The 72,089-nt window shown below is 44.4% G+C and overlaps 2 protein-coding genes across 2 annotated transcripts in view; both read right to left on the bottom strand.

Moving 5' to 3' along the window:
* Window positions 1-25,196: 25,196 nt before the first annotated feature.
* Window positions 25,197-48,798, bottom strand: LOC103646667 (eukaryotic peptide chain release factor GTP-binding subunit ERF3A). The gene is made up of 17 exons (XM_008671370.3): window positions 48,333-48,798; window positions 45,636-45,686; window positions 44,096-44,182; window positions 38,675-38,786; window positions 33,000-33,045; window positions 32,690-32,761; window positions 31,549-31,611; window positions 31,326-31,480; window positions 31,174-31,238; window positions 28,827-28,977; window positions 28,365-28,470; window positions 28,143-28,278; window positions 27,680-27,744; window positions 26,323-26,505; window positions 26,158-26,230; window positions 25,650-25,736; window positions 25,197-25,571 (listed from the first exon to the last, which is right to left on the bottom strand). Exons 1-16 carry the CDS (start codon window positions 48,529-48,531, stop codon window positions 25,675-25,677), a joined length of 1,626 nt encoding a protein of 541 aa, XP_008669592.1. The 5' UTR covers window positions 48,532-48,798; the 3' UTR covers window positions 25,197-25,571; window positions 25,650-25,674.
* A 10,355-nt stretch (window positions 48,799-59,153) lies between these two features.
* The window catches only part of LOC109944522 (uncharacterized), a 16,844-nt gene continuing 3,908 nt past the window's right edge, over window positions 59,154-72,089 (bottom strand). Inside the window, exons 2-4 of the mRNA XM_020549301.2 lie at window positions 60,097-61,863; window positions 59,953-60,025; window positions 59,154-59,769 (exon numbers count right to left, since the gene is read on the bottom strand). Coding sequence (XP_020404890.1) covers window positions 59,314-59,769; window positions 59,953-60,025; window positions 60,097-60,131 — 564 coding nt within the window. The 5' untranslated portion in view covers window positions 60,132-61,863 and the 3' untranslated portion in view covers window positions 59,154-59,313. The remainder of the gene's footprint in view (window positions 59,770-59,952; window positions 60,026-60,096; window positions 61,864-72,089) is intronic.

Genomic DNA, 72,089 nt, shown 5'->3' with positions numbered 1-72,089 from the left:
GTACTTTTGGGTTAACAACTTGGGTTAATACTAAAATCTGACTCTCTCTCTCTCTCTCTACTAGTAATAATAATCTGACCAACTAAAAGCAACTGCTTGACTTACCCCCACATAAAGCTAGTCCACTACAGCCAAACAGGACATTTACTGAGTATGTTGATGTGTACTCACCCTTGCTCTACACACCAAACCCCCCTTCCCTAGGTTGTCCGTGTTGCAACCACTGCTCAGGAGAAGATGAAGCCGTCGAGGAAGACTTCCAGGAGTTCCAAGATTATGACGAGTTTTAGGCGTGGGTTAGCGGCAACCCCCAGTCGGCTGCCTGTGAAGGCCGCGTGTATCTATGTTTCATTTTCGCGCTTTGATTATTGTTAAAGACTATGTGGATGTCTCAGACATATGATGTAATCGACTATTATTCCCCTTTTATGTTATTATTTGAGCACTGTGTGATGATGTCCAGTTATGTAACTGTTGTGTACGTGAATTGCTGATCCTGGCACGTACATGGTTCACATTCGGTTTGCCTTCTAAAAACCGGGTGTGACACTTATGCATGAAAATACCATCAGATCAGGGCCCAATTGTTGTGCATGGAAGTCAAGAGGCTGCTAGAAGAGCCGAAGGCAATGGGGCAGACTCCAGAGCTATCCATAATATAGACGAAGTTGAATCTCATCAGCAACACAAGCATATACGAGATAAGGCAACTTCGGCGGATCAGCCGAAGTCCATGATCTTGTGTGAACATATAGCTAAACAAAAAGTGTTGTTTGGATCCCAGTTGTCTGAGGAGCAAGAAAACTGTAGCAAAAACATCCTTGTTGTTGAACAGGAACTTTAACAGAGTTTTCTCTTGTTCATCGAACAATTGGGACCCCAGCAACACCTTCTTCTCAGTTATGTCTTCGCACAGAAGCATAGGCTTTGGTTGATCTGCTGAAGCAGCCTTGTCTCTTTTTTGTTTATACTATTGATGAGCTTTGGTTTCATCTATGTTATGGATGGCCTTTGAATCTGTCCAGTTTCTCTCGGCCCTTCTAGCAGCCTCCTGACTTCCATGTACAGCGATAAGACCTTGGTCAGACGGTGTCTTCATGCACAGATATGCTGGATGGAGTATTGCTTTGAAGGCATTCAGTGTCCCTCGACCAATGATTGCATTGTAAGGATAGTCCATATCAACAATGTCAAATACAACTTGTTCTGTTCTTGTATTATGAACATAACCGAAGGTGATTGGCATTGTTATCTTTCCAAGTGCCACTATTTGCCTTCCTCCGAAGCCACACAAGGGGTGTGTTGCATCATGTATCTTGTCATCCTGCTCTTGCATCTGCCTGAAGGCTTTTGCGAAGATGATATCTGCTGCACTGCCTATGTCTACAAGGACATTATGAACCAGAAACCCTTTGATAACACAAGATATGACCATTGCATCATTATGGCGGTAGTCCTTGACCTGAAGGTCTTCCTGGGAGAATGTGATTGGTACATGAGACCACTTGGATTTGTGTGCTGGGACCCGGGCGCAAAATAATCACTAAGTGTGCTAGGACCAAGTCTCACATATATGATGACTCATGGTACAGAAACGAATGTCACATTTTTACTACATAATAGGAGTTCTGTACAAAATAAATAAATAATTACATCATATGGAGTGATCTAGCAACCCAAAGTTGACTGGGAGACGACGGCCTAGACCTCTCACGAACTCGTCACAGCATCCTCCATGCGCCTCATCCTGCGGTACCTGTTCTTGACCTATGGGGGTGTGAGATAGCAAGAGTGAGCTCACATACGTTCATCGCTCAACAAGTTGTGGGGAATAATGTGCATGAACTCGCCAAAGGTGGGAGCTCATGTGAAGTGTAAGGCTTACCAAAGAGGATGGTTAAAGCTAAGCATTGCTTTTAAAGTTGGTCAAAATTTTATTAGCAATTACTAAGTATAAGTAAATACCAACCCAATTAAGTACTAGAACAAAAGTGATAACAAAACCCGCAATGCAATGCATATGAAAAATTGAATTTAGTTCCATAAATTACTCATGTGAGTGTCCGAGCTGCTCATGACCGTGAGCACGACTAGTATACCAGTTTTACACTCTGCAGAGGTTGCACATCTTTACCCACAAGTCATATTACCCATCTACCAAGGGATCACGACTTCCCATACACCTCTACCAAGGAAACGAGGCAGGGTAACACTACGAGGCCTTTACAAAGTTCCACTAGTTTCAGAAAACCCGCTACAGTTTCTAGGAAGCTCCAATGCAGGGACCCCTCGCCTGACCGCCATCGCTGCAAAATCAACCCAAGGGCCTCCCTACACTGACCACTCCCCTACTACCCTTGCCCCTTTCGGGTAAGGTAGTCCTCCACTAGCTTTCCTAATAGTTAGCCAAGGGCGTCTCATACCACCCTTGTGGTAGCACTCTTCTCCCGGGTGGTTCTCCATGTTCCAATTAACATAATGATTTTATCATGAACAGTAAATAACAACTGAAAATAAAAGTATGATCATGAATAATGTATATATCTATACCCAAAACCACATAAAGCAATAGCAGGTACTACCCAAAAATTCAGTGGTAAACAAGGTATAAAGAAAGCCAAACTAGGGTAACCTATTGGGTCCCATCAAAATTAACCTATGCAGATCATTATGATTAATAAGAACATGATTGGGTAAAAGAAGTGATCAAGGGCACAACTTGCCTGGGACTCGAGATTCCAGGTACCAGGATGCTCTTCAGAGTCTCGTGACCTCACTGCTAGTCGTAGCAATACAAACAAACATGGTATATGCATAATTAACATCACACCAAACATAAGAACAAACTACGTAAGAATATTCTACGCGTCGCTACGAGATCATGAGTTCGAGAATCGCTAAAATCGGAGTTACGTTTAAAGAGTTATGATTTATGGAAGATCTATGATTAAATAAGTAAAACTAGAGCTTAGATTGATTCTATAAATCATGTGAGATATACCTTAAGGATTAACTTTAATATGGGTCCTACCTTAGTTAAAGATCATCACATTATTATTATAAACATATTACTTTAATTAGATAGATTAATCTACCATACATAGGATAAACAAATATCAAATTATAAAAGTATGTGATATGACATAATTAAGGCTACTATTGCGTAGGCAATTTTATTGGAAAGACATCGCAACTTAAACGGGTACAATCAGAGTTAAAACGGAGAAGTTATGGATAAAACAATATTTTTAATAAATCTAATAAATGTTGCATTTAAACTAAGTAGGTATTAAATTGAAATATTTTAGTTGATATTGATCACTTTAACAATTATTTATAATAAGAGTTGGTTATAACTATAAATTAGATTATCTAGATTGCCTACTAATTAGCATTAATTAAACAAATATTTAATTTATTAATTAATTATTTAAAACATGTGGCATAATTAAAACAATGTTATTATTACGTATGTAAATTAATAAGATCTTAACACAATTTTAACAAATTAAAACCAATATTGACCTAGAAGATATCGTATTTTTAGTAAATTAGTAGTGCAGCACAAAAATATGTAGTATGACACGATCTGATTGGTTAGATAGGTTTATTAAAGGTGAAAAAAGTTTGTTTATAAATACATGACCTAGCTGTTGTCAACATATCATGATTGTAGCTACTATTAAATTCATGTTGCATGTCAGTCTTACATGTAAAAGGGCATATGGTGGTGATTGAAGCGTCAAGCCTATTTTGTGGGAAAGACCTCTAATCTACCACTAACTTATTTTACAATCAAACCCTTCAATCTCACGTTCATGCTGGTCATCTCGGTTTTTGACGATGAACCGGAAGCGCGGTGACGAAGTTGTCATCGAGCTGGTCACGATGATGTTCTGGGTTACCCCGGAAGATGAACGAACGATGAGAAATTACTCACCGAAGTTGTCGCTAGAGTTGGGAGACACCCGAACTTCGACGAGCTGGTCATAGCGGCTTATGTCAGCGAGCTTAGCTGGCGCGGGACGCATCGAGTCTAAAAAGGAGATGAGTCAATAGTTGATGGCTTGAGGTGTTATACTGACTACATGTATTTATATAGGCTGGTTGATGGTCGCAGCTATGGCACTAGGTATGATCAGCGTGGGATCTCGTCGAGGCTCAGGTTAGCTCCTAATCGATGGATAAAACATGTCACGGGCTTCGGCTTTTATACACCCGATGGGCAGAGTCCGATTGCCAGGGAGCTCAGACGGTTCTGTTTAGCCGATTCGAAGTTTGCGACGAAGATAACTGCTTCGACGCGAACAATACCCGGCGTGCGGCTAGCAATTGATTTAATGGATGACATCGACATGAAGTGGTAGTGACATCATCATCGGCTGGGAAATAATAAATAAAAAATGGACTTGGACGTGGGTTACATGGCTTTAGGATCAAGGAAGCTGGGCCGATACAGGTAAGTTTGCGTGAGATTTTTTTTCTGTTTTTTCTATTATATTTTTAAATTCAGTATTTCACAATGTTCACCTAAAAAATATTATATTGATGTAAAGTATAATTTATACATATACTAACCATTTTATTCATTTGAGCGAATGCTTCAAATATATAGTGCACAATCAAAAATCCAGCATGTCATGCATAGTATATTTATTTATCCACTAATATTTTAGCATGCCTAATCCATGAAAGGAATAATTTACTCACTTTAACAAAATAATAAATATCTTCTTGTCATTTCTTTTTCTAAATTTCATATTCCAATTATAGTTTCAAGATTCAATTCTAGTTTTGAATAATTAGAATATAATATTACCATTCATTTATTTTAGGAGAATAATTTCAAAGATAAGAAAGTTTCTATTCAAAGAAATTTTAATTCAAAAACTTTTGGAGGTTTTAAAAAAACTAAGATAGAATTTCGGGTGTTACAATTTGATAAAGGGTCCTTGCACTCCAACATGTTGTACCCTTCTCTGTGCTTCCTTCTTCTGCTTTTTATTGGCTGGTTCAGAACTTGAGCCGTCTGTGATTGGAAGCACCAGCTTCGTAGCCGAAGGTGTCACAACTAGGTCACCTTGCGAAGTCATTGTCGTGGCCATGGAAGTGAGTTCACCGAAGGTGGGCACCATTGTTGTTCACTTGTTCTCAAACGCTGTGAATCAAGAACAAGGCAACACAATTGTTAAAGGTTAAGGACCTTCGTTCTTCGAAGCATTATCTCCTTTTGGATATAATGATCTTTAGACGAAGGTCATGAAGAATACACCTTCATCATTCATGAGAATAAGAATACATAGAGATAACATATGTAATCCATTCATTCATTCATATATGTATCCCATGATATACATATGATCATTAACAGAATTTATGTTACATTGATACCTTCGGCTTGTTCGAAGGTGTTGACGCGAGAGCAATTACAAACCAGTGTGAACAGTACAGGGGTACTGTTCACCTATTTATAGGCATGGGACACAGCCCGGGTGAAAATACATTTATGACCTTAATTTGTATACATAACTGCAACATAAATCATCAGGGATTAACTGGTCTTTTCCTCTTCGGTTCAGCACCATGCTTGACCTTCGTCATCACCTTAAGTTGAAGTTGTCATCCTTCGGTAGAAGCTTCGGTATTCGTCATTATAGCTCTCAGATAGTATCTTCGTCTTGAGCACCTTTGGCAGAGAGGATCCTCAACATCACTTTGTTAGTGATACCTTTGTCTTAATGACCTTCGATGGAGAAGAAGACCCCCAACAATGTGATTTGGGCCTAAAGTGTCACACCCGGTTTTAGAAGGCAAACCGAATGCGAACCATGTACGTGCCAGGATCAAAACTCACATACACAGTGTTTACATAAATGACTCATCATAGCACAAAGCTTCGAATATTAATAAAGAGTACGTAATAATATTACAGACTAGAGCCATTTACATAATATAAATCAAAGTGCACATAATAGAAATGTAGCCAATGTAAATAAACCCACCACATGCAGCTGACTGGGGGAGGTCGCTAGCACAATGGCGAAGCAAACAACACCCCCAGGTTCCTCAAATTAATCAGCTAAGGGCATCCCATACCATCCTCATGGTTGCACTGTTTTCTCGGGTGGTCTCTCAACGAACAGGTCCTTACGGAGAGGTACTCAGGAAACAGCCCGAGTCCCCTAAAATGCCACAAATTCAACATCATATCCAGAATAAAAACATAGTATCATAAAGGTATCTCATCATGTTCATTGATTAAAGTAGAGCACTAGCATAAAGCTAACCATAATAACCCAAATGGTAATCAAGGACATGGTAAATAGAAAGCTTGCCAATCCTTAGGTTTCAATTATGTAATACGGGGAAATGAATTATCATGTGAATAGGACATAAATAGATCAGAATACTTGCCTTCACCAAACAGATGCTCAGGGTCTTCAACCTTGTAAAACTTGAGGGGCTTGTTCACTTGGTCATCGAAGCTTGACCGTCGATTCCTCGAAGCTCAGGAACATATCACAATCTAATCGTAACACGAAGCGAAGACGAACAAGCACAAGCAAACAAACATACAAAGGGAAACGCTATAAGAACGTGTGGTATAAAATAGAGGTCGCTTCTACAGTCACGCGAGGAAAAGAAACGCGACAGTCGGAGCTACGTCGAGAAGTTATCACGTTTACACTAAACAAGTATTAATTAGAATACTTAATTCGACATACTCGCATTATTCGACATTTATTAAATGCAACCTAGAGCTATCGTCTAGTTTTAATTAATCTACTACGCTAACAACTCTTAGTTAAATAAGTAATTTAAATAACATTATCGACTACAAGCGAGACAAAATGATGGTGCGAGACGAAAAACACAACGCACGAAATAGTACGGCAGCACGCGCACAATATGCGTACAGCACGCCAACTTTTTTGCATTTTAGCCCTTTTGGGGTTTTTTTTTGCACAATTATGCCCTTTGCAGTTTCATTTCAAAAAATGGACCCCAACCTCGCCGCCATCATCATTGGCGTCAACATAATTGGCGCCAACTTTTCCTACGTGGCTGCCGATGTGGCAAGTCCCAGGGGGTCGGCGTCATAGATCTTGGCGCCGACCCCCCTGGATAGTGTCGGACCTCGCCGTCATGGGGGGTCGGCGCCAAGATCTATGGCGCCGACCCCCTGGGACATGCCACATCGGCTGCCACGTAGGAAAAGTTGGCGCCAATAGTACTGGCGTCGCTGTGCGTTACCTCGGCGCCAATGATGATGGCGCCGAGGTTGGGGTCCATTTTTTGAAATGAAACTGCAAAGGGCATAGTTGTGCAAAAAAAAACCAAAAAGGGCTAAAATCCAAAAAAGTTGGTACAACACGCGTACGACACAACACGTGAGAACTAATAAATAGATAGCACATTTAAACTAAACAATTATTTAATAAAGAATAATTCAGTTAAGATTAACCAAACTATTGTTAATTTATAAATGCGCCATTAGAAATCATAAATTAGATTTAAAATAAAACGTCGTTCTATTAACCATCGGTCAAACAAATATTTAAATAAATTAAATAAAATATGCACCAGCAGGTGAAAATACTTCTATCATGTAGACAATTTTAATACGAATCTAACGCCACTTGAATGGATTGAATCGGGTTTAAAATGCAAAAGTTATCACTGTTTTAAACTAGACTAAATTACTACGTACGATTTTAATTCCGTACAGGGGCAATTTCGCAAAATAGTCTTTTTCTTCCTCCCTCCTTCTCCTTCCTCTCACCATGAAAGGGGAGAAGGGGGAGGGGGTTGCGCGCACAGGGGGGAGGGAGGGCATGGCGCGGCCACAGGGGTTGCGGGGCGCCGCCACCGGGCATGCCACGCGCGCCGAGACGCGGGCGGGGCGGGGGCGGACGGTTGTGCGGGGGGGGGGGGTGCACGCCGATCATCGGTCGCCGCGGGGCTCGCCGCCAAGGGGGGAAGGGTCGCGCGGGGTGGGGGAAATGGAGGGGGAGGTGGCGCCGCCACCGAGGGGATGAGGGAAGGGAGAGGGAGGCTCTGCGCGAATGGGAAACGGGAAAACAAAAGGCTTCATGGACAACAATGGAGGAGAGGCTAACTAGAGAAGGTTACCCTCGCTGAAGCCGAGCACAAAATCGTCGATTGGGGATGAACCGTCGGTCGGATCGATGAATCGAAGGCACCGGGACAAAGATCTCGACGAGACGAACGCAGCGGTACCCTCGTATACCATAGACGACGCCCAGATTGGAAATAATTGCTCGCAGGAGTTATCACCGAAGTTGGAACCACCTTCGAACTTCGGCGAGCGATTCCAGGAGTTTCGGATCGAATCTGAGGGTGGGGTTTCAAATTTTGAAAACGGCTCGACGAGAGGATTCCATACATATATATATATAATTTGCTAGGGTTTGAAGATATTTTATTTTTTGTAATTATCCCATTTTTAAAATTAAAAGTAATTTTAGAAAAAGGTTGAAATCGTATTTAATATCCGAAAAATATCTCAAAGGCTCCAAAAATTCTAGGAAAATTCCTAGACATGATTTGGCACCCAATGAACTCAAAAACATATTTAGAACTTTTGAAAACGTTCTTAAGTACCTCAAATAAATATATTTTGAATTTAGGAAAATATAAAAAAATATTCAGAAAAATATGAAAATTTACGGGAAACTTCTACAAGATATATTAACATGTTTCAAACACTTTTCGCATATAGAAACACTATGCAACGTCATGAATGCAACAACAAAAGCGCCTATAGGGCTCACTTCACTAGGTTTACACCAATATATAACAAAATAACTCACTTTATTTAGAAAAAAGAGAAGGAAATCAAAGAAATGAGAGAGTAACACCAGAATTTGGTGGATATTAGAAGAGAAATTTTATACCCCTAAATCCAGGGTGTTACAAACCTAGCCCTCTTAACAGAATTTCGCCATCGAGATTCAAAAAGAGGCTAGCAAGAGAACAATGTTGTTGATAGGTTGCACATAGCTTCTTCGATTCAACTTTGACTCTGCAATCTTAAGTTGTTAACTGGTCACTTTGACCTTCAGATGTTCACGACCAACTGATCCTCATTACTGGAGCCACGAGGCAATTGTTGAGTTGACGTCTTGATGACCCTAGGACCTGTGGGTTAGGACCTACCACACTTCCGCAGTGCCACTTTGATCTTGTTGGTTGATGTTGATCGCACTGCCATCATCGGGGTAAGCAGTTAATCCCCTTAACAGGAGCATTGATACACACTTGGTGAAGATGTTGTCGACTCTGATCTTAATTGATTAAGAGAAGTTGGAGAATGCCAACCGGACAGGAGCAAGAGGGATGGGTATAGATATAAAAGGTAAGCATAGATGGATTAAAGAGAGAAAAGGGAGAGCACCCAACTACCTAACTCTATGGCACTCACCTAGTAAACGGATGCCATTGCGGACCAAGGGCCACAACACATCAACACTCATCACAAAGAAGCAAATCAGTCATAACAAAAGGACAAACATCACAAGCATTCAGCAACAAACATCTCGTTGCTACACGTTAATGTTAACTAGATGGTGGTCTTTCCTTACCAAGGGGAAACTACTCTAAGGCCATCGAAAGGCAAGGGGAATGATAAGACATGTTGGATAGGGGCATGAGCATAATAAAGGATGGTGTTAAAGCAAGGATCGTAACCGACAAAGGAGAGAATGCAACCAAGGTCAGGATAGGTAAAACACCATTCTCAAATCGAGATGGAAAAGATGACATTTCAAAAGGTAGGCATAAGACAAGCATCATGGAAAGATATAGATATTACAAAGGTAAGTGAGGTAACAAGCAAAAGCACACCAAAAGATCGAGTTAAGACAAGACTTGCAACGAGACAGAGGAAAAGGGAACGAATAAGAGCAGGATGGGTAAGACAACACTCTTGAACTGAAATGGGAGAGGAGGCTTTAAAATGCAGGTACAAGATAAGCATCAAGGTAAAGATAGAGGGATGACAAGGGTTAAGGTGATAACGGACAAACACACAAAAAGGATGTATTTTAGAAAAAACTTGCAAGGCATCGAAGAAGGGGGAGCAATCAATGGTGAAGCAGGTGAGGCATTATCCTCGAACAGGGACAGAAAAGAGGAGGCTTTAAAGGGTAGGTTCAAAGTAAGCATGAAGGTAAGGGTATAGATATTACAAGGGTTAAAGGTGATAACAGACGAGAATGTAAGAGAGGCGGTAAATGGGCATAAAAACAAAGGATATAAGTACCACAAAGGATGGAGTTAAGACAAGACCTGCGAGTGGAAAAGAATAGGATACGTCCAAGGGCCAGATAGGTAAACTGCCACTCTCAAATTGAGGTGGAAGAGAGGAGATTTTTAAAGAGCAAGCATAAAGATAAGTATTAAGGTAAGATCGATGCATGACAAGGTAATGGTGATAGCAATTAAAACACATCAAAGGATGGGATTAAGACAAAACTTGTAAGGCAACAAAAGGGCAAAGAAACCAAGGGAGAGATAGGTAACTCACCGCTCTCAAATTGAGATAGAAAGGAGGAGATTTCAAAAGGCGGACCTAAGATAAGCATCAAGGCAAGATCTACGGATTACAACGGTAAGGATGATATCAAACAAAAGCTCAACAAAGGATGGAGTTAAGGTAAAGCAAGACTTGCAGCACGACAAAGGAAAAAGAAATGACCAAGAGCGGGATAGGTAAAACAACACTCTTGAACTGAAATGGAGGAGGTGAGGCTTTGAAATGTAGGTAAGTGTCATGGTAAATCCCGAGAGATGTCAAGGGTTAAAGGTGATAACAGACAAGGATTTAAGCGAAGAGGTAAATGTGCATAAGAACCATGGATCTAAGTACAACCAAGAATAGAGTTAAGATAAGTCTTGCCAGTGGTAAGGAATAGGATATAACCATGGGTGAGATAAGTAAGACGCCACTCTTGAACTGAGATGGGAGATCGGAGATTTTAGATAACGGGCATAGGGTAATCACCAAGGTAAGATCGAGAGATGAGAAAGGTAAAGGCAATAACAAACAAAAGCACAACAAAGGGCGGAGTTACAAACTCGCAAGCCAAAGAAGAGGATACGACCAAGGGAAAGATAGGTAAAGTACAACTCTCATAATGAGGTGGAAGATGGGTGATTTTAAAGGGCAGGTATGAGACAAACATCAATGTAGGATATAGAGGTGTCAAGGGTAAAGACGATAATAATGAAAAGTATAACAAAGGATAGAGTTAAGGCAAGACTCGCAAAGTGGCGAAGTGGAGAAAACAATCAAGGGTAAGATAGGTAAGGTTCCAACAGAAGGGTTGAAGTAAATATTCCTTACCGAGGGAGGTTATAAGGAAGCAACAAGATCACTAAGGATGTGCGAGATAAAATGATTGCTCATGGATCGTTAAGAAACAAGGGTGGTCAAGAGCATGTTAACTAAAATGTCTTAAACGGACATTAGGGTATGAAGATAAGCATATATAAAGATGTAGGAGTATACAAGACTCCAAGGATACGAGCATCCTAAGACCAAGGGAATAGAAATTGTCCAAAGATAATGACTTAACAACGAAATAGGAAGAGGTCTCAAAACACAAGAAGGTTGTAAACATATAAACTAGAATGTTTAAATAGGCAACAAAGTTTTCAGAGGTAAGTATTTGAGACAAGAGTATTGAGGAATCTAGGGATACGAGTATGTCAATACCAAAGGAATAGATATTACCAAATGGTAGCAATTTAATGACGGCAGAGGAAAGAATCCCAAAAGACAAGAAGGTTATGGTCAGGGGGCAACTACAAAGATGTCGCAAGCACAAGAGTGAGATCAGATCTAATAGACTGAGAAAAGTATAGACCATACTAGAATAAAATACTTTTGGCAAGGTGATATATAGGAGCACAACATAGAATTAGTCGATGTGACCAATATTTTGAAGTAGCATCAAGGATGAGGTGAAGTAATAGTCAATAAGTCCTTAAAACGACCAATGCTACTCTAGGCTAGCGATCCTACAATCAGCAAGGCTCTGATACCACTTATGTCACACACAGTTTTAGAAGGCAAACCGAATATGAACCATATACGTGCCAGGATCAGAACTCACGTACACAGCGTTTACATAAATGACTCATCATAGCACAATGTTTCGAATATTAATAAAGAGTAAGTAATAATATTACAGACTAGAGCCATTTACATAATATAAATCAAAGTGCACATAATATAAACGTAGCCAACATAAATAAACCCACCATAGGCAATTGACTGGGGGAGGTCGGTAGCCTAATCCTCGAACTCGTTGAAGTCCTGGACCTCCTGGAGATCCGCCTCGATGCCTTATTCTTCTTTACATGAGCATAGGTTGCACCAAAGCAACCTGGTGTTTTGTGAAAGCAAGGGTGAGTACACATCAACGTACTAAGCAAATGTCCTATTTGGCTGAGGTGGACTAGCTTTATGTGGAGTTAGGCTGAAAGCAGGTTGCTTTTACTTTGTCAAGTTTTATTCATTAATATAAACCAAGTTTTATCATCAATCCCATGTTATTATCCTAAAGAGTACCTCCTCATAGAGGAAATACCAGAATCCACAGTTAGAAACATCATTAATAGAACCATCATCATCATCATCCATAACCATTGTATCTCGAACCATCTGTATCTCTAATCAAAGAGGATCCCAAGGCGCTCTTAACAGTGAGCACGGCCGATATTTTAGTTTCATTCCTCTGCAGAGGTCGCACACTTTACCCATGAGCTGTGATTCCCTTTCTGCCTCGGGTCGATCAAACCCTCAAACACTTCCAAGGTGAGCCGACAAGGTTTCACTGCGTAGACTTTACAAAGATTCTCCTGGTGTGTAGCCGCACGTTAGGTTTCGCCAGTCATACAAACACAGTCTCCTCCCTAAGATGGGTGACTAACAAAACCGGCACGCACCCTTAGCAGAGCACGCACTATGCCCCAACCCCCATTGACGGCACAACGACGAAGCAAACTACGCCCCTAGATTCCTCCAATTAATCAACTAAGGGCGTCCCATACCACCCTCATGGTTGTACTGTTTTACTGGGTGGTCTCTCAACGAACAGGTACTTACGGAGATGTACTCGGGAAACAGCCCGAGTCCCCTAAAATGCCACAAATTCAACATCATATCCAAAATAAAAACATAGTATCATAAAAGTATCTCATCATGTTCATTGATTAAAGTAGATCACTAGCATAAAGTTAACCATAATAACCCAAAAGGTAATCAAGGACAAGGTAAATAGAAAGCTAGTCACTCCTTAGATTTCAATTATATGTAATGCAGGGGAAATGAATTATCATGTGAATAGGACATAAATAGATCAGAGGACACTTGCCTTCACCAAACAGATGCTCAGGGTCTTCAACCTTGGAGAACTCAAGGAGCTTGTTCACTTGGTCATCGAAGCTTGATCGTCGATTCCTCGAAACTCAGGAACAGATCGCATTCTAATCGCAACACAAAGCGAAGACGAACAAGCACAATCAAACAAACATATATATATATATATATATATATATATATATATATATATATGCATAAGAACATTACACCATACAAAGGGAAACATTATAAGAACGTGTGGTATAAAAATAGAGGTCGCTTCTAAGGTCACGCGAGGAAAAGAAACGCGACAGTCGGAGCTACGTAGAGAAGTTATCGCGTTTACACTAAATAATTATTAATTAGAATACTTAATTCGACATACTCGCATTATTCGACATTTATTAAATGCAACCTAGAGCTATCTTCTAATTTTAATTAATCTACTACGCTAACAACTTTTAGTTAACTAAATAATTTAAATAACATTAGTGACTACAAGCGAGACAAAATGACGACGCGAGACGAAAACCGCAACGCGCGAAACAGCACGGCAGCACTTGCACAATAAGCGTACAGCACGCGGGGCCGACACAACACGCGAGAACTAGTAAATAGGAAGCACATATAAACTAAACAATTATTTAATAAAGAATAATTCAGTTAAGATTAACCACGCTAATGTTAATTTATAAATGCGCCATTCGAAACCATAAATTAGATTTAAAATAAAGCGTCGTTCTATTAACCATCGGTCAAAGAAACGTTTGAATAAATTAGATAAAATGTGCAACAACAGGGGAAATACTTCTAACATGTAAACAATTTTAATACGAATCTAACACCACTCGAAAGGATTGAATCGGGTTTAAAACGCAAAAGTTATCACTGTTTTAAACTAGACTAAATTCCGGCGTAGTGTTTTAATTTCGTATAAGGGCGATTTCGCAAAATAGTCTTATTCTTCCTCTCTCCTCCTTCCTCTCACCATGGAAGGGGAGAAGGGGGACGAGACCGCGCACAGGGTGGAGGGAAGGCAGGGCGCGTCCATGGGGGCTGTGGAGCTCCACCACCGGGCACCCCACGCGCGTCGAGACACGAGCGAGGGCGGGAGCGGTCGGCCGCCGCGGGGGCGCGCCGCCGTGGGGGCGAAGGGTCGCGCGGTATGGGGGAAATGGAGGGGGAGGGGGCGTCGCCACCGAGGGGATGAGGGAGGCTCTGAATGAATGGGAAACGAAAAAACAAAAAGCTTCATGGACAACAATGGAGGAGAGGCTCACCGGAGAAGACGACCCTCGCCGGAGCCGAGCACAAAATCGTCGATTAAGGATGAACCGTTGGTCAGATCGACGAATCGAAGGCACCAGAACGAACCTGTCGACGAGACGATCGCAGCGGTACCCTCGAATTCTGTCGACGACACATGGATTAGAAGTAATTGCTCGTCGGAGTTGTCGTTGGAGTTGGAACCACCTTCGAACTTCGGTGAGCGATTACGGGAGTTTCAGATCGAATCCGAGGGTGGGATTTCGAATTTTGAAAAGGGCTCGACGAGAGAATTCCAGCCATATATATATATATATATATTGCTAGGGTTTGAAGATATTTTATTTTTCGTAATTATCCCATTTTTAAAATTAAAAGTAATTTCAGAAAAAAGCTGAAATCATTTTTAATATCCGAAAAATATCTAAAAGGCTCCAAAAATTCTAGGAAAATTTCTAGATATGATTTGGCACCCAAATGAACTCAAAAAAATGTATTTAGAACTTTTAGAAATGTTTTAAGTACCTCAAATAAATAGATTTTGAATTTAGGAAAATATAAAAATATTCAGAAAAATATGAAAATTTACGGTAAACTTCTACAAGATATATTAACAGGTTTCAAACATTTTTCGCACATAGACACACTATGCAACGACATGAATGCAACAACCAAAGCGACTATAGGGCTCACTTCACTAGGTTTACGCCAATATATAACAAAATAACTTTCCTTTATTTAGAAAAAAGAGAATGAAAGCAAAGAAAGGAGAGAGTAACAACTAAATTTGGTGGATATTATAAGAGAAATTTTATACCCCCAAATTTAGGGTGTTACATAAGGCCATTTGTAATGCCTATAAAGGTTGTCCATAATACTCTAAATGGGATATCAAAGAAATGAAATAAATCATTCCCCATACCTATGTTCCTCTAATTCCTTCTTCTGTTCTTATAGGTTCTTCTTCCTGAGCTCTTCTGCTATCCGTGCTGGAAGACCCCTGGTGATTCCTGATCACCAACGACCAAAGGAAATCACCATTGGTATCAAAGCCATTCATCGTGGGGAGTTTTGGTGTCGTGCTGGAGGTTTGAAGACTTGACAAACATGTTGATAGATCACAACTTGTGCACTAAGTAGATATAGATTTTTCAACATAGTCAAGAAACTTATAACAAGAACACCTTTATGCAAGGGGCTTCTGCTCTTTCTGCTTTCTATTTTAAATTTAAATACAGTCTAATTTAGACCTAAGTGAAATTTTATATTTAAAGTATAAACTGCAACAAACAAAAACTCAACATGAATGTAAAGCATTTTTATTAATTAATTTATCCATTTAAGCAAATGAAACTCAATAGGAATAATTCATGTAAGATGTTTTGCCATAATAATTATTAAATAAAATAATTGAAACACATAGCCACATTTTAGAAGTACAATAAAATAAATCTATAATCTTCACATATTTATTTAAAAGAATACAATTTCTTATGTGAAATCTATATTAAGAGATAGTTTAACTTAGTTATTTTTTAGATAATAGATCTTTAACACAAAGGATATGTTGGTCCTTGCTCTCGGATGCTATACACCATGAACAAAGCAACACAATTGTTAACGATTAGAGACCTTCGTCCTTCGAAGCATTATCTCCCTTGGGATATAATGATCTTCAGACGAAGGTAATAAAGGGCATACCTTCATCATTTCAGTAAGCAAGGATGTAAATAGAGACATATGAAACACAAAGAGAATATGAACAATCATTTCAAATTATTGGATTACTTATATTCTTATTTTATAAGCATGGATAAGCATCAATAACATTTATATTACATTTGTACCTTCGGCTTGACAGAAGGTGAAAAAGCGGGAGTGACGCGAGAGTGATTACAAGTCAGCGTGAACAGTATGGTATTACTGTTCATCTATTTATAGGCACAGGACACAGTCTAGACAAAATTACATTCATGCCCCTGACATTTACTATTGACCGTAAGGCAAGCTATCGAGGACTAAGCAGTCTTTTCTCCTTTAGGTCGGTTTCTCCTTTCACCATCGTCGTCTTGCCAAGCCGAAGCTCCTTCGGCCACAGCTTCGAAGCTAGCTTGTCCTTCCTTCAGACCACACCTTCATACTACGCACACCATCATCTCAAAGCCGAAGCCTCCTGTAACGGTCTGATACTAAAAAACATGTTAGTTAAGTTTGAGGACCTTCGACAGAGGAAGGCCTCCAACAGGATAGTTCACATAAGAATCTTTTAGGTAATCTATTATTTGAAAACACATTTACTTAAATCACAAAATGATTTTTCCTAATTTACCTAGAATAGAATTTTGGATTGTTAGAACTTCAACCTGGGCCTGCAGCTCCATATTTCGCTTGGAAGCCCCAGCTTTGGAAAAAAATCTTCAAAAGATGGATGAATACATAAGGACAGACAATGATTTTTGCCACATAAGAGAAGAAGCTCAAAGATATGCAAAGATGACAAGGTGCTTGGAGGTGAAACGCCCCAGCAATGCCAGGAGTATAAACAGCCAACCTCAGGCAGAATATAAGGCCAATCAGACTCAAGGTTAGCAGAGTCAATCACATGCTTCCGGTACTCAACAATATTTTATTTGAGAATTGATCTTTAACATAAATGGTAGTTCACATAAGAATCTTTTAAGTAATCTATTATTTGAAAACACATTTATTTAAATCACGAAATGAGTTTTCCTAATTTATCCAGAATAAGATTTTGGAATGTTACAAATTCTATCCCCTTAAAAATAATCTCATGATGCAACAACTTTGGTTTGCAGTTTGCCTTTAGTTTCTTAATTGGTTCAAAATCGAAGGTTTTTTTTCTTTTTTATGTACTAATTAACAAGTGCTTTTAAGAAAGCATGGGTATCTTTTAGGTCTAAGATAAGATATGGTTAGAACAAGGGTAGGTTGTGACAAGAAAGAAAGACTCCATCCCAAATAGTGAATCTTGATTCATCTAAAAAGATCTAGTTCTACTCATATTCTTCCTTGTCGAGGTTGACCTCCTTCGATCTTGGTGTCTCCATCCGAGTTATGGACATGTAGTAAGATAATTGTGGATAGGATAGATTTCATGAGGTAGGTTGGTCAGAATCTCTGTTTTGTTGTTAGGTTGAAATAGAGGGTTTATGAAACCATCTTATGGGTAAGGTAGTTGCATAGAGTTAGGTAGATTATATGCCCGAGTTAATCTAGGGCACCAACTAAGGATTAAGTAAACTAGGTGGAAACATATTTTTTTAGGTGCAAGGTTTAATCTATTAACTAATCTGAGTTAATTTACTCTACCCTACAAATTGGTGCGAGAAATGTAAATCGATTGACTAGACTTTATTAGTTTAGACCACATTGGATTAGGTCACATTAGTTCACATTAGATTAGATGGGATCTAGACTAAATTGGATATGACTAGATTACATTAATTTAGATTAGATGAATCAAATAGGGTGAGATGAATCTGAGGATAAGTTGTTATCTTTCAAGTCGAAGATTTTGTCTATCTTAAGGTATCACCAATGAAGGGCGTACAAAGATTTGCAGTAAAGATGAAGCTTGCTCCAAAATATGTAGGACCTTACCAGATTATTGAGAGAAAAGGGGAAGTAGCCTACAAAATTCAGTTGTCAGAAGACATGAACACAATCTTTCCATTATTTCATGTCTCTCAACTGAACAAATATCTAAGAGTACCCGAAGAAAGAGTAGAAGCCAAAGATCTGAAGATTCGGTCAGACTTAGTGTATCAAGAGCAACCCATCAAAATTTTGGACACTAAGGATTGGATCACAAGGAATAGCACGGTCAAGGTATATAAAGTATTGTGGAGTCACCATGTTGAGTGTGATGCAATGTGGGAGGTAGATGCCTATTTATGAGAAGTTTACCCCGGTTTTTACCAAAATTGGTTAGTAATTTTAAAATCTCGGGGTGAGATTCCTTTAAGGGGGAGGATTGTAACACCCCTGGTGTTAAGCATACTCATACATTTCATATGCATCATGAAAACATTATCATGAGCATCATCAATCATTCACTACTTAAATCAGAATCTTAAACTATCACTGTTTGTTGTGAAGTGAATTCATTTTTGAACTAATAGGATGCATATGTTCTATGACAATAGGTTATCATTTTTTCATTCTTGCTGAAATTTTGAGTCTCTTTGTTCATGTTCTTCCCTTTCCTCCTTTTCTGATCTTGTGATGAACCATTGAGTTCTTATGTGGGGATTTGGTTTGGGGATTAATTGGTAATGAGTTGCACTACTCGGATCACTACATACACCTAGTTGTTTCAGAGTTTGGTCGTGGTTTGAGAATAACTCAGTTTGAACTCGTTCTAAAAAACCCCAACCAAAATGGGATTTTTGATCTGCGTTGTACATTGATAATGCGAAGGTATGAACCGAAGCTTACAGCTTCGTCACCGAAGGTCCTGATTTACAAAACAGAGAATAAGAAGAACCAAAAGCCTTGTTCGACACCAAAACAGGAAGAAAAACAATGTTGCCCTTGTGATATCTTTAAAGCATGTATGTAAACTTCATGGGCATATTTGTAATTTCGTCTGAAGTTGTACCACATGACTATAAATAGAGGAACAGTGTCATGCACAAATCATGTTTCCGAGAGCCCATAGCTTCGTTTTGTTCATCCTCTGAAACTGCCTTCGAGCCAGCAGTTGTGTAAATCCGAAGGTATGACTAATAATATGTTACATTATAAGGAATGAAATAAATGCAAGTGTGCACATCCAGATGAGTGATATGCTCACATACTACTTTCATTTCCTTATTATCACATTCTTTCTACCTTCTCCTTTTAACCAACTTTCGAAGGAAAGTTACTTAAAAGGAGAAACTCATGGTTTACTAACTTGTGGTGCCTTCTTTTTGATACCTCTTAGCAATCAAAAGCAAGTGACCAATAGAATACATTATGAATTATGAAGCCCTTTATGACACATGAGATCACCGTAGCATCTCTATGTGGGTAATCTTTGAGGTGAAGGTCTTCTTAGGAAAATGTTATTGGGATATAAGACCATTTTGTTCTAATGTAAGGCCCTTGAACACCAACATGTTGCATCCTTTTCTAGGCTTCTTTCCTCTGTTTTTTGTTGCTTGGTTCGAAGCTTGAACCCCCTGTGATAGGGAACACAAGCTTCTTTGAGCTTGATGACGAAGCTTGAGGGCTTGCCATGCTCTTCGTTGTGGTTGTGAATTCAGCGAAGGTGGGCGTCAATGTTGGTCACTTGTTTTCGATTCCTAAGGGATATAAAAAACAAGGCAACACAGTGTTGTTAGGTTACAAGCTTCTCTCTTCAATTTACCCTTCTTTGAAGGTTAATTCAAGGGAGAATATAGAAAACATGGAAAATATTGCTTGAAGTAGTATGAGACATAGAAGGTAGAATGGATTACTCACCTAAATGTATTAACACTTTGTTTCATTATTGACAATATATCAAATGATTATAAATATAACTTCGTCTTTATAAACAATAACACAAAGAATGAGAGGAAACCAACTTCGTAGTCGGAGCAATTAGATTCACTCTGATCAAAAAATGTCCTAATGCATGGTATTGTTCTCCTATTTATAGTCGTGAAGTGCAACTTCGTATGAAATTACATACATGTCCACAAATTCTATACATGTCAAGTACAAATATTATGAGGACAATATCATACTTTTTCTCCATATACCCTGTTAATCGAGACTTCCGTATTATTTACCTTCTCCTTTGCTTCGTAAGTCATCACGTATCAACCGAAGCTTCCTCCTTCGGCTTTGCTTTACTTAATGCTTCCACATATTCGAAGCTTCTTGACTTTGTCCCTTCTACTAGCTCCGGATCGGACAAAGATGAGTGTGTCTACTGGAAACTTGCTCTATTGACCATGTTGATGTTTCGAAGACCTTCAGCGATGAAGGCCCTCCTCCAACATTAGAGACATTTAAAAATAAACTTAATATACTTATCGATTTTATTGTTGTCTCTTGTTGATGTGGCAAGTGTATGGAGCATTCACTTGCTTCTTCTATTAGCCTTACTCTAAACATCACGGTCCCTTTGTAGCATCTTACTATACCTAATAATACGATGCCACTATGAAAGATTTATGCATGGCAGTGCCCAAATTACTGGTGCACTGGATGATCTGGCATGTACACCATCCCAAATTCTAATATGATCATATTTGAAGTAATAGCAAATCTAAGTTATGTGTCGATCTGCATTCAAAGTAATTTTAGTTTTTTGGGGATGGGAGATGTATTTGAATGTTTTCATATTAACCCCTCTTTGCGGGGCAAGGGAGTTCGTGACAAAACCACCAATCCAGCTCTGAATTAGCATAGATTAAAATTAAATCCATATCATAATCCATGCCCCAAAATAATCCAACTCTACTAAAAAATTATTCGATACCATCATAAATTATAACCCAAGGGTTTGAGATTTTTTTAAACTATAGAAGACATAGATTCTATATATAGCTCATTAGGTATGGAACAAATCCATGAAGATATTGCACATGATAGATCAAAAGAATAAGTCCATGAAGATACATAGATTAAATGATTGATTTAATCACGCCATGAGATTAGGTGTAAGATATGGATTGTCCCAATCCATACCCGAATTAAATCTATTGTAGGATTTTATCTCTTATAGCCGAAGAAGGCCTTATAGGTAACCATCGCTCTGAAGTTTGATTCTAAAGCTATCTACAGCAAAAGAATCGACTCTTAAGCAAATAACTACAGTTGACTCAATCAATATCAATACCTAGTCGGGTTTAAAGGTCATGGAGTCTCGTATGCAACTCATGAATGTTGGAACTTTCGACGTGTAACACCCTAATCCGTCAATTGAAAATAACTTAGTTTATATTATTAATTTCTAGTAGAAAGAAAAAAATATATGTTTTCAAGTAATGAAATGGTGATTTCCTAATTGGATAAAATTTTGTCAATTTTTTGATGCATTCATGCCGAAGCACAATTTTTGTTTGACTCGATTTGTAAATCTAATACTTAAATTTAATTTGGTGAGAAAATCTCATTTTATATTATAAAATAATAAGGAGTCGTTAAAATATTGTTTTTGGATTATGCATAGGTTTCATTTTTATTTATTCGTTTTTGTGGAGCATAATCTATTTAAATAATATATTTTTGTCTAAAATTATCCATTCTTTAAAATTGTGTATTCTATTTATGAAAATATTATTATATTTTTTTATGAATTACCTATTAAAAATAATAATTTCGAAAGAAAAGAGAATTTTCAAATAAATAAAATAAAGAAAAAAATAAAATAAAAAACGCACGAGCCCAGCCAGTCCAATCCAGATGCACGTAAGAATTCTTCACAGCCATGCATAAGGCCCACCCGTCATCCACCTCCTCTCTTTTCCTATACATGTGGGACCCTTGTGTCATATGAATCTTCTATTTCTCATCCCACATAACGCTCGCAGTTTAGCTGCTGGACGCAAAGCGCCGAGCCGCCGGACAGCACTACTGTCTGCCTGTCGTCCCTCTTATTCTTGTGGAGCCACGCACGCCGCCCCTTCCTCTCCCCCGTTACGATGCGACGGTTTGCTTCCCCTTCACTCACACCCCCATTCATGCGGCAGTTTCCTCCACTCTAATGGCGCCATGAATGGCCACCATGACACGGCGTCCCCTCGCTCCCTTGCCCGTGGCTATAAAAGCTGGTGCCCCGAGCTCCAACTCCCTCGTTTTCTCTCTAGCTTTGTTGCTGCTCACCCGCTCGCGCCCTCGTCGTTACTATGCCATCGCCTGCCGTGCTGCCGCAACCGTCCACACAGTCGCCACCGGAGCTCGCTGCGGGTGACCAGTGACTTGGCCTCCGCGACCGAAACACCACGTGGAGCCCCTAGTGTCCACACCTCAGTTCGCCCATGTGTCGCCTCTGCGCTGTGCCTCGCCTTGCCGGAGCACAGCGCCACTACCGTCGAAGCTTCGCTCTTATGCTGCAACGGCCCTGAAGCCCCTGCGCCTCACCTGTCCTGCACGTACTAGAGGTAGAAGAAATGCTTGATATGCGATCTACCCCTTAAATCTACGGTTAATCACAAAGTAGCCCTGCACTAATTTATTTTACAGAAATAATATTTAGCAAATTAATCATTATTTTGTTAAGCTCTGTAATTATGTGATAAACCTCTCTAATTATGTATTTTTAATAGTTTGTGTGCTCTCGTAAATCAATTTGTGTGTATAGTCAATTCATCTGTAGTTTTCTAATTATAAAGTTAAAAACAAATGTAGTTCAACTTTACTTAGTCAAACGTACTAGATAAATAGTCATATAACTACTCTTCTTTATGATTTAGATTTATATATAAGTATTTCGTAACTATATACATGTAAGCTAGATAAAGTTTTCTAATGATGTTAAATTGTTTTAATTAGGTGCTCATACCTTCGTAATAAAGAAAACGGTAGTTTATAATGTCCAACATAGTCTTCTTATTAATGAATTAGATCATTTGTTCCTAATTTAAAATGGCTTAATTACTTTTCTAGGTATGATTATTCCATCCATAAAATTAAGTCCATATTTTTTACACCACTTAGTTTTCCTAAAGAATAAAATAATGTAATTAGTATTCATGTGTTTCTATAATTAGAATGTTAGTGTATATATTAAATTTGAATATAGCTTTATTAAAAATAATATAGGCCATGTGTTTTATTAATAAAAATAAAGATAATTAATTGTTTCATTATATTTCCACATAAAACATGTTTATGCTGATATATTAGCTATTCATAAAATTAATGTTTAATAATATATTCTATAATCTTGTAAACACATAGTCGTACATAAATATGTATATCTTTTCCAAAAAGGTATAATAATGTTATAATATATTTTTTATCATCTTATGAATCCTTAATATTAGGCATATCACATATGGCTTTTATAGAAGATTAAAATGGTGAACCTAGTATTTGCATATTTTAATTAAAATATTTTAAGCTTATGTTTTGTTTTATAAAGTGTAGATCAACAATTTTCAAAAAGAAATACCTTTTAGTATAACCCTTGTTGTGATGTGTTTGAAAAGTAAATGATGTTTTCTTTTCCTTTTAGATTGATTTATGGTGATTGTTGTAAGTTATTGAGTGGTTGTTGTTTCTTCTTGTTTGCTTGTGTGATATTCAGTAATTGATCTAGTAGCTGAGAATCAAGATCTATTTTGAAGAAGAACCTCAAAATTTTTATAAGCAAGGCAAGTGGACTTCTCTCTTTGCATACTCTGTTTGATTCCAAACAATACATTTAATAAAGTTTACTCTTGGATATATGCATAATTTGATGGGTTACCTTTTCAAATACACCTAACATTTCCAACCTTATTCCTTGGTCAAACCTGGGTATTATACTTTAACTTAGTAGCTATGCTATTGCTACAACTTAACTTTATGCAATCACTCCTGTTTATGATATTAATGTTCCAAATGGTAAGTTTATATTATTGTTGCTAATCCGATGATTAAGCAAGATCATATGATTTAATTGTAACAAGGAGTGACCACCCAGGAAAACAGTGCTTCCATGAGGGTGGTATGGGACGCCCTTGGCTAAATAACTAGTAAAGTCTTATGTTAGGTGTTGGTCTTGGTCGACCAGAATGGGGGCATCTGCCAAGCGCTTATAATTCCGGCTCAGGTAGATTGGATACGGGCATAGTTCCCAAGCTTTAACCTACAGACTGGTCTATAAGTTGGTTACGTCATGTGTGCTCTATGCAGTTTAATCATTTCCAACATTTGCATAGTGAGGACTCTAGAGAAAAGCCTAGGAAGTGAGTATAGGTCTGATCAACCTAGGCTACATGGGAATCGTGACTCATGGGTAAAGATGTGTCACCTCTGCAGAGTGTAAAACTGATATATCAGTCGTGCTCACGGTTACGAGCGACCTGGACCCTACCATGATAATTGAACTTGAAGCTGGAAATAAATCGTGATCGGTTTTGTTTAAGCGGTATGCTTAAGTGGTTCGCTCAAGAGGTTAAGCTTCATGTTGATGATATATATATATGTTGAAGATTATTGCATATGCTTAAATGGGTTTGGTATATACTTATACCTAGTAATTAAGTATTGATAATAAAATGTTGATTAACTAAAATGCTAACCGCATTAAGTTTTAGCCTTACCTTGTTACCTTGCATTTTTATCCCCCACTTGCTGAGCCTCAACCATAAGTGAGATCACTCTTGCTTAATTTTTGATCAGAAGTTTGCAGATGAAGATATGATGGAGAACTTGATGAATTAGTCTAGTGATACTCCGGTCATCTTCCTATGGAAGGATGTCCATGTTTCATTGTACTTTGATGAATAAAAATTAAGCCATTATGTCTGTTCAAGTGTAATATGTTAATATAATCTTTATTTACGCTTTTATGCATTGTTCTTTAGATATATTACACTCATGATGTCAACATATATGTTAAAATAGATCCTAGCACACATATGTTATGCATTCGGTTTTACCCTTAAAACCAGGTGTGACACGACGCTGCACATCCGAGTAATGCAGCCTGCCCATTTGACTTCACACACAACTGTACAGTTACAGCATTGTACGCAAAAATGCCACCACAATTTGGCAGTGCATTAAGGTTGGAACACTCATCCATACTGATTATACCTCACATGTAACCAGAGATGTAACATTATGGAACCAATCTAAACAGGCTTGTTGCCTAAACCATTAAGGCATAGACCATTCTCAAGCCGGGCTCGGAAAAAACCTATGCTCAACTAATCTCACTTCTCCCAAAGAAAAGTATCTCAAGACAACGCACTGCTTCATGATTATCCTGTTAAGAAAGGTGATTTCTCGTATGAGAAACTCTTCATCAGAAAAAATAATTCAATGTAATTTGTTCTCTGCTTACCATCCTGTTCAAAATTGGCTTAAGCTCAGAATGTTGGGCTGCCAGCAGGCGGAACATCAACAACCTTGCCTACGGCTACCGTCTTCCCTGTAACCATAACGAGGCAAGACAGACCAAATTACTTCACAAGAAAAAGTGACATACAAACATTTTAAATGCAGATAGGAAAAGCATCATAATCCTTATCCTTACTATGTCTAAGTACACAAGTATAGAATCAAGTAAAATAAATGGAATTTTCCATGACCACAAAATAATACCTACATTCCAAATTACAAAATGTCTTGCTTTTCTATATATGTAGCTTTTGCTATGCACTTAGATATATATTATATTAAATCTAGATACATAGTAAAAGCAGTTGGATCTAAAAAAGCTAAACCGTCTTAATAATTTTGAACGGAGGGAGTAACAACCAAAAGGGAAACATAGGATCTCATATGTTACATCATAGATGATCTATACATGAACATGGAATGAAAATATGCTTCCAAGCACGAAAGTTTACCTTCAGTTCTAAGTGTAAACCTTCCAAGCTGTGGGAAATCAGAGAACTTCTCTATGCATATCAAGTTATTCACCTAAATATGAACACACATTACGATCAGCATAGCCTGAAATTAACAGTCAGAACTAACAACAAGAACCCTTTTTAGATGATCTATGAGAATACCTGAATGCGGCAAACAACAATTGCACCATTCTTCACAAAAAGAGGCTTCCTCTTTGGTTTTTTCTTCTTCGGATCTCCTTTCTTTTTCTTCATGTCAATTTCCTCTATGAGTTCAACAATCTCACACTCTTCGACAACAGAGTGGATATGCAACACAGCTTTGTAGCCAGCCGTGAAAATAGCCTAGCACATTCATAAACCATAATGGGAAATAGTTTTCTGACCAATCATCGTTGGCAGAAGAAAAAAAGATATATAATATCCTCTACCTTAGCAAGGAATGGTGAAAACAGTTCAAATTTAATTCTAAAAATATACCTTAAGGGCTACAGAGCCAATTTAGGTCAAATTTCACATATTATACTTTGTTTCAAAGTTTAAACATTTCTAAAATTGCTGCAAGATTACAAATTGTCCGATGGAAAGAATAAGGACAATCTTTCAATTGGATGACTCTTTTGGGTGAGACCAATAAACGCTTTATACGTAGATTCCAAAAAACTGAGGTTAGAGAATCATTGAAAAAAATGAAAGGGGTAAGGCGATAGACCCTAATAGTATCCCAATTAAGGCATGGAGATGCCTAAGGGATACAGCTATAGTATGGAAGGATGCAGCATAATCAAAGATTTAGTCTTGAATAGGAGTGCATGGAAAACTGATATTCCTGTGCCTAAACCTTGACTTCGTGGTTTATGTTGAGATTCTGAGTTTCAACTAGGGATGGCAATGGGTACGGGTATGGGTAAATAACCGCAGATAATTATCCATTGGATATGGGTATGGTGGAATTTAGTATCCACGGGTACGGTTATGAATATATAATAAGGTATCCGCGGATATATTTTTCGCAGGTATGGATATCCAGTATCCATACCCGTTACCCAATGGATATCTGACATGTGGGCCATCCTGATTTAATATATTATCCTAAATTCTCAGTTTTTATTTTTATCCATGACATGTTTGGTGCTGAAATTATCATTTAATGTTGTTGGAATGATAATTGTTTTTGAAATGTGATAAAATTGTTGTTTGATGTTGAATGCTAAAATTGTAGTGGGCGGGCGAGTAACGGGTATCCGACAAATAGTGGATACCCGACGGGTACGGGTATGGGCAGAGATCCATACCCACGAACGTTTATGGGTACGGGTATGGGTTGAGTTTTGTCTTGCGGGTATGGATTCGCGAACTATATACCCGCGTACTACCCACCCGATTGACATCCCTAGTTTCAACTTTAGACTACCCCAACTTGCTTGGAACTAAAGGCATTGTTGTTGTTTGTTTGTTGCGAGATTACAATTGGACTCTAGTTCTTTTGTAATATTATTCAAGAAGCATGATTACTCACATTGTCAAGCAACTCTAAAATCTGTAACTGAGCGATGAATTCATTAACGGCACCAACAGGATTAGCTGCATGGATAGAAATCATTAGATCAAAACATGGCAACAAGGTATAAATGATATAAAGTAAAATAAATTGTACATATTTGCAATTTCGCAGGTGGTATATAATGAATGAAGCATCACAACATTCATGAACAATTGCACGTATAATAGAAAAGAAAAGGTCCCCAAACAAACACTAAAATATTGCCCAGCACAGCCCACAAGACATTACTACCTCTATCCCAAGTTATAGGTTGTTTTGTATTTTCTAGGTACATAGCTTTTGCTATACACCATCCTATACACAATGTCTAGATACACATAGTAAAAACTATGTATCTAGAAAACCAAAACATCCTATATTTTGGAATGGAGGGGGGAACAGTTTAGATGAACACAGAACTCAGTCACTAGAAACTTACCGACACTTGAAAGTACAAAACCAGACATTACATCCTCCTCCTCAACTCCGGACAATTTGACACGAACATTCTCAGCAGGTCCAGCACGACGTACTTTGCTCTCGTCCAAGTTCAAACCAATGACTTTCACATGAGACTGTTAAAGTGTTGTATTGTAAAACTGAATTGGCTCGAGGAGATAAGTGCCAAGTATATTACCGTAAAAGGAATAGGGAAAAATACCTTGTTTGGCATAATCAATAAACTGTCACCCTCTCTGATAGTGCCAGCCTCTATTTTGCCCATTACAACAGTGCCCATATCCTTATATTTATCAATAATCGGCATCCTGCATTGTTATAAATAATAGAAAGAGGATACTTTTAGCACACGATCAAGATAAGTAGTTTTCAACATGATATTACACAAAACCAAAAATATACAAAGATGTTGCACTCATTGCTCAAGACAAGGAACATCCAAATTCTAAAATTTACATAAAACCACAAAAAAATAACACATGACTAATACAAAATTGTTCTCAGGTGTTGTGTGAATAATATCAATAGATTTTCTATGAAAAGTGATTTCACAGCAAACACTTTCAAATGATTACCAAGCTACATATTAGACAATGTGTGTCCAAAGCATTATATACTTCCTGAGTGCAGTATATGAAGTACAAGATAAGAAAAACTATCTAACCTTACTGGACCTTTGGGGTCGCGTAAAGGAATTTCAATACGGTCCAGAACTTCAAAAAGACAAGGTCCATCCCACCAACTACAAATGCTTTTATCCATCCTGGTCTTCATATTGGTTCCCACAAGACCAGAAATTGGCAAGAATTGTACATCTGAAAACAAAGACAATGACAGTTAGACAAAAGGGTTATATATTGACGACCAGGCCATAAAATTCTAAGGGGTCTTCGGCAGGGGGACCCTCTCTCCCCAATGTTGTTCATCTTGGTTATGGATGTATTGTGTTAATTAAGAAGGCAGCTGATGATGGATTGTTGGAGCCTCTAACAGAACATTCAGATGACAACCGTATATCTCTTTATGCTGATGATGTGGTGATCTTCCTCCACCCTGTGGCATCTGATTTTGAGATCACCATGGACATTCTCAGGATTTTTGGTGAGGCATCTGGGCTTAAAACAAATATGGCAAAGAGCAGCGTTTTCCCAATCCACTGTGTTGTTGAAAATCTAGATACCATTCACAACCTGCTGCCATACGTTGTTGCCAACTTCCCTGCAAATACTTGGGGGTGCCTCTAACCTTGAAAAAGCTTGGTAAACAGCACCTCCAACCGTTCATTTTTTTTCTCGAACGCGCAGGAGAACTGCGCATCATTATCAACCGTTCATTGACGAGATTGCAAATCCTCTACCCAGTTGGAAAGCTGGTCTGTTGACCAGAGCTGGAAGATTGATTCTTGTCCAGACTGTTTTGTCTTCAATGACTATTTACTTAATTATGGCCACGGACCTTCCTTCTTGGGCTATCAAAGCAATTGACAAAATCATCAGAAGTTTCCTGTGGAGAGGAAGGAAAGAAGCTATGGGAGGGCATTGTTTGGTAGCTTGGAACAAGGTTACTAGACCAAAAGAATTTGGAGGATTGGGCATCTCAAACCTGCAAAAGATGAGTTGGGCTCTTAGATTGCGTTGGCTCTGGTTGAAAAAAATTGAACCTGGCGAGCCATGGGCATCCTTTAAAATAAATGTGCATCCTTCTGTTAAGGCCTTCTTCTCCGCAGCGATTTCTTCGGTGGTGGGCAAGGGTAGAAACACCATGTTTTGGACAGATAAATGGATTGATTGCCAGAGTTTAAGTCAGCTGGCCCCTCATCTGGTCAAGTTAGTCTCTTCTAGGGCGAAAAAGAGGAGTGTCCACGATGCTCTCACATCAAGGAACACATCAAGGAACTGGGTGCATGACATAAGAGGAGCCATCACTATAAGTTTGGGACCTCACTGCAGACTGGGCCCTGCACCCGAATCAAAAGGATAAGCATATCTGGCTGCTCTCAAACTCAGGGTTTTACTCTGTCAAATCAGCATATGCCGGTTTCTTTCTTGGAGCAACAACTTTTAAACCTTGGGAGAGGATTTGGAAAACTTGGGCACCTGTTAAATGCAAGTTCTTCATGTGGCTTGTGGCTCATGGTCGCTGCTAGACAGCAGACCATCTGGTAAAAAAGGGGCTGCCTCACCCTCAATTCTGCCTGTTGTGTGATCAGGAGGAGGAGACCCTAAACCATTTGTCAGTCTCCTGCGTTTTCTCACGGGAAGTTTGGTTTCAGATTATGAAAGCTGTCGGGTTGCAGCACCTTGCTCCTAGCCATGAGAACTCTTCCTTTGAGGATTGGTGGGAAGGAGTTGCCGCAGTTCCTGTTGATCCAGCATATAAGGGGCTACACAAGGGCCTGAATTCTTTGATCATACTTGGATCTTGGGCCATCTGGAATCACCGCAACCGTTGTGTATTCAATGGTGTGCAGCCTAATTCTAGCATGGTCATCAATTGGGTCAAGCAGGAGTCTCACCTCTAGTATAGGGCTAGAGCCAGTGGTTTATCTTAGCATCCTTACGTTCCAGCGTACCAATCGGTGATCTTTGTTTTAGGGTCTCCATCGTCACCGGTCTAGCTGTTTATATTGTTGTATTTCTACCTATAATCTAGTTTGTGTAGAGTTGTATGAGGTTTCTCTCTTTACCTCACCTTTTCTTCTTAATATAATGATACGCAGCTCTCCCGCGTTTTTGGGGAAAAAAAGATATAATGGAACAAAGCAATTAATAAATAATGAAGCTGTTATGGCCTCTCATTGTGATTTTAGCAAAGCCAACAGTGCAATTAGTTATTCAAACATGAGGCAAATATCAGTTGAAGAAATTTCAATACTGAAGGCACAATTTGGAAGCATGAAAACTAGAACTTCAGTCAGTAGAAATAAATGGCAATAATGAAGCTCAAGCTTGAAAAGAAGTGCCCACAATAATGCATACTTTTGGGCAAAAAAGAAGTGGAATAATACCTACCTTTCTTAACATTGTACCCTGAAGATTTAAGGAATGGAACCATTTTTGCTTCAATCTCATCATACCTGAGAAAGATAACAAATTTGATTATTTTCCTCCAGTTGTACATGTTATGCCAGCAAAAAGATAAGTAGATGGTTTATCCGGTATACCTTTCCTTAGACCATTTAACAGTAGGTTCATCCATCTTATTTATTACAACTACCAGCTTAGCAACACCCAAAGTTTTTGCAAGTAGTACATGTTCACGGGTCTGTCCTCCTCTTTCATAACCTGTTTCGAATTCCCCTTTCCGAGCAGATATGACCTAAAAAGAAATTATATAAACAAAAATAATGGCTAAGTTAAAAAATCAACAAACAGAGACTGTCCTACCAGAACACCAATGTCAGCTTGAGATGCACCACTGATCATATTTGGAACATAACTTTTGTGACCCTGCAAAACCAAATCATTAGATTAAACAAGCACCATATAGAAAACAAGGATTAAGTTCAACCAACCAACAGCTCCTGTAAACAATGCACGGAAAAGTATCAAGAGGTAGTGGCCATCAATCAAGGATTCAAGTACAATAGGAACAGCATATGGATCATTCAACAGTGTATATGGAACAGCATAGGTGTGCAAGATATATTTCCTGAACACAGTAAAAGGTAGCAAGTTCAACAAACACGTTGAGCGCTTGCATGTCTACCCAACAAGTGAGATAGAAATACGGAATGAATTAGCAGTGCTACCAAATTAATGAATTGTTAAATTTTAATTACTCAGACTGCTGATAAAACCTGTACTAATCAATGGCATTAATCTGGAAAAAAGTTAGGAGATGACAGAACACACTTTAAAAGTACACCCAAATTACTAGGCCTCATTTTGTATATGTGAAATTATTTGTCTTGTATATATGCCAGGTTAGCAGAGCCTCTTGTCAGAGAGGCAAGCACACGCACACCCATGCTTGTACTAGTACGTCATGCCCTAAAAGAATCGGAAATCCCCTCTCTTAAAACTGGCCCAAGGGGACATCCTCTTCCCCGAGTTCCTGACTTGCTGTAGTTAACTTTTTTAAATTATTTTGTTTCTCAGAAGTACATTAGTATATTGCACCAAAGCATGTAGTCCACAACATGATCTCCCCGCAATGGTGACACAGGTTTCCTTGTTAACACGTGACAGAGAAGCCAATACTACTTCAACAACAGATGTCTTTATGTCTACAGTCATGAAGGCAAAATTATAGAAGAGAAACAACAAAATAGTGACCTTAAAAGCCAACTATCTATTTTTTCCGTTTGCTCACGTCATTAACCACAATCAGCCAAATGGATTCAGTGGCAATATTAGAACTATAAGTCTATAACAGTTCACGCAATAGGTGCAGTCACCAGGAAGTAACTCGTGGGCAAGCAGATGAGAATAGAACACATACAAAGACAAAAAAATTAAAATTATAAAGTACAATTAAAGTACATGGAGTGCGGGGTTGCATTAGTAACATAGTGAGAACAAATACCGGTGCATCCAAGATAGTGAATCTTGTGTGTTCTGTCTCAAAGTGGGCTCTACCAACTTCAACAGTCTTTCCCTGAACACATGAAAAGAATATGCAAAAGAATCATAAGCATGACAAAAATAACAAAGAGAACCACTAGGCAAGAGAGTTTATCTCGGACTATAATTTTGAAAAGTGCATCAGATTACGCCAACCGAATTAGATAAACAAATGTTATTCAACAAAGGGCACGCTTCAATACCAAAGACAAGTAAAGATTTAACACCAATAAAAATGAATCAGACTCTAGAAACCAAATATAAAATGATACCTTAACCCTTTCTTCCTCATTTGTGTCCATGATGTAAGCCATGTACCTGCAAGTATTTAGATTAGAAATTAAATTAAATCCAGTAACAGTGTGCTTGATGAAAGAGACAAAATTTTGCAACAGATAAATAAGAGCATCCTGATTGTTTATGACCCCCAAGGGCCTTAAAGTGGGGCCGCGTCAGATAAGGCCCATGTTTTTTATGTTTATAGGACCATCTCCAAGAGTTCCCAAAACCCACTCCCAATCTAGTTTTTTTTGGCAAGATTGGGAAAAAAGTGCTCTCCAACAACTCCTTATCTCAACTCTTTCTTTCCACACTTGTAAAAATCGACCACACCATGTGGATATATACATGTGCACCATTGCGCCAATCTCTACTCCTATTAAGAAGCAAAAGGGTGTGTCCACAGGGGGCGAGGCCGTGCCCACGCCCCCGTCTTCCCCGGCAGCGACGCAATCTCACCCCCCCCCCCCACACACACACACACCCGCTGATAGATACAAGTGCCGCCAATCCACCGCCACGCCGCCACCCATGTCGTCTTTCTCCACGTGTTGCCGCCCCACCTCGGTGTCTTGCTTTCCGCGACGCCGCAACAAACTCCGCCTTCAACCATCGTTCTTCTTCCCCGCGACTCTGCACCTAGTGCCGCCTCCATTCTCGCCCTCATCGTGCGCGCCGCCGCCGCTACTGTTCTCCCTGCTCGGATCTGCCCACGAGTTTCTGCTCCTCTCTCGTGCTCCTCCTCTCCATCTCCTGCAGGTGCAGACACTCTGACACGCGCTCTGCCTGGTCGCGCCGCCGCTGGCTCCACGGCCCCTACGTGTCCACACACGACATGTGCCATGTGGTCTTCCCTCCCCATGCCACCACTACTGTCGAGGCCCATCTCCCTGCTCGCCGCCATGGCCGCGTCGACGTGGATCTGTACCCGCGACATGGCTCATCCTGGCCTACAATTCCAATTTCGATTCCTATGGGGAACGTGTTGTGCTGTTGTGAGATCTAGGTGAGGCCATGGTTATCCCGTTTGAAACCATGTTTTCGGGCTTCGAATTTTCCATACCCTTCTCGGGCTTGTTTTCCTTCCCATTCTCAGGCGAGGTCGAGCAACAGAGGACGCTGGCAACAATTAACTTGCCCTCCGGAGCGGAGGGCGAGGAGGCCAAGAAGAGGAAGGAGAGCATGGAGCTGTTCCCACGGAGCGCCGGCGTCAAGGATGATGCTGCCCCTAGGTGCGTACTGCTGCTGCTTCATATCATCTAAATCCATTTCGATTTTGGTTTTGCGCAACAGTTATTAGGTAGTAGCAGAACTCGAACCTAGTTGTCTTAGGTCTCGTCTCGTGGACAAAAGGCCAAGCAATCAATTTGACTCTGGAACATAGTAATCTGAGTTTAATGAGTGTTCATAAGTGGAACATGTTATAAGGGGGTCTAAAATATAGTTAAGCCGGATGGTGAATGACAGAGCATGTTATCTATGAGTAGCATCCTTGTAGTCCAGTCTGTGTTGACATTCCCTGGTCAAAGTTGTATCTTTGTAGTCTTAAGAAGTTATCGTCTTTGTTGAAACACTGTCTTCTGCAAGGATCGACACAATGTTTCCTTTTATCAGGCAAAGCAACCAACATGCTCAGAGATTGTACCTAACGTTTATCATTAACTACCAAGGAATAACAGAAAAACAGAGTAGATAATTGATTTGCTAAGCTGAAGTAGCATTCTATATGCATTATTCTTAGTGTTCATCTATGTAATATTTGTCAGAGAGCAAGAAGATAAAGAGAAGCCTAAGCAGCTCACAATCTTCTATGGCGGGAAGGCGCTGGTATTTGACGATTTCTCCACAGACAAGGCAAAGGATCTGATGCAGCTGGCCAGCAAGGGTAGCCCAGTAGTACAGAACGCTGTTTTGCCTCAACCCTCTGCAACTGCTGCTGTCACTACTGACAAGGCCGTGCTGGACCCAGTCATCAGCTTGGCTGCTGCTAAGAAGCCTACTCACACAGATACTTCTGGTATGAACACTCTCCCTCTGTTTCCATTCTTACTTAGTTGAAGTACTAAAATATGATTGCTGGTCTTTGTTATGCCGATTACTGATCGAAACATGTCTTTTCTTTTGTAGATATGCCTATTATGAGGAAGGCTTCTCTTCACCGCTTCCTTGAGAAGAGAAGGATCGGCAAGTTGCGGTTGCTGTCATTGTTATTTTCAGTAATGGCTACTTCCTTTTTATCATTGTTGTGTTTGGAACTAATTTGTGCACTTCTGTTTTTCTTCAGCCTCGGTGCAAAGACCATATCAAACTGCTCCTTCAGATGTAGCACCAGTCAAGGAGACCGAGAGCCAGCCATGGCTCGGATTAGGACCGAATGCTGTGAAGTCCAACCTGAATCTGAGCTGTGATTCTGAAATATTTGCAAACAGTTTTCTCCTTCATCATCTTCAGATAGTCAGTGTGAAACAATAACATTTCAACCAATTGTTACGAGGTGCTGACATGGGTGTATGGCTAGCTATAAAAAAGGGGTAGGTTACTTTTCAACTCATACCTTTTTCAGGCTTTTGGCTAAGATAAAGTGTAGTGGGCGCCTATGTCATGTGTCTGGCGTACATGCCTAGAGGGGATCTGATCCCACTGATTGGGGATAGGATAGATAGGATCTTGCCAATCTGGGATAGTGATCAATCAGGGAGATCCATCTCACCCTTCCGCTGCCCTAGGCGCTTCATCCAGGCTGCGCCACCACCCTTCCCCTGCGCGCCATAACTAGGTTGTGCCCATCTGCGCGCCGACCCCAGGCCGCGCCATCTCCCTGCGCACCATCACCCGGCCGCCGCCTCCTCTGGCCATGGCTCCTTCAGATCTGCCACCGCCACATGCCGTCGACGACACCGCTGCGCTGACCACAGCTGACCACGAAGCTCGCCTCCAGGCCTCCGCCCGGCGCGATGCCGCCCTTGCCCAGGCTCTCCAGGCGGAGCAGGAGGCGGCCAGCGCTGCCCAGGAGCGCAACGTGGCTGCCGAACGCGTTCGCGCCACTCTCGCACGCGCGGCCCATGCTCGCGCCCTCGCTGCTCAGGTTGCCACTAATGACATCCCCAATGACGACGCTCAGTCCCACATCTCTGAGACAGCGGGTGATGCTAACAAGGGTCTTCACGATGTCATCCTCCTCCACGAGGCCGCTGCCATCGTCAACGTTCACTCCCAGGTCGTTGTTGTCCAGAACATGCGGAGTCTCGTCCACGTCGTGCTCGACCTCGCCACCAACTACTCTTGTTGGCGCGATGAGATTCTCCTCGTCGTCGGCAAGTACTCCCTGGACAGCCACATCCTCGACGATGCTCCCGCGCCTACCTTCCCCGACTAGGCACGCATGGATTGCATTGTCAAGTCGTGGATCTCCGGTTCCATCTCCCCGAAACTTGCCGAGATGGTCATGCCGCGTGGCGCCACTGCCCCCGTCGCCTGGCTTGCCTTGAGAACCAGCTTCTCGACAATCGGGAGACCCACGCCCTCCATCTCGATGTATAGTTCCAGCACTTCGTCCAAGGTGATCTATCCATCTTTGACTATTGTCGTCGTTTCAAAACTATGGCAAATGCCATCGGCGACCTTGGCAAACCAGTCTCCGACCGGACATTGGTCCTCAATGTCTTGCGCGGCCTCAGTGACCGCTTCTCCGACATCGGCCGCCATCTTCGCCTCGATCGCCCCTTCCCCACGTTCCACGACGTCCCGCCACTCTTCCGTTGGAGGAGCTCACGATGGCTCATCCACGTTTGCTTCGTCTGCCGCCCTCGTGGCGACCTCGGGGCGGTCGGTAGCGGAATGTGGTGGCGCTAAGCAGTGTGCCCTCACCGATAACAAGAAGGGGAGCGCCTTCCTTACCACCACTGTCGTAGAGTTGGAGTTCGTTGCCCATGGGACACGCACCATGCTCGCACTTGGAGACAACAGGCCGACGCGATTGCTAATGGTCGTCCGACTAGGCGAGGTCGTGCCCCCGTGTGCTGAGGTCAACCACCACCAAGGCTGCCCCGAGCGTCTGTCGGCGCACCTCCTGCAGTCGTCGGCGCACTAGGAGGCCACGCATCGTAGCCTACAGCCGCACCGCCGCAGACGCACCCACCACTGCTAGGAGGCAGCGTGCCGCCACCTGTAGCTGCGTCGTCGATGCCCGGATGCTATCCACGCCCCGTAGAAGACGCCATCGCAGTGCTGCTGTGGTGGCCCAGGCATGGGGGCGATGAACGATGGGATCAATGAAGGAGTGGTGGGAAGCAGCCCCGGACTGTTGCTCTCCACGGCGGTCAGGAGCCTACTGGCCAGTTGTGGCGGCGGCCAGTTGAACGGCTGCAGAAAAGGGTCGGGCACCGAACTCGCAGGCAAGACATGCGGCGTAGAGAAGACCTCTGGGATGACTGGAACCGACGCTGGAAGGGCTCGAATGCCCCCGCACCATGGTAGGCCATACTATAGCAGGGGTGGCGCAGAGGGCAACGATCGTCTCACAACGGCTGCCAAGGGCAGGGAGGGCACCGCAGCGGGCGCGATGGGGATGCCCCCATAGTCGAGAAGATCGTAGGGGAAATCTTGTGCAACGGAGGGGAAGACGTGGGACGACAATGAATAATCGATCACGACCGAGGACACGGACTGGACGTCGATCGCCCCCAACCGGACGGTCAGCATCGACAAGAGGTTGATGATCAACATCTGGGAGTCATGCACCTGTCGCTGGAACGCCATGAAGGAGTCCTACGACACGGGAGCAGTGGGCGACATGCTGGTGGCGGCTGCCCCGGAGGTCGCCGAGATGGTGCCCATCGCCGGGGAAACAGAAAGTTGGGGAGGGTCGTCCAACATCCTAGGATCCGTGAGGTCTACGATACCAGATGGTTAGGATCAGGATCTGGTGGGTTGATAGGATTGCGGATCTGGGAGGCCGGCCGCAGAGCTTCGCCCACGGCCGGCAAGAGAGAAGGGATTTTCTTCTAATCTCTTGCTTATGTTCAATTGATACAATCTCTCCTTATATAGAGAGGATTACTTGACCTCTAAGCGCTAGATCTAATCTTATCCCAAACTAGCCTTATCTTTATCTAACCTACCTGAGGGGCATGCTGCAGTACCGACGTCATTGTATTGGGCCCTCTTGGGCCCTGACACTAACAATTGTAGATATTTAAAGCATATCTCATCAACAGATGCATTTTTTCATTCATTCAAAGAAAGTGTTTGTCCCCGGTATACAGCAATTGTCAAAAAAATTGTTACCTTCTTATAAGTCAAATAAAATGTTTTCCATGCTATATAAGTAGTAAATAGTCACACTCATAGCGAAGGCAAGAATGCAATGGTTATTTACAATTCAATGCAACAAGTATATGTAGGTTCATTCTAAGCACAGTTCATATATTACTGTTTGCACTTCACAAGATAATTAAAAAAAGTGAGAAGAGAGGAATCTAGAAGAAAAATACAGTAGTGTGCATGTAATGAAACAGAAACAGACACACAAAAATAGCATGTATTTTATCAGTAATATAAACAGTGGTCTCCTGATATCAAAATGCATCATGGTTAAACTCAAATACTCAACTTTGCAAATAGCCACACGAGCCTCAAGAGTTATTTACAACAAAAATGAACTACTCACCAGCTTTCCCGACTTTTATCCTTTGCTTCCTTCTCATACTTCTGGATGGTCCTATCATCAACTTGACCACTCAAAAACAATATTTGTCCTCCAGTAGTTGATTTTCCAGCATCTGGATCCATGCAACAATGAAGTTAATATTACCATATTATTTATGACCTTTAACAAATGTCAGCACCCATGAAATAAACCACAACCATTGTGATTCTTAAATACACCAGTCAGGAACAATAAGTAGATAATACAAAAATATAACTGGAGCAAGACAGAAGAAGCTAACAGCAAAGAATTCTAAGCAGACATATCACCTACTGAAGTGAATAAACTTAGCCAACTTGCTCGGAACCTGAGAGGCTGATAGCCTGATACACATAATCTGGCACTATTTCCCGTTTTCATAGAGCTAGAGCTTGATGAAACAGGGTCATAATGATCACAAATAGAAGAAAAAACTTCCATCTTGAAGCATTCAAGGTGGAGGGAAGATGGAGACAAGGGAATATGTCATGGCAGAGGGGAAGTAATAGCTGGAATTAGAAACATGAGCCACAAAACGGACTATTGAGTTATTACTGATGACTGTAGTTCAGCTGCTGTAAATCAATTAAAGCAACCTTTTACTGGAGAACCCTTAATTGACACTTTAGTTCAGACTTCTCAGCAGTAGGTGACTTACAAGGATCCAAAATACACTAGGCATTCTCTAGGCGGTAACTTCACCTAGCACTCAGAAGAAAGGATACCAGACCAGTGGCACCACCTACCACTTAGGAGAAAGTGTTAGAGTGGACACGCTAACCAGTTCAACCCAAAAGCTTAAGCCGTTAGGAGAAGGTATGCAATCTAGTGTTTACAAGTCATCCGACTAATCGCGATTAGTCGGGCTAGACGCCTAGAAGAGGGCGATTAGGAGGACGACGCGATTAGGATTTCAAGCCGTCCTAGTCGTCCGACTAGTCGTCGACCTGGGCGATTAGTCGTCCGGTCGAAAGCGTCCTGGTCGTTTCTTGTCGCCACAATTTTGGTACTGGGTTTAACTTTAATTTTTGGCCCATCTACAGTAGCATATATGTTGCCCTGCCCCTCCAGCAGTAAACCAGCCGCCAACAGTAAACCCTCCCAGTCGCCAGCTATAATCCCTTCCAGCCGCCAGCAGTAAACCCTACTCCTCTATCCTCTCTGCCGATGTCCAACTCCAGGCCTCGAGCCACCGGCGTCCAGTGCTCCATTCACCGGCGACTGCTCCTGCTCCAAGTGCTCCGGCGTCTGCCACCGGCGGCTGCTCCTGCTCCAAGTGCTCTGACGTCTGCCACCGGCATCCAGTGCTCCGACGTCTGTCACCGAGTCAAGAATTCGAGATAAGCTCGTCATCTGAAGGTAGCACCTGCTCTCCCTTCTATGATTATCTCCCAGTCCCCCTTCCCTCTATTACCACTGGTAGCACCTGCAGACCTGCTCCCCAACAGGTTTTACACTTTTACTGAATTACTGCTAGTCTACTACTAATTATGCCTATATTATTGCAGAAATGCAGTGCTTATATAGTTAATATATAGTTATATACATATACATATGTGCATAAATCTATAGGACGACTAACAGACGACCAAAGGTCGACCAAGACCGATTAGTCGCCCTAATCGTCGCCCTAATCGTGATTAGGCGCCTGGTCGCTGCTCTAGCTCGACCAGCTGGTCGCCCGACATGTAAACATTGATGCAATCCACTTATACACTTCAACATCCCCACTCACGTGCAGCCAAAGAGGAAGGCGCAAACATGGAAATAAATTAGCTGAGGCACAAATAAAGGCTCTGTCAGAATCACTGTTTTCAAGTCGTCCGACTAATAGTCATCCAAGTCGGTTTGGACCAATTGCGATTAATCGCCCAAGTCATCCGATTAATCGCGATTAATCCCTGAAGCCTCCTAATAAGTAGTGGATTCAATAATTGCCACACCAGCTCATGGAAAACTATAGTGATCTGGAGGTTCAATGGTACCACGGTCACGAAGACGATATCCTTGATTAAAAACATCATTAGACTCAGTATTGTTAGTACAAGAATCAGGTACAGGATCAGTATCAGGACCAGTAGTAGGAATAGAGCGGGAACGACGAATGTAGGTTTGGATGACAAGTGGTTTGGAAGAGTAAGGTGAAGGTGACGTGGAGGTGGAAGGTGGTGTTATAGGAATGAGGACATCGGGTGTGGATGTAGAAGATGGTTCAGATGAAAAATCAGGAATGGAAGGAAGACACATGAAGAGGTGGACTCTGTGGGATAATATGAGTAGTGAGTGGACTGGTTGTGAAAGAAGGGGCGATTTTCATTGAAACTCAAATCTCTAGAAATACGAATACGACGAGTAGATGGATCATAACAACGATAGCCTTTGTGTTCAGGACTGTATCCAAGAAAGACACACTTGACAGATTGAGCAGTCAATTTGGTCCACTCACGTGGCGGTAACAAGACATAACGCATACATCCAAACACTCTAAGATGATCATATCGTGGAGGTGTCCCAAAAAGAACTTCATCATGTGTTTTGCCAGAAAGTTTAGATGATGGTTGTCTATTAATGAGATACACAATGGTAGAAACAGGTTCACCCAAAAGTGTGAAGAAACAAAAGAAGATATCAAAAAAGTGTGTGCACTCTCAATAATATGACGATGTTTGCGTTCAGCAACACCATTTTGGACATGAGCACTAGGGCAAGAAAGTTGAACTATAGTACCCTCTAAGGTCAATATCAGGTGAAAATTATCAGATAAAAATTCACCACCAGGATCAGAACGAAAAAATTTAATAGTAGCAGAAAACTGGGTGTGAACCATGCGAGCGAAGGACTTGTAAATAGAAGTCAATTCCAAGCGGCGTTTCATGAAGTAAATCCAAGTATAACAAGAATGATCATCAATAAAAATGACATAATATTTATGACCACCTTTTGAAACAAAAGGAGCAGGACCCCAAACATCAGAGTGAATAAGATCAAAGGGTCTAGCATAATGTGAATCACTAGTAAAATATGAAAGTTGTATTTGTTTTCCAAGGTGACAACCTTTACAATGAAAACTAGACTCAACATGTGTAGGACCTAAACATCCTGACTTTATTAGAGTAGACAGACGAGATCCACATAAATAACCAAGACGATGATGCCATTGGGCAAAAGACGTCGTGGGACCGGAAGCAACAAGCACATGAGCTGGAGAGGTATGGTATGAAGGAAGACGCAAGGTGTCCAAGATGTAGAGGCGAGGCGAAGATTTACGGCGACGGCCAATCCCAATCACATCCTCTGTGTGTCGATCATGTACAAAACAAGATGAGTCATCAAATCCAACAAAACAATTGTGATCTGTAATTTGGCCAACTGATAGTAGATCCATGGATAACTCAGGTACAGAGAAAATATTTGGGACAGTAAAATTAGGATTGGAAAGAGAACCCTTGTGGGTGACATGACATAATGTACCATCAGCAGTCTGAACGAAAGTACCCTTGGTGACAAGTGTAGTAGACGCCAGCCGCAACTGATCAGATGTCACATGAAATGAAGCTCCAGAGTCAAGAACCCAAGATGATGACAAAGCACCAGGAGATGAAGTAGCAGCAACAGCAACTGAGCCTCTAGGAGATGGTCATGTACCACGACCACGAGTAGCACGGGGGGCATGAAAATCAGCCAATTTCTCTGAAAACTTAGCAAAGTAGTTCTCAGACCGATGAGTGGTCTTTATGCAATGCTCACACGACTGAAAAGAGGTGCTCCTAGACTTCTGAGCAGCGGCCAACACACTGTGAGAACCCACACCAGTGATAGAAGACATGGACTTAAGAAGAGTCTCTTCAGCAAGTAATTCATAAAACTCCTAAGCCATGGTGAGTATCAGAACTGTGAAGCAACCTTGCACGAAGAGAATCAAATTCAGGTTGAACTCCCATAACAAATCTGTAGGTAAAGAACTTCTCAATGAACTTATGGGTTGGGCAAGGCACAACTGTACAAGCAAGCACCATGGAGGTCAATGCACTCATAAGACGATCAAAAGCTGAAAAATATTCATCAATGGACATATCATGTTGCTCAATGACTTGAGTCTGTTGCATAAGGGTATGTAAAAGTGCACCACTGTCCTGAACAAAACGGTCCTTCAGATGAGATTGGATATCCTTAGCAGTTGTGAATTTGGATAGGCTTATAATCATAGTTGGTTTAGTGTTATTGACCATTTCAGCCATTACCTTGCCATCATTGATTTGCCAAGTCTTGATTGCAGCAGCATTGCTTCTATCAGGTGCTAAAACTGGTGAATCTTCAGTCAAATGAAATAGTAAATTGCGACCTCTTAATGTAGTTTTGCTCATCAAGCACAATATTGATAACAATAGTGTTGGCCGACGTATTGAAGGTCAAGAAAACACTGAAGAATAACAGATCTGAGAAAATCTGGCGTGGTGGTACCAAGATCCCTGACAGGTGCATCAGATGAACAATGGACAGTTGCAGGGTGGAGCAGACCACAGACGTGCAATGGGGACGCCGGCTGCAGCCTGGACGAACAAGACGATGTTGCAGATCGCGCGGACTCCCAACAGATTTGGATTGGCTGGACACCTAGCAGTGGCCGAGGAGGGAGAGGGCGCCGGTCTAGCAGACGAAGGAGGCGTTGGAGGGCGTGGGCGCAGACTTCTTAGCAAAGCAGACGGGCGCAGAATCCCAGCGCGGATCTGGCCGGCGCGGGCTGGAGGAGCACGGATCTAGCCGGCACATGCTGAAGGAGACGAGTGTGGGCTCCCAGCGGAGCTGGCCGGCGCGGGCTTGAAGCTCGGAACAGAGGCACAGACTAGACGATGGCGGCCGGGAAGGGCCGCAACGAGTCGCGACGGCGACGGGGGAAGGCCGTGACGGCGGCCAAGGAACGAAAGGAAGGTCGCGACGGCCGGCCAAGAAGGGTCGGCGGCTGAAAAAAAATTAGAAAACCCTAATCGTAACCTGCTCTGTTACCATGTTACTAACCTTGGAATTAACGATTGATAACCAGTCCCTAAGGACTATAGATTATATATAAGCAGTAGACCTAGGCCTAATGGGCCTTAACACCCACCACTACGCAATCATGCATCAGACAAAGTCAATACTTACATAGGAACAGATCAATCAATTAAGTATTCTAATAAGCACCAACCTACCTAACAATAAGATAAAAAGGGCAAACCCAGTGCTGGCGGCTCCCACATGAGTGGGGTTTGGGGAAGGGATAAAGTGAGGCAAGCCTTCCCCCACAAATGTGGAGAGGCTGCTTCAAACCCGTGACCTAGTGACTCAGTGATACAGCTCTCACCACTGCGCCAGGCCTGCCCTTCTACCTGACAACAAAATAGGCAGTGATGAAATTGAACTTACCAACATGGCCGATGAAAACCACGTTCAAGTGTCTTTTTGTTTCATCTACATCGTCTTCAACCACATGAGCACCTTCTTGAGTAGCAACTGCACCGATAGTAAAGTAGAGTTGTATAAGAGTTCGTATAACAATAACAAAAAGACTACAGGCCCAAGCAGTATCCACTATTTTTGAAATGTAATAATAAAATGCACATCAGATAAATAAATATGACTCAGTTTCTGTGCAGCAACATGAAGCAAAAGCTCAAACCATCTTCAGATGAAAATACCCAAACATCAAAATACAACAAAACCTAGGGCTGGATCAACAGCCTCTCTAGAAAATTTCCTTGAAGTTCAATGAAAGAAGTACAATCAACATCAACATCAACATAGCCTTTTAGTCCCAAGCAAGTTGGGGTAAGCTAGAGTTGAAACCCAACAAGATGTCACCAAAAGGAGAAAGAGAGAGAAAGGGGAGGGGAAAAGCTTTTGAGAGCACTAAAAGGAAAAGGACCTAATCACGGTTCGGACACGTGGATAGCTTCTTTCCAAGCACTTCTATCCAAACACAACTCCATTGGGATATTCCATTCCTTCAAGTCCCTTTTGATTGCCTCCTCCCATGTCAAGTTTGGTCGATCTCTACCTCTCTTCACATTAAGCCATGCCTCTATGCACCGGTGCCTCTGGGATCTCCGGTGGACATGCTCAAACCATCTCAACCGGTGTTGAATAAGCTTTTCTTCAATTGACGCTACTCCTAGTCGATCGTGTATGTCATCATTTCTCACTCAACGCAACATACGCATCTCTACAACACTTAGTTGTTGGATATGTCGTCTCTTAGTAGGCCAACACTCAGCCCCATATAACATAGCAGGCCTAATCGTTGTCTTGTAGAACTTGCCTTTCAACTTCTGTGGCATTCTCATGTCGCATAGGACTCCCGATGCTTGACGCCATTTCGTCCACCCCGCTTTGATTCTATGGCTAACATCTTCATCGATATCACCATCTCTCTATAGCATCGATCCCAAATAACGGAAGGTGTCCTTTGGTACTACCTGGCCTCCCAAAATTACATCTCCATCCTCACTAATTGTAGTACCAAAGTCACATCTCATATACTCAGTTTTGGTCCTGCTAATTCTAAATCCTTTTGATTCAGGGGTCTGACGTCATAACTCTAACTTTCTAATTACTCCTTTCTGGCTTTCATCTACTAGAACTACATCGTCAGCGAAAAGCATACACCAATTGATATCTCCTTGTATATCCCTCGTGACCTCATCTATCAGTAAGGCAAATAGATAAGGGCACAAAGCTGAACCTTGATGTAGTCCTATGTTAATCGGAAAAACATTTGTATCACCATCAGTTGTTCAGACGCTAGTCGGCTCATCAATAAAAAAGTTAAATTATTGCCATGGAGAAAATTAAGGTTGTAATTAACCAAATTTGCTTGAAATTGTGAGCAAGGTACAAAATTAGAAAAGGGATTTCAATAACAATGATAGGACTAGAGAACATAAACAAGGAAGTATTTAATACACACCATTTGTTTTAAGCTCCAAGGATTGCAGAGATGATTGAATTTCCTTGACACCTGAAAGTACATGTCCAGGTTACCACATAGCAACAATTTTATTATGCATGCCACTTTCCATCAAAAAAGTGAGAACTATAAACATAGATCCAAATAGTTGGCCTCATTAAGTGAAAAGGCATTTCAGCTATTTCTCTATAACAACGATCCATGAACAGAGGGATAACATAAGAATTTCTTGTTATTAGACTTGACAAACTAAATAGATTGAACTTTCCAGTCAATCAATGAGAAAGGGAACACAGGCCATAAACAGCTTGGTATCTTGCAAGCCCAGGACACAGCAATAAGACATTCAACATGTTCATTAGGGTAAAGAAACACCATTGACCCAAGATTGAAGATCTTAGTTGTATGTATCTACTGTGAATCATTTCTTCAGAAAGGCGAAAATGTCTTATGGGCAAAGGCAAAGAAGCAATTAAACTGAATCAGCCCCCCCTAAATTATATTGTAGGAACAAAAAACATGCAAAGGGGAGTGAGCCTCCTATGTCTGGTTCCAAATTTATCCCATGCATAAGAAACAGTTTTTTGTATGCTCGGAACAGGACTAACCCATGTTTTCTTGCAGGAGCAATGGAAAAAAAAACTTAAGAATATATTGCGCTGTCAACACTAGATTTTATACATGGAACTTGGCCACCTATTGTGGTTTCTAAAGGATATGGAAATTTCTATGCAAGCCAACAAAAAAGGCAGAGAACTACCCTGTAGGAGCGCTACTGCCGCTACATAAATGTTGAGGAACAGAATGTCAACCCACTTCTTGTTTTGCGCAAGGAAACATAGAATTAGTGGTTCAGTCTTATCCATGGCACCAAAAGCCTAAATAAATTTTTTGTTTACTCTCGAATAAACCTGACACAGAACCCTAGCATCTAGTTTATGGCCTGGGCATCCAATAAAACTCTGGACACGTCTAGGTGGTGTGTGTAGGCGTGGGGGTGCTTAAGTGGTGCAAAAACACGAAAAAGCGGTGGCCTGGTTGGTTTTGTGGGCTGTTGACCGCACCGGCTGGTGGGCAAGAAAAAAGCACGCAGAAGAGCCAGTGAAAAGGGAAACAGGACGTGCAGGGATCAAAATGGCATGTCCCTTCACTACTACTTTGCAAGTTTGCAAGGACTGGAACCAAAATTGCCTGAATGTGTTATAATTTCTTCTGAAATTTAAATCGGGCATCTATCTGAGCCATATGTTGCCAGAAAAATACAATAAAAATATATAAAAAAGCACAAACGCTTAATCGTGTTTAGTCACTTAGCGTATTTTGAAAACTTAGGGGCTGTTTGGTTCGTGCCTAAATGTGCCACACTTTGCCTAAGGTTAGTCGTTCGAATTGAAGAACTAACCTTAGGCAGAAAAGTTAGGCAAAGTGTGACAACTTAGGCATCAAACCAAACAGGCCTTTAGTCTTATCGAACATTGAGTGGGCTAGGAGGAATATATTTTAACATGTTTGTCTATGGCAGGCATGCTGCATAAGAGGAACATGAAGCAGATCAGTGGAGCTGTGCTTTTATTTGCTGGGTTCTAGCTGTTGCTGCATGAGGATGAGAGGTACAAGGGTCTTGGAGGAGCATGTTGCAGTCTATATGAACCACAAGGTGCACACAAATGGGTAAAGGAGCAACTATTGCACCTCAGAGATAAGAATTTCGAACCATATTTGTCGCAAGTTCCCTTGCTCTAATGAAAAAATCTCAATGGATTTTCCATTCATGAAAATGAGCAGTGCCCTAAAAGTTGGTCACATGACATTCTTAGGAGCTAGACAACACCCTTCCCCTATGTGCTTAATTGTTACATAACCTTCCTAAGCAACACCACACTTCATCAGCCGCTCTTTTGGAAATTGCACATGCATCGCTTTAAGGTGCCGTTTGGTTCACGAAATGTAACATAAATGGTAATGGCAATGATTTACACTCGAATACTGGTGGTAACAAGTTTGAATAGGCCGGTATCAATTTCTAGTGTGGTATCTAATTACGGTTGGACTTAAACAAACATAATTTAAAGTTATTTGTTACCATTACGTTACAAATATGTGAACCAAATGACACCTAAATGTTGTCTGATCACGCAAAGATATTTGGAAACTGCAAATGCATGGATTAATTGTTGTCTGATCAAGCACATGGCAACAATTAAAGGACGGCTCATTAAATCACAATTGCAAACCGACAAAAGAAACAGAAGCACAAACTGCTATGGTACAAACTATAGGCCTATGGATGGCCGTCAACTTAATCATCGAGAGACACATAAACCACAAGCATATCATGCTGAAACAACAGCTACTCAAGAATCTTGAGTTACACCTGGCTACAGTAGCTGGCTTGAATCAGGTAAATCTAGCAGCTGAATTTCGTTTCGAACAAATTATACACACAATCGAACTAGCAGAGATCCCTGCCACAACATAACCTTCATCGCCCTAATATGTTTCCCGCCGTAGCAAACCAACAACCCCAATAAACGACACTCTGGCCCTCATAAACCCTACCCTACGCGTAATCGAGCGCGCTAGCAATACGGATCGGCGCTTAAGAGGTTTAGATCCAAGCAAATAAGCTAAGCAAGTAAGCCGTATAACAGCACGAGCGAAAGGTAGGTAGGTACTAGGTAGGGCCGAGAAGGGAACCTTCTGCCGCGACCGCGGCCGAGGGCGCGGGCGCGAGCGGGGCATCAGCGCCCGAATCTGCCGCAGTTAGCTCCGCAGCGGCAACGCCAGATTCAACGGACATGGGCTCCGCGTCGTCGCGAGCCCAATCATCGACGGTGGCGACCTCCGGTGGCGGGACGGCGTGTGGTGGGGCCTCGGCGTGCGCATCGTGCTCCATCCCGCGATGCAAGTGCAAGTGGAGCTCGAGGTGGCGCGGCAGCGGTGGAGAGACACTGCTGGACTGGGCTCGGCGGTCTAGGGTTTTTTTTGTGTGTGTTCGGCGATTGTGTTTCGGCGAGTTGGGGTGGGCGGTGGCTGATACCTGATGAGAGGTTGCCGTGACCTGCGCGTGTTTTTAGCGACAAAGTTTCATCGGCGAACTTGTGCGTAGACTGGATTGTGCCATCCGTCGGCACCTTTGATTGCCTGGTGTGCAAGAGCATCTCGAACGAATTATAAATCTCAAAACAGCGAGATATTGGGACATATAATTATAAATTGGAATTATTTTTTTCTAAATTCTACTAAATATGTGTCCGCACTGCGATGAAGTAAAAATTTGTATGAAACATAAATATGTAATGACAAATGTTACTATGATATGCAAAATTTGTGTGGTAAACATTATCAACATCGAAAATTAGCTCCATGTACTGTTGTTGCTAGCCTCAGGCGAGCCGTGACTGCGTGTCCCGCTCGGAGTTGGCCTTGGGCAAGTTGTGACTATGCCTCTCGCCCGAGGTTGGCCTCGCGAGCCGTGACTGCGTCTCCTGTCCAAGGTTGGCCTCGTGAGCCGTGATTGTGTCTCTCGTCCGAGGTTTGGTCTCGAATGAGCCGTGACTGCGTCTCCTGTCCGGGGTTGGCCTCGGGTGAGTCGTGACTGTGTCTCCCGTCCGAGGTTGGCCTCATGCGAGTCATGACTGCGTCTCCTGTCCGGGGTTGGCCTCAGGCGAGTCATGATTGCGTCTCCTGTCCGGGGTTGGCCTCGGGCTCGAGGTTGTCCTCCTTATCACTATTTTCCCCCTTCCAATCAAACCGAACTCGAGAACTCTTAATTGACTGCTACAAAATTAAAATCTTGGGAATTATGGCGGGAAATTGGAGCTCACCTTCGTGACCTCACAATCGTGTGGTGTAGCTGTGGTCGGCGACCAACAAGTTTGCGAGTAGGATCGGTTCAGGGGGGTTCGGGATAGTGTACTACAGGAAGCTGAGTGATGGAAAAGAGATTGCGGTTAAGGTGCCTAGCAACAATTTGTACCAGGGAAAAAGTAATTCTCAAACAAGGTGGCCTTGCTCTCCACGATACACCACAAGAACCTAATGGCGCCGCACCGCCGAGGGAGCTTCCTGTTTCGACCGATGGGAGCTCTCGCGGGCGCAACAATGCAAGGTGTCGTGTTGGAGGCTTCCCTGCTCGCACTTGTGTGCCTGAAAGTCGTCTAGAGGGGATAAATAGGCGAAACCTGTAAATTATAAACTTTGAATATGAACTTCACCTGGGGTTAGGATTAGAAACAAATGATAATGAATATGGAGTGCGGAAGAGAGTTCTTCTTGCTATGAGTTGCTCAATCAATACGGATAACTTTGGTAGCTAACTCAAAAGGTTGTGAGCAAGAGAACTTAGAGAGAGAGGGGAGGAAGAATCAAATCGTAAGGTGAAGATCAACACAAATGAACACAACGATTTGTTTCCTAAGGTTCGGTCCAATGAACCTACTTCCCGTTGAGGAGGCCACGAAGGCCGGGTCTTTTTCAACCCTTTCCCTCTCTCAATCGATCACTTAGACCTGTTAAGTGCTTATTCTTTATCTCAAGAATCAATAAGATCCCGCAAGGACCATCACACGCTTAGGTGTCTCTTGCTAGCTTTACAAGTCACTAGAGAGTTTAGAAGGAGATGAAGAAAGCACGATTAAGAAAACCAAACAACAAGAGCAACAAATGAAACATGAATCACACTCTCTCAAGTCACTAATCACAGTTGATCACTTGTCTCAATAGTGGCACTTGCAGAGGATTAGAAGCTTTGAATGTGTCTTGGAATGAATTCATTGCTCTTGTATTGAATGTGTATGAGTGAAGTGCTTGGGTTGAGTGAATGGAGGTGGTTGGGTTTATATTTATAGCTACCACTCACTTCCTAGTCGTTGCCTTCTTGTAACACCCTGAATTTGAGGGGTATAAAATTTCTTTCTTATTATCATCCAAATTCAGGTGTTACTCTTCTCTCTCTCACTCTAGTTTCTATCTCTCTCTAGTTCCTCTCTCTCTCTCTCTTTCTTTTTTGGTTAGGGTTAGCTTAATTAGTGAGGGTATTAATTTTATTTTTTTGACAAAACATATGAGTCATGAAATGTTGCATCATGTTGAGTACCAAATATTCTTTGAATTGTTGCACATGTTTGATTTGGTTTAAATTTGAATTGAAAACCCTAGAGAAAATAAATAGAAAAGGCATTAGAAATTCTCTGGAAATAGAAAAACCCATTTCAGCCCAGTCAGCCCATTAAGCCCAGCCTCTCGCGCCCGTGCCCACGCGCCCTCGGTGCCTGACAGGCGAGTCCCGCGTGTCGGTGCCAGCCTTCGCGCTCTCCCTCTCGCTACCTAGTGGGCCAGCCCTGTCGGCGCCGTTCCTTTCGCACGCGCGCCCGCTTCTCTCTCTCTTTGTCCTGCCGAGCCCACCTGTCAGTCCGTCCCCAACCTCCCACCCACGTCCCTCGTTGTGGACGCACCCATGACCGTGCGTTCTCCGGCCACCTCCGCACGTCCTCGCCCCTTTTGAGCCCCGCGCCCCGCTCGCCCACTTCCCCCGCTCAGTTGCGCCCTCAGCCGAACCCTCTCGCCCCCTCTCTCACTCTACACACGCAACAAGGTAGCTCCACTGCGGCTCACCGTAGACCGTCGTCCGTTCTGCGACCGCCGTCGAGACCACGCCCCGTCCGTTGCAGCGGTGAGTTCCGCCTCGCCGTCAGCTACTCGGGACGCCCTTTGGTTTGCCCTTCCCCTCTCTGATTTGCCCGGTCCACGCTCACCAGAGCGTTTCTTGCGCAACTGGAGCCCACCGCCGTCGACCCGAGGCTCCACCGCACCCTCGTCGTTCCTGTCACACCCGGGTTTCGGGGCACCAAGACCCAGGCGCGAACATAATCATCAGGGTGTTGTTTGGTTGGCGAAATGTAACGTAAATGGTAATGGTAACGATTGACACTCGAATATTGGTGGTAACAAATTTGAATAAGGAGGTATTCATTTGTACTGTGGTATCGATTACGGTTGGACTTAAACAAACATGATCTAATGTTATTGGTTACCCATTGTGTTACCAATATGTGAACCAAACGGCACCGAGGTGTGCTAGGACCAAGTCTCACACATATGATGAATCATGGCACAAGATCGAATGTCACATCTTTACTATATAATAGAAATTCTGTACAAAACAAATAAATAATTACATTATAAGGAGACAACGGTCCAGCAACCCAAAGTTGACTGGGAGACGGCGGCCTAGACCTCTCACGAACATGCCACAACATCCTCCATGCGCCTCATCCTGCGATACCTGTTCTTGACCTAGGGGTGTGAGACAACAAGAGTGAGCTCACATACGTTCATAGCTCAACAAGTTGTGGGGAATAATATGCATGAACTCGCCAAAAGTGGGAGCTCATGTGAAGTGTAAGGCTTACCAAAGATGATGGTTAGAGCTGAGTATTGCTCTTAAAGTTGGTCAAAATTTTATTAGCAGTTACTAAGTATAAGTAAATACCAACCCAATTAAGTAGTAGAACAAAAGTAACAACATGACATGCGATGCAATGCATATGACAATTTGAATTTAGTTCCATAAATTAATCATGTGAGTGTCCGAGCTGCTCATGACCGTGAGCACGGCTAGTATACCACTTTTACACTCTATAGAGGTTGTGCATCTTTACCCATAAGTCATGTTACCCATCTGCCAAGAGACGGCCAATCCCATACACCTCTACCGAGGAGACGAGGCAGGGTAACACTACGAGGCCTTTACAAAGTTCCACTAGCACTGGGCGTGGGAGATGGTGGGAGTAGTGTGTACCCTCCTGGCTGGAGGCTGGATGGAGGAGTACTGTGCTCCCGGGTAGCGCGGACCGGTTCACGTTGTGGTGGATCTGTGGGAACGGTTGACATATGCAAGGGTTAAGTGCTACATATGACGTGTGGTTAGAGATCCTCAGCTGAGTAAATCGATTCGGATCGCCGTTATATCCCCGGGGAGTGGAGACTTGATCTCCGACCTACAACCTTGGTTAGGATGTAAACATTATGAATAAAAATGATGTTGTACTGATGAGATGGTGAAATTAGACTAGGTGCAACCAGAGTCTATTAATATTTAATCTTGCGTTAAAATATTGAAAGTAAGGACCCACTTTAGTAAGTTTTTCTGCAAAAGTATCTAAGTTGATTCTTGCTAAAATCCTCTCCTTGATTCCTAAATCCAGCATATCCTTGAGAGTCTTTTTCCTTGGTCGGGTAAGACTTGCGAAAGTACACTTCGTACTCAGGGCTTTGTCCCATGTTGTTTTAGGTGAAGAGCCTACGGAGTTTTGCTACTTTTGTGCAAAGGTGGTTCCCAAGCATAAGGAAGAACCGAAAATAGAAGTGTGTTGCTGTGGATGGTGCTAAGTGTCGGTGGGCTCAGCCTTCTTATAAGTCTAAGTACCTCTTCTATACTTCTTATTGAGGATGGTCACTTAAGCTAGCATATATTTCAAAACTATAAATACTTTATAACAGTTCAAAGTTATTTCTCTGAATCACTTTTGTAATCACTCCGATCATGTACATTGTAAAACTTGATGTAACTTGCAAAATTTGGTAATAAGATTTCCACTGCAAAATGTTGGTGTGTGATTTGTGTTTACTCAATCCTGCGGTCCTGGTTGTAAGTGGTTTATCCGAGGTCCTTGGGGCACTCGGACAGATCCTGTTAAGTTATCTGGAGCACATGCATAGCCGTCTGAGGTCTTTGAGACAAGGGCAAGTGCATGTGGGCCCAATAACTTGGGAGGTTCTGCCACAACTATTTTAGACTAGATAAGATCTAAATAAATTTTGGATTAGCTCGTGGTTGTTACTAGTGTGGGGTAAATATGCTTATTAAGGCAAGATGAATCTATAAGAATAATAAATAATTTTTGAGATTAGTTAGATCTATTAGGATAAGATCAAATCTTTTCAAAATAAGACGAATCTATTAAGGTAAGAGAGTATCTTTTTTTAAATAAGATGGATCTATTAGGCTAGATATATTTTAATGAGGATAATCTAGTTTGTCTAGTTACTTTTATAAGCATTTTCCTTTATGCCTAGATGTATAGGCAGATGAAATTGTGGACATCACTCCACAACTCATCACACTCAATCAAAGATCCAAATCGGACATGTATCACAAGAACAAGCATTGAAGTACATAGACACCTATATATATAAATAGTTTTGTTTTTGTTCCTAAGAGTAGGCCTCCTATTCCTAAAGGTCACTTTAGGTACATGATTTAAAGTGTGAAATCCACTTTTGTGTTTAGAAGGAAAAGGTAAGAATAATCAGAGTAAAGCAGAAATAGATGAGAAAGGATTAAGCAAAGTTTAGAAAAGAATCAGAGTAGCAAAGGTAAGTAGACAATGGTTGTCCAGTTCTATCTAGATTTCGTCCTATAGTCAACATTCCTCCGATACCACTTCTGTCACACCCGGGTTTCGGGGCACCAAGACCCGGGCGCGAACATAATCACTAGGTGTGCTGGGACCAAGTCTTACACATATGATGAAACATGGCACAGGATCGAATGTCACATCTTTACTATGTAATAGGAGTTCTGTACAAAATAAATAAATAAATAAATTATAAGGAGACAACGGTCCAGCAACCCAAAGTTGACTGGGAGACAACGTCCTAGACCTCTCACGAACATGCCACAACATCCTCCATGCGTCTCATCCTGCGGTACCTGTTCTTGACCTGGGGGTGTGAGACAGCAAGAGTGAGCTCATTCATAGCTCAACAAGTTGTGGGGAATAATGTGCATGAACTCGCCAAAAGTGGGAGCTCATGTGAAGTGTAAGGCTTACCAAAGAGGATGGTTAGAGCTGAGCATTGCTTTTAAAGTTGGTCAAGATTTTATTAGCAGTTACTAAGTATAAGTAAATACCAACCCAATTAAGTAGTAGAACAAAAGTAACAACAACACCTGCGATGCAATGCATATGACAATTTGAATTTAGTCCCATAAATTAATCATGTGAGTGTCCGAGCTGCTCATGACCGTGAGCACGGCTAGTATACCAGTTTACCACTCTACAGAGGTTGGACATCTTTACCCACAAGTCATGTTACCCATCTGCCAAGAGACGGTCAATCCCATACACCTCTACCGAGGAGGCGAGGCAGGGTAACACTACGAGACCTTTACAAAGTTCCACTAGCTTCAGAAAACCCGCTACAGTTTCTAGGAAGCTCCAATGCAGGGATCCCTCGCCTGACCACCATTGCAGCAAAATCAACCAAAGGACCTCCCTACACTGACCACTCCCCTACTCCCCTTGCCCCTTTCGGGTAAGGTAGTCCTCCACTAGCTTTCCTAATTATTATTCAGCCAAGGGCGTCCCATACCACCCTTGTGGTAGCACTGTTTTCCCGGGTGGTTCTCCATGTTCCAATTAACATAATGATCTTAACATGAACAGCAAATAACAACTGATAATAAAAGTATAGTAATGAACATTGTGTATCTCTATACCCAAAACCACATGAAGCAATAGCAGGTACTACCCAAAAATTCAGTGGTAAACAAGGTATAAAGATAGTCAAACTAGGGTAACCTATTGGGTCCCATCAAAATTAACCTATGCAGATCATTATGATTAATCAGAACATGACTGGGTAAAAAGAAGTGATCAAGGGCACAACTTTCCTATGACTTGAGATTCCAGGTACCAACTTGCTCTTTAGATGACACATGTCCTCACTGCTAAACGTAGCAATACAGACAAACAGTGTATAGGCAAAATTAACATCACACCAAACATAAGCACAAACTAAATAATAATATTCTATGCGTCGTAACGAGATCGTGGGAACGAGAACCACTAAATTCGGAGCTACGGTTATAAAGTTATGATTTTATAAAGATTTAAGTGTTGGACACAAAAGAATTTAAGTGCATAAGTTATATCCATGTTTCATAATAAAATAAGGTTACCAGATGATAAACAATATTATTATGAATTTATAGCAACTGGAATAAATTAATTCGGAGCTAAGATGAATTAAATATGAATTAAATAAGATTCTAGGTTTATTTATATATTAGAAAACATTTTCTGAATTATTTTATTCCATTTATTCACTTCCTGGACCGTGGACACAATTTCTGGAAAGCACAGGGTGCACTTTATAAAAACCAGAGGCCTATACCGAATTACTTTTACACAGTGGTGGAGCGCGGGTTGATATCCTATAAATCCAGGGACTCTTTAACAAATTGCGCACGACCAAGGGGTATGGATAACTACTGGTCGTTGGATCTGAGTTCTGCGGTCGCGATTACATCCTCCATTAAAGCGAAGCGGTATGTTATGCCAACCGTCAGATTAAAAACGAACGCGCCAGATCAACACCCACACCCGCCCTCCCATTCAAAACTGATGACCACATTTTTATGCGGTGAAGGGGTATGTATGCTCTAATCGCGACCGTAGATCTCACAATCGACGATCCACGCATTCAGACCAACAGTAGGGCGACGATCTAATCCTGGCCACACAAATGGATCGAACGGCCAGGAATCCTTCCCCCACCACGCATTGAGTCACGGCGGCGCGCTCAGACCGCACGGCGGCGCACCCCACCGGTGATGTGCAAGCCAATGCCCCCGCGTCAAAGTGCCTATCCCAGTGGTGCATCGCAGTGCGAGGACCGATGGGAAGCTCATGGGGATAACCATACCAGGAATGAAGATGTTGGTACCGCGGGTCACAACGAGCTGCGGTTCTTCCGTCGAGGATTGATTCCGGCGAGCGATTCGCACCGACACAGCGCCAATCCCCGACCCGGAATGCAGCGGACACCTTCCACCACCAGCAACGCTTCACCTATTCGTGTTTCTGGTGGTCGAACGACGGTGGTGACACCCTGCGCGCGGTACGGCAGCGAGGAACGACGACGAGCAATTACGACGATGTTGAGCTCCCTCGCGCAGTTCCGCAACCTTGAACACGGACCCAGACATGGGGCGGTCACCCTAGATCACAAGGCGCGATTCGTTCGACCATGGGGGTGAGGACCCAAGGCGGCGGCTACCTTCTTCCCACTGCACCGCGATGGCGCCCTGTGTTTCCCCCACCCGCACAACTCGGTACCCAGGCGGCTTCGTTAGAGATCACTAGAGATGAGGCGGGGAACTATCGCTAAAATACCCTGGCAAGGGGGAGGTCGCCGCCCAACAACCCGAAGCGATCCCGGCGGAGGCGGACCCGCTGGGGCCGTTGGTTTGAGGAAGAAGCGGACTTGAACGGGCCCACCTGGCGGTGACTAGCGACCAGAACGGCAGTGGGCATGCGATGGAATTGGTAGGCTATAGCGCGGGCCCGGTCCGTCAGCGTGAAAGCAAACAGCGCGCGCGGCAGGGTGGGAGCGTGGCGAGGGGGTCCGCCTCGCCAGAGACGGTACATGCGCGGGGTAAGTAGTGGGTCGCGCGTATGTATTTTTGGCCCATTAGTCCAAGGCAGAGGGGCGAGGTGGGCTGACTGGGGCGCGAGAGAGACAAGGAAGATGGGCCGAGGATGTGGCATTAGGCCCAAACGCAGGAAAGTGTTTTCTTTTTTTTCTCCTATTTCCTATTTTCAAATTCCAACTAGATTTTAAATTCAAACAAAGTTCTAATTTGCACACCAAAAATATATTTCAACATGAATGCAAGGTTCATGTATTAAGTTTATTCATTTGTTTATTACCTTACTTATTTATTTAGGCAATATTTTCAATAAGCATCACAAAATATCCATTTTACGAAAGTATTTCGAATGTTTAGTCCATTAGAGGTCCATTCCAAAGCTTAATTATTTATTACTTATTCTATTTTATGAAGAAATACCTTCTAGTCTATAACTACTTTTACGAGAAAATACTCTTATTTAGATCCCAGGATTAGATATATGTATATATATATATATATATATATATATATTTCCTTCTACCAATTTTAGGTCTTACAAGACCTACCCCCTTAACAGAAATCTCGTCCTCAAGATTTGTAAGAGAAAGGATGTAGAAGAAATTGTTTGTAGTCTATAGGTTAGTTTTTTAATTGATTTTAATACCAAAGCTTATATATATATATCGCAAATTATCTGGTGATCAGAGAAAGCTCGGGTATATATATACACTTTATTATGTAGGGTAGAAGATGTCTTTAAAGCATATATATGTTTGGGTAAGAAAGAGTAGGGTAAGAAAAGACTCCATCTAAGATTGTGGATCTTGATTCCTTTGAAGATCTGGCTTGAATCCTATTATTCCTCAACGAGCTTGATCTCCTTCTTCTCGAGTCTTGGTGCCTTCATCCGGATTAGGGACAAGAGGTTAAGATAGGTCTGTCAGTAATAGATGGGTAGAGGGTTTAATGGGTAGCTATATGCTAGATGGGATTAGTTATGTAACCTGTATTGTAGGTCAAGTTGTTGGGTGTGGCCGAGTTGATCTAAGTCACCAATTTAGGCATATGTGAATTAGGAGTATGGCCTAATCTTTTGTACCAGCAATCAGTAACTCATACAAGATTAAATCATATTAGATTAGATAGGATCTAAATTAGATTAGATATGACTAGACTAGACTAGTTTAGGTTAAATAGATCTATCAGGGTAGAATAAATGTTATTAGGATATGTTAGAATCTTTTTGAGATAGGATGGATATTATGTTGTAGGTAGGTCAGAGTCTTTGTTAGGTTAAATCAGAAGGGTTATGCAATCATCAAATGGTTAAGGTAATTGCATATGGTCGGGTTGGGTCTGTCGTTCTTTATTTAGTGCAGATTGAACTAAGATAAAACATGTTCTATAGGAGTAGAGTCTCATTTATTTTACCACTATTAACTGGTTAAGTGACTGAGCTTAGGTTAGCTCAACTTAAGGTTAGACTTCATTACGTTAGATCAACCTATTAGATTGGACCAGATCCAGAATAAATTGGTATGACTATTGTAACACCCCAGGTGTTACTGTACGTAAACAACGATTATGGATTTAAGCACGGGAAATCAGTAAATAAAGTGGACACTAAATTTTTAATCCTCTCGCAAAAGTTCGAGTTTGGTGTCGTATTCATTTCCATAATCTAAGCAATTAGAAAGGGGTCTGGTTGTGTCGGCTCGTGCCGAGCAACTTCGGGATGTCGGGAATTTAATTAACGCCCTGTTTGGATGCCTAGAAATGAATCCTTTTCCAAGAAATAAATTCCAAGAAATGAATTATATAGAATTCAATCGACTAGAAAGTGATTCAATTCCATTATTTTTGTTTGGTTGTACAAGCAATTGAATTCCTAGAATTAAATTCTAGATGTTGTTTGGATACTTTGCACACGGAATTTGAATTTGAATACAAACAAGGATCTCTTGACTTTGCATCTGTTTAAAAATGAGCATGAACAATTTACAACTATCAGAAACTATTAAGTTCACAAATAACAGTTCCACAAAGGCAAGTCACACATAACAGTTTCACAAAGTCATCAAGTTCACACATAAAAGTTCTACAAAGACATCAAATCTTCACATAGCAGTTTCATAAAGCCATCAAGTTCGCACACAACAGTTTCACATAGCCATCAAGTTCGCACACAAAAGTTTCACAAAGACAAGTTCACACAATCAGTTCAAAACAGAGATCTAAGTTCACATATAAGTTGTTTCACTTTCTTAGCTGCATCATAAGCCACCTCTTCCTCCTTTCCATTGGGAGTGCCATCATCGACTCTAACTTGCGTGCATTAGAGGTGAGCATGTCATAAAGCTCAAGTTCTGTGTCTTCATCAAGTCCCTCAACCTCTTGTAATGCGGCGAGAACTTCGGCGGAAGAGGGTAGCTTTGGACCGTCATCTTTTAATGCTGATGTAAGCATGTCAAACTTATCACACCACATAGAGTTAAATGAATCATCTGATCTTTGTCTTTTGAAACTACTCGAGGAAGCTACAGAATATGGAGCATCCTTGCCTCCGGTATCATTCTCTTTTGCCATTTCCTTTGAACTCTCAGTTGCTGTTTTAGCGTCCTCTCCATTTGCTTGGTCTTTATTGTACACTAGGCTGAGTAGATCCCAAAACTTCACAACCTTATGTCTATATCCTTTTGCTTCCTTATTCCTCTGCAAAAAATTGTTACAAAGATACATCAACAAATAAACTTGGAATTGAAACATAAACTAAACTACAAAAATAGAATAAACTGAATTGCAAAAAACTGAACTACAAAAATTGAACTGCAAAAACTAAAGATTTTGTAGTGCAAAATTTAAACTACAAAAAATGAACTACAAAAATTTTCTTACCTCAACATACTCATCCCAGACAGTGTCACTATCAACTTTGAGCTTGTTCTTCTCCCAATCCCATCCGAAACCACTAGTGGACAACAAACCATTAATGATATTGTAGTGCTTATCAAAGGTCTTGCTGCGAGAGCTAATATTTACCTTTGTAATGGTGTCATTGCACTTCTCACAAACATTCTTCACAGCAGCTGTGTATACATGAGACTTCCACCCAATCTGACATCTATCACCTTTATTGTAATAGTCCACAAATGTATCAAGGAGTACCTTATCCATCTCATTATTCCAAGGAACATAGCCCCTTGTTTTCTTGTCGTACAATCAAAGAACCACACATATAAAAACACAAACAAACAAAAATCAGAAAAGACGAAGACATAGAAAACAGAAGCATACAGCTATGAGCTTTGACCACGCCTCGCTTGATAATCAACAAACATTTCACTAGCTTTGGTGTCTCTAAAATTACCCCACTCATTAGTTGATTGAACATGCGTAATCAGACTCATTTCTCCTTGATTTTCAGTAGGAGTAGTAGAGATGAGACTATCAACTTCATGTATTAGAATATCGTCCATATCTCTTTGTCTATCCCTTAAAAAATTATGCAATATGCAACAAACATGGATGATCCTAATCTGCACAGAATAATTTGGCTAAGTCAATACACAATTTTAAAACTAACAATTGAATTTTAATTGAATACCTACTATGTTATACCTGGTTTTCTAAATCAAAATATGAGCTGGTCCTCAAGATTGCCCATCTCATCTTCAATAGCCCAAAAGTTCTCTCTATCACATTCCTAGTTGTTGCATGGCGTAGGTTGAATAACTCTCTCACAGTAGATGGATTGTTGCCTTGAATAGCCCATTCATTCAAGTGGTACCGTGTAGATCGGTACGGGGCAAGAAATCCCGGACCATTTGTATATCCAACATCCACTAGATAGTATTTACCACTAGGAACAACAAATGAGTCCTCCCGTGACATGACATCACGTAGTATGCGTGAATCCGAAGCCGACCCTTCCCATCCAACCAAGACATACAAAAACTTCATTTGTCGATCACAAACCCCTAATACATTAGTGATGATACGTTGCTTCCTATTTCTATACCTACCCTGGTCAGTCAATGGAACATTCACATCGATATGTGTGCCATCTAGTGCACCTAGACAATCCTCAAACCATTTCCACTTTGGATCCTCAGGTAGAGTGGTTTCTGGATTAGGAAGCTTGATGAACTCATGACTTAAAAATAGAATCCCTCTAAGCACTTCGTTGAAGTGTCGACTGATTGGTTCAATGGACCACCCATAAGTGCTACGGATCAACCTCATTTTGGTGTTATGACCTACTATAAGCAGAAAAATTGCAAGCTTTTCTTCTACCGACACATTTAGGGTATCCTGTAGGCCACTCTTTTCTCGTAAAATGGCACTCAAGTCACTAAAAGATCTCTTAGTTAGGTGCAAACTGTCATAGCAATAGACATTTGAACCCTAGTACATATTACGTAGCATTTGTCTTCTGGACTCGACATTTCTCTCTTGAACTTCGTTAGCATCTACGATGTGTCTAGGTCTCCTTCGTTGATACAGATTTGCAATAATTGCCATAATAGACACATCTAATACAACAACTCTCTTTCGCTTCTTTCTCTTCCTTTTAATTTCCTCCTCGTTAGTAAATTGAGTTGATATCTAGAACAAGTAATTTATATGCAATTAGACATGCTAGTTGAAAGCAAAATGCGCTACTCAAGAATAAAAACACTACTAGTAGGAGCACAAGGTGGAATAGGAGAAGTACCGATGTAGCCATGGAGATTGAAGGATTTGTTCGAGGTAGCTAGATGAAACTTGAGGCGGCAAATCCCAAAACAGCGAGCTATTTTAACACTCCTGCAATTGATTTGTTGGAGGTAATTAGACGAGACTGCAAAAAACTTTGTTGGAAACATTACTTAACACACAAAAGAAGAAAAAGTATATTCCTGAACAACAGTAGCACATCTCTGTTGATCACATAGGTTTCAAGTAAAAAAATGGCTACTAATGATTCTGAATACCCCATACACCAAAATAAATAAATTACGTCACAGAGACCTCAATTTCGTGATAAGCACTTGCATGATAATCCACACAAATTTACAGAGATCAGCTTAACAAGTTACTGAATAGGCTTAATTGTCGACTTGTCGTCAGGGCATTGTCTGATAGACGTCGTACTGATTATACCAGTCACTTGGTTGCTACTAATGCAGTACTGTACTCGCGCCCTGCAAAATACCTACTCTAGCTGATAGACAGTCAATCCTTCCTATTTCCACTATCTCTGAGTGCAGACAAGTGCATGAAAAAAACGGCAGCAGAACGTAGATAAGAAAGGGCAGCAGAACGTACGCCTAGCTCAGAATACGAATCGTTTGTGATGTCAGAGTCATACTCGGAATCATAGATGAACACAGGGAAATGGCCACTGTGAAACTAACCACCAGAACTGATGGATGGTGTCGGGGACCATAATTAGGGGTACCCTCAAGACGCCTAATTCTCAGCTGGTAACCCCCATCAGCATAAAGCTGCAAAGGCCTGATGGGTACGATTAAGTCAGGGATCAGTCCACACGAGTGACTCGATCACGCTTCACCCGAGCCTAGCCTCGGCCAAGGGCAGCCGACCTCGAGAGACTTCCGTCTCGCCCGAGGCCCCCCTTTTTACGGCGGACACATCACCGGCTCGCCCGAGGCCTTGGCTTCGCTCAGAAGCAACCTTGACTAAATCGCCACACCGACTGACCAAATTGCAGGAGCATTTAACGCAAAGGTGGCCTGACACCTTTATCCTGACACGCGCCCCCCCCGGCAGAGCCGAAGTGACCGTCGTCACTCCACCGCTCCACTGACCAGTCTGACAGAAGGACAGCGCCGCCTGCGCCACTCCGACTGCGGTGCCACTCGACAGAGTGAGTCTGACAGGCAGTCAGGCCTTGCCAAAGGCGCCACGGCGAACTCCGCTCCGCCCGACCCCAGGGCTCGGACTCGGGCTAAGACCCGGAAGACGGCGAACTCCGCTCCGCCCGACCCCAGGGCTCGGACTCGGGCTAAGACCCGGAAGACGGCGAACTCCGCTCCGCCCGACCCCAGGGCTCGGACTCGGGCTAAGACCCGGAAGACGGCGAACTCCGCTCCGCCCGACCCCAGGGCTCGGACTCGGGCTAAGACCCGGAAGACGGCGAACTCCGCTCCGCCCGACCCCAGGGCTCGGACTCGGGCTAAGACCCGGAAGACGGCGAACTCCGCTCCGCCCGACCCCAGGGCTCGGACTCGGGCTAAGACCCGGAAGACGACGAAACTCCGCCTCACCCGACCCCAGGGCTCGGACTCCGCCCTGGCCTCGGCCGAACGACTTCCGCCTCGCCCGACCCCATGGCTCGGGCTCGGCCTCGGCAACAGAGGACAGACTCAACCTCGGCTTCGGAGGAGCCCCCACGTCACCCTGCCTAGGGCACAGACCCGCCACGTCAACAGGAAGCGCCACCATCATCCTACCCCGAATCGACTCGGGTCACGGAGAACAAGACCGGCGTCCCATCCGGCCAGCTCCGCCGGATGGGCAATGATGGCGCTCCACAAACTCTATGACGACGGCGGCCCCCAGCTCTCTTACGGAAGCAGGGCGACGTTAGCAGGGACTCGACCGCTCCAACAGCTGTCCCTCCGCTAGGCTCCGTCGCGCCTCCGACAGCCACGACATCACGCCAGCAAGGTGCCAAGACCTCTCCGGCTGCCACATTGGCATGTACCTAGGGCGCTAGCTCTCTCTCCGCTAGACACGTAGCACTCTGCTACACCCCCCATTGTACACCTGGATCCTCTCCTTACGACTATAAAAGGGAGGACCAGGGCCTTCTTAGAGAAGGTTGGCCGCGCGGGACCGAGGACGGGACAGGCGCTCTCTTGGGGCCGCTCGCTTCCCTCACCCGCGTGGACGCTTGTAACCCCCCTACTGCAAGCGCACCTGACCTGGGCGCGGGACGAACACGAAGGCCGCGGGACTTCCACCTCTCTCACGCTCGACTCCGGCCACCTCGCCTCTCCCCCCTTCGCGCTCGCCCACGCGCTCGACCCATCTGGGCTGGGGCACGCAGCACACTCACTCGTCGGCTTAGGGACCCCCCTGTCTCGAAACGCCGACAGTTGGCGCGCCAGGTAGGGGCCTGCTGCGTGCTGACGAACAGCTCCCCGTCAAGCTCCAGATGGGCAGTCTCCAGCAACCTCTCCGACCCGGGGCGGTGCTTCGTTTCGGGACTCTTGAGTTCATGTCCTTCGACGGCAGCTACGACATGATACTTCTTCCACCGCCGCGCGACAACGACAATGGCGGCCGACGACCCGCCCGCCGGTGGTGGAATCGACGACATCTTCCCCGCGTGGTGGAAGAGCAACATTCGAGCTCGCTTCGTTCTCTCCCCCGCCAACGGAGGAGGAGGCGGGGCCATCAAGGCCAAGCGGGAGGCCGCGCTTCGTTGGCCGTCGAGCGAATCGACGCCCCCGACGCCCCGACGGAAGGCACGCCGGACGTCGACCTCGCGTTCAAGACGAAGGCAAGCGCCGTCCCCCCGCGACACGCTGACCCCGAGCAAGAAGACGACGCCGGCGCGCTCGCGGAAAGCCTGCAGGACGTCGCCCTCGTACCTGAGATGACGGTGCAACCAGTCCCCGATGTGACTACGTCGCTCCTCGTCGACCAAAAGGTACCGACTAACTCCCATCTTACGTCATTTCGACTCGGCCTCAACCCGCCAAACGACCTCGCTTTGGCGGGCGCTCTCATTGAGGCGAGTGCAACCCCACTGGGGTTTCGTATGCGGTCGCCTTAGGACCGACTGACGGACGTCTCGACCTACGGGCCATCTGGGTCCGAGGAAGATGACGATCCCAGCATCTGTTGGGATTTCTCCGGACTTGGCAACCCCAGTGCCATGCGGGACTTCATGACCGCATGTGACTACTGCCTATCCGACTGTTCCGACGGAAGCCGCAGCCTTGGCGACGAGAGCTGCGGCCCAAGCCGCGAATGTTTCCACATCGAGCTAGGGGATCTCTCCGAAGGCAACCATCTCGGCATGCCGGAGGACGGTGATCTTCCTAGGCCGGTGCCTCGCGCCGACATCCCACGGGAGCTAGCTGTGGTCCCCGCTCCGGCGGGGGGTTACGACCCACAACTCGAGCAAGTCCGCGAGGCGCAGGCCAGGCTCAACGAGGGAACAGGAGCGCTTGAGCCGATCCGTCGGGACGTCGGGCAGGCATGGGCGGGCCAACCCCTGGCCGGAGAAATACGTCACCTGCCCCAAGGTCTCCAGCACCGCGTCGCCAACGATGTCAGGGTCAGGCCGCCGCCCGCATCCAGCGAGGTTGGTCAGAACCTGGCAGCCGCAGCGATGCTCCTCCGCGCGATGCCAGAGCCATCAACCACCGAGGGTCGGCGAATCCAGGGAGAGCTCAAGAATCTCCTAGAAGGCGCTGCGGCCCGACGGGCCGAGAGCACTGCCTCCCGAAGGCAAGGATATCCCTCGGAACCTCATGCCGCGACTTCCCGATTCATGCGGAAAGCCTCGGTCTACACCGGGCGCACGCGCAACACTACGCCTGCGGCCCCGGGCCACCTCGGCAACGAGCACCATCGACGCGATCGATGGGCCCACCTCGACGAAAGGGTGCGCCGAGGCTACCACCCCAGGCGTGGGGGGCGCTACGACAGCGGGGAAGATCGGAGTCCCTCGCCCGAACCACCCGGTCCACAGGCCTTCAGTCGGGCCATCCGACGGGCGCCATTTCCGACCCGGTTCCGACCCCCGACTACTATCACGAAGTACTCGGGGGAAACGAGACCAGAACTGTGGCTCGCGGACTACCGCCTCGCCTGCCAACTGGGCGGGACGGACGACGACAACCTCATCATCCGTAACCTCCCCCTGTTCCTCTCCGACACTGCTCGCGCCTGGTTGGAGCACCTGCCTCTGGGCAGATCTCCAACTGGGACGACTTGGTCCAAGCCTTCGCTGGCAATTTCCAGGGCACATACGTGCGCCCCGGGAATTCCTGGGACCTTCGAAGCTGCCGGCAACAGCCGGGGGAGTCGCTCCGGGACTACATCCGGCGATTCTCGAAGCAGCGCACCGAGCTGCCCAACATCACCGACTCGGATGTCATCGGCGCGTTCCTCGCCGGCACCACTTGCCGCGACCTGGTGAGCAAGCTGGGTCGCAAGACCCCCACCAGGGCGAGCGAGCTGATGGACATCGCCACCAAGTTCGCCTCTGGCCAGGAGGCGGTCGAGGCTATCTTCCGAAAGAACAAGCAGCCCCAGGGCCGCCCATCGGAAGAGGCTCCTGAGGCGTCTGCTCCGCGCGGCGCCAAGAAGAAAGGCAAGAAGAAGTCGCAACCGAAACGCGCCGCCGCTGACGCGGACCTTGTCGCCGCCGCCGAGTACAAGAACCCTCGGAAGCCCCCCGGAGGTGCAAACCTCTTCGACAAGATGCTCAAGGAGCCGTGCCCCTACCATCAGGGGCCCGTCAAGCACACCCTCGAGGAGTGCGTTATGCTTCGGCGTCACTTCCACAGGGCCGGGCCACCCGCCGAGGGTGGCAGGGCCCGCGACGACGACAAGAACGAAGATCACCAAGCAGGAGAGTTCCCCGAGGTCCGCGACTACTTCATGATCTATGGAGGGCATACGGCGAATGCCTCGGCTCGACATCGCAAGCAAGAGCGCCGGGAGGTCTGCTCGGTGAAGGTGGCGGCGCCAGTCTACCTAGACTGGTCCGACAAGCCCATCACCTTCGACCAGGCCGACCACCCCGATCATGTGCCGAGCCCGGGGAAATACCCGCTCGTTGTCGACCCCGTTGTCGGCAATGTCAGGCTCACCAAGGTCCTGATAGATGGGGGCAGCTGCCTCAACATCATCTACGCCGAGACCCTCAAGCTCTTGCGCGTCGATCTGTCCTCCGTCCGAGCAGGCGCTACGCCCTTCCACGGGATCATCCCTGGGAAGCGCGTCCAGCCCCTCGGGCGACTCGACCTCCCCGTCTGCTTCGGGACGCCCTCCAACTTCCGAAGGGAGACCCTGACGTTCGAGGTGGTCGGGTTCCGAGGAACCTACCACGCCGTACTAGTGAGGCCATGCTACGCGAAGTTCATGGCCGTCCCCAACTACACCTACCTGAAGCTCAAGATGCCGGGCCCCAACGGGGTCATCACCGTCGGCCCCACGTACAAACACGCGTTCGAATGCGACGTGGAGTGCGTGGAGTACGCCGAGGCCCTCGCCGAGTCCGAGGCCCTCATCGCCGACCTGGAGAACCTCTCCAAGGAGGTGCCAGACGTGAAGCGCCATGCCGGCAACTTCGAGCCAGCGGAGACGGTCAAGGCCGTCCCCCTTGACCCCGGTGGCGACACCACCAAGCAGATCCGGATCGGTTCCGGGCTCGACCCCAAATAGGAAGCAGTGCTCGTCGACTTTCTCCGCGCAAACGCCGACGTCTTTGCGTGGAGTCCCTCGGACATGCCCGGCATACCGAGGGATGTCGCCGAGCACTCGCTGGATATTCGGGCCGGAGCCCGACCCGTCAGGCAGCCTCTGCGCCGATTCGACGAGGAGAAGCGCAGAGTGATTGGCGAAGAGATCCACAAGCTAATGGCAGCAGGGTTCATCAAAGAGGTATTCCATCCCGAATGGCTTGCCAACCCTGTGCTTGTGAGGAAGAAAGGGGGGAAATGGCGGATGTGTGTAGACTACACTGGTCTCAACAAAGCATGTCCGAAGGTTCCCTACCCTCTGCCTCGCATCGACCAAATCGTGGATTCCACCGCTGGGTGCGAAACCCTGTCCTTCCTCGATGCCTACTCAGGGTATCACCAGATCCGGATGAAAGAGTCCGACCAGCTCGCGACTTCTTTCATCACGCCGTTCGGCATGTACTGCTACGTCACCATGCCGTTCGGTTTGAGGAATGCGGGCGCGACGTACCAGCGGTGCATGAACCATGTGTTCGGCGAACACATCGGTCGCACAGTCGAGGCCTACGTCGATGACATCGTAGTCAAGACAAGGAAGGCTTCCGACCTCCTCTCCGACCTTGAAGTGACATTCCGATGTCTCAAGGCGAAAGGAGTCAAGCTCAATCCTGAGAAGTGTGTCTTCGGGGTGCCCCGAGGCATGCTCCTAGGGTTCATCGTCTCCGAGCGAGGCATCGAAGCCAACCCGGAGAAGATCGCGGCCATCACCAGCATGGGACCCATCAAGGACTTAAAAGGTGTACAGAGGGTCATGGGATGCCTCGCGGCCCTGAGCCGCTTCATCTCACGCCTCGGCGAAAGAGGTCTGCCTCTGTACCGCCTCTTAAGGAAGGCCGAGTGTTTCGCTTGGACCCCTGAGGCCGAGGAAGCCCTCGGCAACCTGAAGGCGCTCCTTACGAAGGCGCCTGTCTTGGTGCCCCCGGCGGATGGAGAAGCCCTCTTGGTCTACGTCGCCGCGACCACTCAGGTGGTTAGCGCCGCGATTGTGGTCGAGAGGCAAGAGGAAGGGCATGCATTGCCCGTTCAGAGGCCGGTCTACTTCGTCAGCGAAGTGCTGTCCGAGACCAAGATCCGCTACCCACAAGTTCAAAAGCTGTTGTATGCTGTGATCCTGACAAGGCGGAAGCTGCGACACTACTTCGAGTCTCATCCGGTAACTGTGGTGTCATCCTTCCCCCTGGGGGAGATCATCCAGTGCCGGGAGGCCTCGGGCAGGATCGCAAAGTGGGCGGTGGAAATCATGGGCGAAACGATCTCGTTCGCCCCTCGGAAGGCCATTAAGTCCCAGGTGTTGGCGGACTTCGTGGCCGAATGGGTCGACACCCAGCTGCCGACGGCTCCGATCCAACCGGAGCTCTGGACCATGTTTTTCGACGGGTCGCTGATGAAGACGGGAGCCGGCGCGGGCCTGCTCTTCATCTCGCCCCTCGGAAAGCACTTGCGCTACGTGCTGCGCCTCCATTTCCCGGCGTCCAACAATGTGGCCGAGTACGAAGCTCTGGTCAACGGGTTGCGGACCGCCATCGAGCTAGGGGTCAGACGCCTCGACGCCCGCGGTGATTCACAGCTCGTCATCGACCAAGTTATGAAGAACTCCCACTGCCGTGACCCAAAGATGGAGGCCTACTGCGACGAGGTTCGGCGCCTGGAAGACAAGTTCTTTGGGCTCGAGCTCAACCACATCGCTCGGCGCTACAACGAAACCGCAGACGAGCTGGCTAAAATAGCCTCGGGGCGAACGACGGTCCCCCCGGACGTCTTCTCCAGGGATCTACATCAACCCTCTGTCAAGCTCGACGACGCGCCCGAGCCCGAGGTACCCTCGGCTCAGCCCGAGGCACCCTCGGCACAGCCCGAGGTACCCTCGGCCCCCGAGGGCGAGGCACTGGACGTCGAGGAAGAGCAGAGCGGGGCCACGCCAGATCGAGATTGGCAGGCCCTGTACCTGCAATATCTCCGTCGAGGAGAGCTACCCCTCGACCAAGTCGAGGCTCGGCGGGTAGCGCGACGCGCCAAGTCGTTCGTCTTGCTGGGCGATGAAGAGGAGCTCTACCATCGCAGCCCCTCGGGCATCCTCCAGCGATGCATCTCCATCGCCGAAGGTCGGGAACTGCTGCAAGAAATACACTCGGGGGCTTGCGGCCATCACGCAGCGCCCCGAGCCCTTGTCGGGAATGCTTTCCGACAAGGCTTCTACTGGCCAAGGTGGCTGACGCCACTAGAATTGTCCGCACCTGCGAAGGGTGCCAATTCTATGCGAAGCAGACTCACCTGCCCGCTCAGGCTCTGCAGACGATACCCATCACCTGGCCCTTCGCCGTATGGGGTCTGGACCTCGTCGGTCCCTTGCAGAAGGCGCCCGGGGGCTACACGCACCTGCTGGTCGCCATCGACAAATGCTCCAAGTGGATCGAGGTCCGACCTCTGAACAGCATCAGGTTCGAGCAGGCAGTGGCGTTCTTCACCAACATCATCCATCGCTTCGGGGTCCCGAACTCCATCATCACCGACAACGGTACCCAGTTCACCGACAAAAAATTCTTGGATTTTTGCGAGGATCACCATATCCGGGTGAACTGGGCCGCCGTGGCTCATCCCATGTCGAATGGGCAAGTAGAGCGTGCCAACGGCATGATTCTACAAGGGCTAAAGCCTCGGATCTACAACGACCTCAACAAGTTCGGCAAGCGGTGGATGAAGGAACTCCCCTCGGTGGTCTGGAGCCTAAGGACGACGCCGAGTCGTGCCACGGGTTTCACGCCGTTTTTCCTGGTCTACGGGGCTGAAGCTATCTTGCCCACTGACCTGTAATATGGCTCCCCGAGGACGAGGGCCTACACCGATCAAAGCAACCAAGCTAGCCGAGAGGAATCGCTGGACCAGCTGGAGGAGGCTCGGGACAGGGCCTTACTACACTCGGCGCGGTACCAGCAGTCCCTGCGACGCTACCACGCCCGAGGGGTCCGGTCCCGAGACCTCCAGGTGGGCGATCTGGTGCTTCGGCTGCGGCAAGACACCCGAGGGAGGCACAAGCTCACGCCCCCCTGGGAAGGGCCATTCGTCATCGCCAAAGTTCTGAAGCCCGGAACATACAAGCTGGCCAACAATCAAGGCGAGATCTACGACAACGCTTGGAACATCAAACAGCTACGTCGCTTCTACCCTTAAGATGTTTCCAAGTTGTTCATATACCTCGCACCTACGCAAAGTTTAGTCGTCAAGGAAGGGTCGGCCTAGCCTCGGCAAAGCCCGACCCTCCCTCGGGGGCTAAAAGGGGGGAGACCCCCTCTGCGTCGAATTTTTCCTCGAAAAAGGATCTCTTTTTAGCAGGATTACTTTCGTGCTTCTTGACTACTTCGAAAAGCGGATCCTGGAAACGACGGAGTACACGTAAGCAGCCAAGGCTGACCGAGCCGAGGGACTCCTACGCCTCCGGGATACGGATACCTCACTCATCACCTTCTGCGATAAGTAACTCGCGCTCGGATAAAGCGACTCCGTGGACCGAACAAGTCTTCACGTTCGGAAGCTCTCCTGCCGAAGCAGTCCTTCAAGCTTTCTCGACTAAGTCGGGGATAGGGCCTCATGGACGGGTGAAAGTACGCGTAAGCGGCAAGGCCGACCGAGCCGAGGGATTCCCACGCCTCTGGGATACGGATACCTCACTCGTCCCTTCCGCGAGAAGCAACTCTCGCTCGCACAAACATCCATGTTACCGACAGAGAGTCCAGATGCTCGAAACAAGAGGAAAAAAGACGCAGCTTCGCAAGCACGACGAGGGTGTGTTTTCTGGCCTCGGCGGCCGCAGAAGGCACACGCTACAAGACGATCTGATCCTGCAGGCTCGGGTCTTCACGCTGAAGGGAGCCGTAGCACCCTCGGCATCGACGACGTCTTCAGCAAAGTCCGACCCAGCCTCGGACGGCGACGCGGTCCAGGGACTCCTCCGGGAATCCGGCCCGAGCAGGCGGCTCGGCCGGTTACCCCTGGGGCCTCGGCCAACCGGCTTCCAAGGGCGCCAGCCCGACCCGAGGCCTCGGCTGATCGACTTTGGCGTCGGCTCCGCTGACGGACAACACGGCTAGGCTCCGGGGGGAAGAAAAGGGCAGCCGACCCACGCGGGGGCGGCCCCCCGACTCGCCTCATCTTCCATCTTGGCCTGGATGACGAAAATCCTTGAGGCCGAGGGAGGAGTAGAGGCCGCGGCCTGGCCCGCTTTCCCCACCGTCAAACTGGAGGTCACCATCTTGGGTGACCGCCGGTGGCGGGGTGTGGCCAGGCTGCGTGATGAAAATCCTTGAAGCCGAACGATGGCTGAGAGGTACCAACTCCCATGGAGTTGCGTTCCTCCAACGAGGAGGCGGAAAGGCGGCGGATACCCCCCATCCGGGGGCTTGGAAGATGGAAAGACACGACGCATAAGGGAGGAAGAAGGCATGGTTGCCTTCCGAAAGGAGTCTCCCTCCTTTTAAAGGCAACTCTCCCTACGTGCGCCCCCAGACGCCGCGGGCTGAGTCTTCTCCAACACGCTCCAAGGCCCTCCCC

This window comes from Zea mays, chromosome 2 (assembly GCF_902167145.1).
Source record: "Zea mays cultivar B73 chromosome 2, Zm-B73-REFERENCE-NAM-5.0, whole genome shotgun sequence".
NCBI lineage: Eukaryota > Viridiplantae > Streptophyta > Magnoliopsida > Poales > Poaceae > Zea > Zea mays.
The sequence above is the reverse complement of the archived record's forward strand: the minus strand, read 5'-3'. Positions and strand labels throughout refer to the sequence as shown.

Coding starts and splice junctions, on each gene's coding strand:
- LOC103646667 (XM_008671370.3), bottom strand. CDS start 48,531: ATGGAGCACGATGCGCACGCCGAGGCCCCACCACACGCCGTCCCGCCA. Junction 31,612..32,689: donor TCACTATCTTGGATGCACCG/GTATTTGTTCTC, acceptor TTGGTTTTGCAG/GGTCACAAAAGTTATGTTCC. Junction 27,745..28,142: donor TTTTGTACTTTCAAGTGTCG/GTAAGTTTCTAG, acceptor CTATCCATGCAG/CTAATCCTGTTGGTGCCGTT.